This window comes from Oppia nitens, unplaced genomic scaffold (assembly GCF_028296485.1).
Source record: "Oppia nitens isolate AA-2021 unplaced genomic scaffold, nextdenovo-longstitch-racon4-pilon3 scaffold3_pilon_pilon_pilon, whole genome shotgun sequence".
In the NCBI taxonomy this organism is placed as follows: domain Eukaryota; kingdom Metazoa; phylum Arthropoda; class Arachnida; order Sarcoptiformes; family Oppiidae; genus Oppia; species Oppia nitens.
This window is the reverse complement of record NW_026533221.1, coordinates 1,120,351-1,181,298: the sequence shown is the minus strand read 5'-3', so window position 1 is coordinate 1,181,298 and position 60,948 is coordinate 1,120,351. Positions and strand designations below refer to the sequence as shown.

Sequence of the window (60,948 nt, the reverse complement as noted above, 5' to 3'; positions counted from 1 at the left end):
CTTAAACTTTTCAAACAAACACCACCAACAAATACATATATATATTTTTCAATATATATTAAACTATAGAGAGAGAGAGAGAGAGAGAGAGAGAGAGAGAGAGAGAGAGAAATTAACTTATTTTTTAACCCAAAAAAATATGAATATTTGTCACAAAATTTTCGTAAATAATAATTATTATTATTTTTTTAGAGAAGACAAACTTTAAAACAATAAATAATAATTAGTATTTTATTTGTAGACACAAACAAACAATTTTTGAAAGTCAAAAAACTTTTGAAAAAAAACAAAATTTTGTAACAAAAAAAAAATACTATACTCTAATAATAACAACTAATTTATACATATAGTACACTATATAATAATAATAATAATAACACCAATAATTATTAGAGTAATTAAAAAAAATTAGTTTTTTTTAAAGCAATTTATATAATCAATTGAATGAATTTCTTCAATAATAATAAACACAGACAACACAGACACACAATTAGTTGAAAATAAAATATAGATTTAAAAAAAACTAATAAACAATTTTTTTTGTTTAAATAATTTTTAGTAATTAGTTTCAAAAAAATAGATTATTTTAAAACTATTTTTTTCGGGTGACGACAAAAAAAACTATGTTTTCGTTTTTCGATAGTATATTAATATTAATATATATATATATACTACTAATATAAACAACTATTTCGACTTATTTAGTTAAAATAAAGTCATTATTTTCACCACAAAAAAAAATAATATTTGTGTATTATATATATATATACAGTATATATATATAAAATATATATATACTGTACTGTATATACAGTTATATCATATATATATAATAGAGAATAGATTGAAGTGAGAGCTCACAAACATAACAAACATACCGATAGTTTCGATAAATTTATGTTTTTGGGTCTCAAAACCACTCTCTCTCTCTCTCTCTCTCTCTCTCTCTCTCTCTCTCTCTCTCTCTCTCTCTCTCTCTCTCTCTCTCTCTCTCTCTCTCTCTCTCTCTCTATCCTCTATCTCCCGGTTCTGGTCTGAGCCATATAAAAGCAGTCCTTAATTTGTGTGGTTGTTGTTGATGTTGTTGTTGTTGGCATTATTTTTTTTAAGTATTAAATAATTTAATATATATATAAGTACTTTATATATTGCTATTTAATATACCTGTATATATATATAAGGTTTCTCTTATTCGCATCATTACATATACAACAACAAACAAGTAATAACTAATAACTGTTGTTGTGTTTATAGTTTAAACACTCTAAGCTAACGTTAATTTTAAAAAAAATAAAAAAATAAAAATTATTTAAGATTTTTTTTATGTTGAAAATTATTATTTTTATTTATCAACAACTCCTCTGGCGTTAGTTTAAAAATATAGTTGATTTTCATCTCTCTCTCTCTCTCTCTCTCTCTCTCTCTCTCTCTCTCTTCTCTCTTTCTTTCGGCTCTAACCTTATTTCAGGTCAACACTTATGAAACAGGTATACATACTATACATACATACATATAGGTAGGTATGTTGTATACGCTCTCATATATATAAAAAAATAAGTTATATAAATATATTTAAAATCAATAATAAATATACAGTATATATATTTATAATTAAAAAAACATTGGGAGTCGTCGGTTAGTGAGAGAGAGAGAGAGAGAGAGAGAGTAAGTAAATCTCTCTCTCTCTCTCTCTCTATAAAAAAAATTCATGCATTATTTTTTTTAGTGATTACTTGATATTAACAAACAATAGTAATTTTAAAATTTTACACAAATAAATAAATAAATATAAAAAAAATCTAAAATCCCATTGAAAACAGTACACACAAAATCAAAACTTGAATTTAAAATCAAAAAAGTTGTCTTTTAATTTGTTGTTGAAAATAAAATAAACATATCATGCATTCACTTTCACTCAATAAACAATATATACGATAATCTCAATTAATTTTTATTTTTTGTAAAAAAAATGAAACCCATTTTATATTTATTTAAAAAAATGTAAAATTTTAAAATTCATGTTTTTTATACAAAAAAAATTTTGTTTGTTTGTTTGTATTAATTTATTTACATTTTCACTTTAAATTATTATTATTATTATTGAATGTATGTGTAAAATATGTGTGTTTTTTGTATTTGATTCGAGAAATACTTGTTATAATAAATTATTATTATTATTATTGTTATGACATAATTGTGATGTGTTTTATGGTAGGGTATGATATTGTTGTTGTTGTTATTGTTAAACAACAACAACAATAATAATTTTTTTTTATGAATTGATATACAAACAGACAATTTTGTTTTGTTGTTAATCAATAATACAAAATAAAAGTCAATTATTATTATTATTATTATTTCTTTTTTCTTTCGACAATACATTTGGGACAAAACCACTTTCCTTTCGGTTTAATGGTTAGGCCGACACATCCAAAATGAAACCATTCAATAGGCTATACACACATATATATATATATATATATATATATATATATATATACAAAAAAATAGTAGAAAAAAACAAATTAATTAATTAAAAAAATATTTAATTTTGTTTTAACATAAAAACAACATTAATATCAACTGGCAATCACTTACACAGTCAGCATTATCGCAGCCAATCATCTCTCCGTAGGACACCTGATGGCAGAGACAATATGTGGGCTCATCTGTGATCAGAAACAAATCGGACAAAACAAAACAAAAATTAGTGATTTTTATTATTAGCCGAAAAAATTTAATTAATTTTAATATCATTTACTCGGATCGACAGCCATATCGAGTCCAATGTCCGAATTGGCCATCAGTGCCGGTAATACTGCTGCCACCGATGTACTACCGATGATCACATTTTCGTTGAGTTTGTCCAGTTTTTTACGGCCACCACCGCCGCCGCCGCCCTTCGAATCCGAATCACTTTTGATAACATTTTTCGGATTAAACCCTTTGGACAACTTATCGGCGGCAGCGCCGGCGCCGCCTTTACGACCGCCCTTTTTCTTAGTCGACGACTCGTCGACAGCATTGCCAGCCGAGCCGATGCCAGCGCCGCCGTCACCACCGACAGATGCGTCCGACAGGTGTCCACCACCGCCAACACCAACACCGGTCAGCTGTTTGTCTTTGAGGTCGCTGTCAAACTTGGCTAACTCGGTATCCAATCGTCGGATATGTTTGTCAACCATTTCGTAGGTTTGCATCGCCAGCTGGACTTTGTCGTCGCTCAAGACTTTTGCCTTTTCAAACATTTCGTGAATCTGATCGAAGCGCTGGTATTTGTTGTCCGGCGACAAATCCGGAACCGTTTGGATGTACTCTTCGGCTGCGCCATTGATTTTTGTTACCAAATCTGTGTTTAGTGTTGGGTTTTTAGTTAAAGTTAAGACAAATTAATTTAGATAAGAGAGAGAGAGAGAGAGAGAGAGAGAGAGAGAGAAAGAGAGAGAGATAGAGATGGGGTGTGTGTCTGTATGTATGTGTTATATAAAAATATATTAAATGTTTGGCATATATAGATATATAAGTAAAATAATTATTTTTTTAAAATCTTATCTCTAAATAAATAAATAGAGAGAGAGAGAGAGAGAGAGAGAGCAAACATTTTTGTTTCATAGACATAAAAAACATTAATACTAGTAATAGTAATAATATTACCCAAAAAAATGCTTTAATTATTTCCCTATTCGTTATGAATTTATTTTTTTTTTGTGTGCAAAACAGGAAATTCAAGTGTAATATTATATAAGGTTACAGTTAAAGTAAATATATATATAAACTATAGGTACAGGTATAATATAATATGTTAAACATATAATGAATTTTTTTTCTTTTTAAAAAAAATGATTATTTATTTTGTGTGTTTGAAATGAATTTTTTTTTTTATAAAAAAAAATGAGAGGAAAATAAATAAATTAAAAAAAAATAAAATTGCTTTTAAGTGATTCCCAAAATATCTTTGACTCACTTTCATATGAAATTAGGTGATCTCTATCCACAGTAATAATAATAATAAATACATAACATTTTCAATTGCCTTAATATTTATTGACTATAACTTTCACTATTAGTCTAATTTTTTTTATCTCTCTCTCTCTATTTATTAGTTTCATAATACTTATATAATACTAGTATATGTGTGCAAATAATATGTATATATATATAAATAGCTCTTAACAAATAAAGTCACAAATGTTTTTCTTTATAGCCGTAGGCAATGTGTTTGAGATTTTTTTTCTCTCTCTCTCTCTCTCTCTCATAACTTATTACTTCAAACAAACAATTTTTACTATCATTTCTCTCTCTCTCTCTCTCTCTCTCTCTCTCTCTCTCTCTTAAACATTCAATGAATTTACATTACAATTATCTCATTTAGTTTTTTTGCATTTATATATATATATATATATATAGTCTGTTATAGTGTTTAACTTTATTTAATAATTCATTCAAGCATTTTATTTAGTCATTTTCAAAATATATGTGAAATATTTTTTTAAAAAAATTAGTTTATAAGTATATATATTATGCAAACAAATAAATGTATATACAGTATGTTTAATATATATATAAACTAATTATACACAGAAAAATTAATAGCTAATTAAATAATAATAATTATTATTATTATACACAAAACAAACAAATAAAATTACTTAAACTAAATGTTTTATTTTTTAAAAATAAATCAATATATCTATCAATTTATATGATTATATATACTGTATATATCATTACCTTAATTACTGCACTTTTAATTGATGAATAATTTTTTCAGATTTTTAAAATTAATTATAAATAAAAAAACAATAATATTTTTTTGTTGATTAATAATTTTTGTATTAATTTTGTGTAAATTTCGAAACACTAATTAATACAAACACTAATTAATACTAAATAAAATTAATAATAATAATAATAATTAACTAAATATTTGTTAAATACTATTATCAGACAATCAACTTAACGTATAATTGGCTAAACTTTTTTTTAATACTTTTCTAAAACTAAATCTTCTTTACCGCCGATGACGGCATCGGCTGTAAAATAAAATAAAAACTACAAAAGACACAAAAGACAGACAGACAGACAGACAGACAGACAGATAGATAGACAGACAGACAGACAAACATACAGATAGACAGATAGATAAACAGATAAACAGACAGATAGTCAGACAGACTGATAGTTAGACAACTGACAGACAGACAGACACTTGCCTTCAGTTTTTGTATCCAAATCTCTCATTAATGTAAAATTTCGCTGAAGATCTGTGGGAAGCGTTTCCAGACCTTCCGTGTCCATCAAAACAAAAAAAAATCAATAGATAATCATCGGGTAGTATCAGATGGTAATCAGTGTCTGTGAAACTTACTGTCGAGGAAGTGATCCAAATAGGGAACAGCCATTAGTGTCTGTGTCTGTGTGTGTGTGTGTGGACACCAATAATTGGGTTTAAGACAACATACAATCGGGTGATCAATCAATCAATTAAATTAAATGTCTGGTGTTTTACCACCGATGATGACAACAACAACAATAAAATGTCAACAAAATTATGAAAACAATTAATTTTTTGTTTGTTTTGATTTTTGTTTATTTTTTTTTTTTTTTTGATGGTTTGTCAACAAATCAAAAATAGATTTTTTATTTGAAACAACATTAACTGCTATAAACAATATAATATAAAAACCTCTAGATAAAAAGGTTCTAAATTGTTTAGTATAACCAATGCATATGATTTGGTCCATTATTATACTAGAAATCATAGTTATGTTAGATATCGGGTTTTTTTAAAGTAATATTTTTGTTGTTGTTGTTATTTATGTGTAAATATACTGTCATTTTGTGTGTCGAAATGTTTGCGCTAACTTTTTTTTTTGTTATATTGATTTTTTGGTACTATTTTATACTATACAATATAGTTTGATTAGCTAATCAAAAAACTATATATGAAAACATACTAATTGTTCGATGACACATTGTTTTTATGATTAATTTGGCGCTAAATTAAATTATTAATATTTATTTTTAAATAAAAAATTATTTTTGTTTTAATGATAATTATTAGAGACATCAAAATATGTTTTAAAAAATTTGTATATTTATACAAATATATATAAATAAAAATAAATATAATATATTAAAACACAAATATATATAATTTAAAAGTGTATAAATGAAAAAGTTATTTAATTAATAATATAAATATTTATATATTTCTATATTTATTATAATTATTTAAAACTGTTAATCAGTAAAATATTTTGTATACAATTAATATATTTATACTAAAATAAAATTTATTAAATATTAATTGTTTTTAATGTAAAAAAATTAAAAAAATTAAATTATTAATTAAATAAAACTTCAATACTATTACAAAATACAATTAAATCTATAAAATCAGTAATTTTCACTGTTATTCAATAAGTTTAACAAATATTTAATAATAAATTATTTTTGTGTAACTAAAATTTTTTTTATTTTTATTAATTAGTAGTTATTATAACTATTTTAATAATAATAATAATAGCAGTACTGTTCAGCAATAAAAAAAATCTACATTAAAAACAATTAAATTATTATAAATCTATATTAGTTGAGATTATTAATTATTTATTATATAAACAGTATATACTGTATGATATCTTAATGAATTATAGTTTTATGTAAATATGCTAAACTGTACAAAAAAAACATTAACTGTAATTCAATAATCAAACTAAAGGCATAGATTATAATTAAATTAAAATTTTATTAGAAAATAATTTATACAATAATAATAATAAAAAAATATGTTTTTTTGTGTAATAATTGTAATGTTCAATAAAAAAAACTTTGTTTCATTAAATACCATCAAATAAGTGACCGCAAGATTATGTAATCAGATTTGCATTGATTAATGTTTAATAATAATATTAATATTAAATAATATAATTATTATTATAATTAACTATATACTAGTATTATTTTTAAAAATCCAATAACAATATTTTTATTTATATTTATATTTTTGTTTAGAAAAATATTTGATAATCAATTAATAAGTAATTGTTATTTTTTTTAACTATCAATAGATTATATGTTTATATATATTCAATAACATATTATTAATACAAAACTTTTTTTTAATTCAAATAAAAAGTTATAATGATTTATCTGGAAAAATGTTCAATATATGTAATTTATATAACTATATATAAATTTAATATATCAGTGTTATGCAAGTTTTGTTTAACAAAAATAAAATTGTTATTTAATTAATTGGTAGTTATGTTATTTTCACATTATTTTTTTTAATATATAATAATAATTGCAGTACTGTTCAGCAAAAAAATAAATAAATCTACACTAAAAACAATTAGAATAATATAAATCTATTTTAGTTAAGATTATTAATTATATATATTAACTACATATATATATATATATATATAAAGATGGGTGCAAAAAAATTGGGAATTTACTAATAGTGTATAAAATTAAGATTAATTGATTTAATAAATTAAACTTTATTGCTCATCAAATTATAAATATATATAATATCAAAATAATTAAAAATTAATAATTATTTTTAACCCGATTAGCCGCAATACACTTTTTTATTTGGGAAGTCATACTCCCGATTAGACACTCATATGTTTTGTGTATGTTTTCATTAGAAATACCCGATTAGAAAATGGTTTTGCGGCCAATCGGGTAACAATTAATTATTAATTGTAATTATTTTATAATTATATATAAATAAATAATTTAATCTACAATAAATGTTTAATTTATTAAATCAATAACTATTAAATTTAAACACATTTAGTTTATTCCCATATTTTTTGCACCTATCTTTATAATATAACAGTATATTTGATATTTTATTAAACAGTATATTAAACTGACAAAAATCTTGAAAGGGGGTAGTATTGGGTGGGGGTATATACTTTAATTGCTTTAAAAAAAAATCAAATTACAAAATCAATTTCCATATAAATGTGACAAAAAAATAAGAAAATATTCCAAATAATTTTAAAAAAATTAATTTTTTTTATAAATTTTAAATTAATTTTTAATAACTATTTTACTCATATATTTACTTATTAATTTAATGGTAAATTTAGTTTTAGTAAAATAATTATATAGTTAATTAACAATAAAATAAAATAATTAAAATTTTAGAAGGAGGTGTTAGTTTTTTTTATCATTTTTTCAAATTTCCGAAAAAATTTGCCTGGTAAAATCATGGTTTCTGTGGGGGGGGGGGGGGTAAGCTAACCATCAACCCCTTCCTCACAAATTTCAAGTCTTATATATATATATCTCAAATTCAATTACTTGTGACTAATAAAAAATTGTTTATGTTTATAATTAAAATAAAATTGTTATATATATATATATAGCTTATTTTCTATATATATATATAGCTTATTTTCTATATATATATATATATAGCTTATTTTCTATATATATATATATATATATATATATATCGTATATATGTATTGTGTTGCCTATAAGATTATTAAATTATAATAAAAAAATTAAAAAAAATTACAATAATTTATCTATAGTATGAATCTTATATAAATATTATATATGTTTCCTGTAACTCAAAATAATTGTAATTTGAAATTAATAATCATATATTATAAATGGTTTATGCAAAATTTATATTATAAATACTTTTAAACAAACAAATATTTAAATATTGTTTAATTATTATTATTATTGACAGACTATACTTTATGAAATAATACATAATATATAATAAATTTAATTATAAAATATTCAAAAATTTTATATATTACTAGAATACAGAATATTTTTATTTAAAAAGTTAATTTATAGAATAATATTTTATTAAAAAATATATCTAAATATTAAAATAAATAGTTATATATTATTATTATTAGTGAATATTATTATTTAACCATAAAATGTCTAAATCTGTTTTGTGTTATATTGTTTTTATTATAAATTTAATTTTATTACAACAATCAAATCAAACACCATGTGGTCAACCGGGAGTACCATATAATGGACACATTATTTCACTTACGGAAACGGTTGTCCAATATTCATGTAATTCACAGTTAATATTATTAGGCAATGATAGCCGTTATTGTAATGAAAGCACCGGCCGTTGGACTTCAACTGTACCCCAATGTCTAAAACAATTGGACAAACAGTTTTTATATGATTATGTTTATAATTTATTTGATTAGAAATGATAGCATTTCTCCAACAGTAAGACTGTTACTGATGTTTGCCATCGACACAGCAAAAGGTCAATACTTTTTTTTAAAAAAAATATAATAAACTAATTTAAAATTGTTTATATTGTATGTTATATACAATAGGAATGGCTTATCTATCGGAACATCATTTCGTGCACCGGGATTTAGCCGCACGTAACTGTGTTGTTGATGATAAACAATTGATTAAAATAGCAGATTTCGGTTTATCGAGAGATTTGTTTAATAAAGATTATTACAGAAGTAATAATCAAAAATGTAAACTTCCGGTCAAATGGATGTCACCCGAGAGTCTTGAAAAAGGTATATACGATAGCAAAACTGATGTCTGGTCTTATGGTGTACTCGTATGGGAACTGTTAACCCGAGGACTGACACCATATCCTAATGTTTCCAATTGGGAAATCACCAACTATTTAAAACATGGCTACCGTTTGCCGAAACCACCGAATTGTCCGCAAATAGTTTATACAAATGTATTGATGCGCTGTTGGTCTGATGATCCGCTACTGAGACCAACATTTGCTGAACTAGTCGTTAGTTTTGAAACAATAATAGAAATATTGGTAAATAATTCACAAGAATCAGTAAATATCGACAACACTTATATTAATTATCCCATTGATAGCAGCGATTTAACTAATAATTAATTAATATTTATTTAAATTTATTTATATTTCCTTATATTCTATTTGTTTGTTTGTTTAGTAAACATTTAATTAAGTATTTAATATTTTATAAATATAATATAATCAAATATATAAATATAAATAAATATAAGCTTCATAAATATAATCAAAATTGTAAATAAATTGTTTTTTTATAATTATAATTTAATTATTAGCCTAAATATAAATGAAAAAAAATAAATTAATTAATATAATATCAAAAAAAACTATAAGTAAAAAATCAATTAATTAATATTTATTTAAAACTATTAATATTTCATAATATTCTATTTGTTTGTTTAAATTGTTTGTTCAGCAAAAATTTATTTGTATTAATTAAGCAGTTTTATAAATAACTTCATAAATATTATCAAAATTACAAACAAATTGTTTTTTGTTATTATAATTTAGTTATTAGATCCTAAATATTATTAAATTTATTGATATTAAGTAAACAAAATATAAAAATATAAATATAAAAATTGCAATATTTTGACATGGTCTAAAATAAAAGTGCCAGGGTATTTTATTATGAGATTAGTCAATTATTATTTGTTATTTTATAGAGAATAATTAATCTATTTACATTTTTTAATTATGATGTTTAGTTTTTGTGATATTTAATAAAATTGTTATATATATATATACAAAGTCTATATATGTATTGTGTTGCCTTAAGTATAATTAAATTATAATAATAATAAAAAATAACTAAATTATAATAATAATAAAAAAATAACTAAATTATAATAGTTTATCTATAGTATGAATCATATATAAATATTATTATATATGTTTCCGGTACTAAAAATATTTGTAATTTGAAATTAATAATCATATACTATATATGGTTTAAGCAAAATTTATATTATATTTATTTTTAAACAAACATATATTTTTATATATACTGTAGATAGAGATATTTAAATATTGTTTAAACTTTGATATTATTAAAAATAATTGTTAATTACTATTATTTAATTTTGAAAGACTATATTTTATGAAATAGTACATAAATTATAATAAATTTAATTAAAAAAATATTGAAAATTTATATACTAGAATACAGTATATTTTTATTTAAAAAAATTTATTTATGTTATAAAAAATTACTAATAGAATAATATTTTATTAAAAAATATATCTAAATATTCAACTGTTAATTAATTAATATTTATTTAAAATTATTTATATTTCCTTATATTTTATTTATTTGTTTGTATTATTTATAAAGTTATTGTTTTATAAATATTGTCAAAATTGCAAACAAATTGTTTTTTGTTATTATAATTTAGTTATTATCCTAAATATAATTAAATTTATTGATATACAGTAAACAAAATCAAAATTATAAACAAATTGTAAATCTAGTAATTATATAAATAGTTTAATTGTTAGAATAATAATTATACAATAATAATAAATTAAATTTTAAAAAATTTAGTGTCTATTTAAAGTTTTAATAATATTCTGTTTTCTATTTCTAATTAACCAAAAAATCTCATAATTAGCTAATTATTAGATACAATGTTTGTAATCCAATCCAAATGCGGTAAAATGCGTACAAAAAATATAATATTATAGTTATCTTTTGGATCCAAACATTTTTTATCAGCAGATCTTCCACTGCTTTGTGTGATACCGATGAGCACTGCCCTACCGTTAATATACTGATACAGTGGACCACCAGAATCACCCTATAAATTGTTTTTTAAACAAAAATTTAAACTATTCTACAATATATATATATATATATTAAAAAGTATAGATATAGAATAGTTATTGAAATATATAAAGTCTTTATATATATATCAGGGTAAAGTAAGGGGGTAGGGGGGATAAGGACAAAATACCCCCAGAAGATCGAGAAATTGTGATTTTACACCCAGACTTTTTGACCAAATTGGAAAAATTTTCGCTTATAAATGATGAAAAATGACCCCCCTTAAAATTTATAAAATTTCTTAACTATAGTTGATACTATTTTAGTAAATGTTTTTATATTTTTAATATTTATATGAATCTAATTATTTATAAAAAAATAAGTAAAATAGTTAAAATAATGTTAAGACTCATCAAAAAATAACATTAGTTTAATTAAAATATTAAACTTAAAAATTAAAAATTACCAATTTGTTGAAAAAAAGTAATCATATTACAATTTAAATACAAGTTAAATAGAAAATAGTTTAATAAGTTAATTAAACAATAAATATTTATATTATAAGTTTTTTAATAATAATTTGGTTAATTATTGTATAATAGATATACCCAACCCATATGTAACAGATCAACAGTATGCCCGTCATTGTCATAATCACCGAAACCAGCTACCAGTGCCAACTGATTAAGATTTTCAGACGGTTTGTATATACTATTACTACTTTTAATACTATTATTAGTGGGCAAACAAATGGCATTCATAAATATGATTGTATTTGGTTTAGTCGGAAGTGGTATCCATTGTTTCAATTTAATTAATCCGATATCAGATTTAAGTTCTTTACCACTAATATAGTCTGGATATGCGTACAACTGATCCACTTTATAACCGAGTGGTAAGTATTTGAGTGATTGTGTGCCGGGATATACAGTAATAAATGACTTATCAATGTAGTGGCCATTCCTTAAAATATAATATATTTATAAGTATTTTTTAAATTATTTAACTTATAATAATTGTATTAAAATATTATTATCAAATTACATACTTATATATACAATGTGCTGCTGTTATAATCCATCGATCATTTAAAATTGAACCCGAACACGAACTAAAAAATAATAAATTTCTATCTATACATATCAAAGTTAAGTACAGGGGGGGTAAATTTAAAATACCCATCTAAGATCGATATTTAAGAATTTTACCCCCCGGACTTTTTTGACCAAATGGGAAACAGTATATATATATATATACAGTATAAAGTATATCGAATTATTAGACAATATAATAATTTATTAACTAACCTGTAACCATTATCTTTTATCCACCGTTTTTTTATTTTGTAAATGTATGCCACAAACGGCACTTCTCCCGGTTTGGCCGATCGTCCAAACTGTATGTCCTGTTGTTGTGTATAGTTTGCATACCAGCGGAAACACTGGCCGTTCATCAGCACTGACTCGCGGCCCACACCACACCCTTCCGGTGATATTATACTATCCATTGATGATATGATAGCACATAATATATACCATATAATCACTAAGTGATTGATACTATTGACTGAATTTGTTAAACAATTCATTATAATAAACACAGACAGTATATACTAGATATCAATATATATTTATAATTATATCTATAATCTCGTTAATTATTACTATTTTTACAATTTTTACTTATTTTTAAGTTATATTAAATAAAATAATAACAATATACATTTAATCTAGTTATTAAATTACAATTAACTTTTTTGTAATATACAGTATATTGTTTCAGTAATACAAATATTTTTATTTTGTCATATTTACATAAAATTGTTAATTATTATATTATAGATATTGTAATAATGATATATCAAATATACAGTATATAAAGATAAATATAAAGATATTAAATTATTTATTACTAAATGTAAAATATTAATACAATAAATATTTTTATAATACTTTAATATAAATTTTGTATAAAGTATAAGTATCCTAATGTCTAATTGTATATAAATTTAATGAAAATTAAACTAAAATTTGGTATATTTTATTATTTATATATAATAAATAATTAATTTTAACTCGAAAGTAATCATAATGTGATATACTGTATATCCAAAATAGTTTAAACAAATTAAATAATGTATTATAAATATATATTGAGATCTTTAAAATTATATAATGTTTATATATATTATTATATCTTTTCATTTATTTAAATGACAAAATGTTTGATTATTATTTTTATTTAAATTATCATTTATTAAACAATATACAGTCATTGATAAAAATAATTTTATAAATTTTGTCTAATTATTGAATTACAGTAAGAGATGAGCAAATAGAAAGTTTCAATAATAAATTTCAATGAAAATGTTTATAGAAAATATTTCAGGAAATTTTCTATAGAAATTTAATTTTATTGTTATACTATTGAATCCCCATATCTATAGCTATTGTAATACAATTATTAATGAAAAATAATACATATACAGTTTTACACTACTATACAAAATAGTATTCATATAACAGTATAAACAAAAATCAGTTTTGTAAATATTTTAAATCATAGTAATATAATAAATATTTATATTTAATTAAAATACTACTAAAATAGTTATATATATATATATAATATTAAATACTAATTGTTTTTAGAGTAGTATTTTTTCTAAAAAAATTATTTAAAAAAATATATTATACATTTAGGATTATTAAATTACAATTAAATCTATAAAATTTATTAATATTACCTGTTTTTTTTGTTTAAAACATAATACAAAATTATTTTTGTTTTGAAAATAAAAAAATTGCTATTTAAATAATTAGTAATAATTTTAATTTTTTTTAACTAAATGATAATATAAATAATACTAATTATGAAAAACTACTTTAATACACTTAATTTACAATAAATTTATTTTATAATCTAAAAATATTAATTATTTAATTAAAATATAAAAATTATAAATTATTTAAATAACAGTATATTTGATATCTAACTGAATAACAGTTTTATTTAGATATAATAAACAATAAAAAATTTTTTTAACTGTAATTCAATAATCTGAGAGAATGTAGAGTATATTATTATTTTTATAAATAAATAACAATAATAAAAAAATATATTTAAATATTTTTTTTGCAATAACTATAATCCTATATTAAAATTTTGTATTGTAAATGTTTGAATTAGCATTTATTAAACAATATACAGTCATTGATAAAAAAATAATTTTATACATTTTGTCTAATTATTGAATTACAGTAAGAGATTAGCAAATAGAAAGTTTCAATAATAAATTTCAATAATAAAGTTAATAGAAAAATTTTCAGGAAATTTTCTAAAGAAATTTAACTTTATTGTTGATACACATATCTATAACTATTGGAATAGTATTATTGGTGAAACATAATACATATACAGTTTTATACTACTATACAAAATAGTATACATATAACAGTATAAACAATAATCAGATTTGAAAAAAATTTAAATCATAATAATATAATTAATATTTATATTTAATTAAAATACTACTAAAATAGTTATATATAAATGTTTTTAGAGTAGTAGTTTTTTAAAAAAAAATTATTAATTAAAAATATAGTATTGAATTAAAATTAAATCTATATATTAGTAATATTAACTGTTTTTCTGTTTAAAACATAATATAAAATTATATTTGTTTTGATAATAAAAAAATGAAATTTAATTATTTAGTAATTTTTATTTTTATTTTTTTAAATAATGATATATAAAAATTAAAAAAACTACTTTAATACAATTAATATACAATAAATCTATTTTAATATCTATTATTAATTATTTAAATAAATTTCTATAAACAGTATATTTGATATCTAACTGAATAACAGTTTTATGTAAATATAATAAACACTAAACAAATTTTTTTAACTGTAATTCAATAATCTGAGAAAATGTAGAGTATATTATTTTTTTTATAAATAAATAACAATAATAAAAAAAATATATTTAAATATTTTATTTTTGTAATAACTGCAATGTTATATTAAAGTTTTGCATTATTAAATATACCATCAATTAAGTAGCCGCAAAATTATGTAAATGTAATGAAAAAATAAATAAAGTTATCATAATTATAGACTAATACTAATACAAAATAATGTACTTCAATAATAAAAAGATAAAGTTATAATAAATTTATTTTTATTGTAAAATATTTTTTGTATAATATATTAAATAAGATTAATACAAAAAAAATTGTTTGCGTGATTTTAATTAAAATTAAATTGCTAAATATTGATTTATCTTTAAAAATGTCAATAATATCAATATATTGAAAGTTTTTATTATTTTATTATTTATACAGTATAACCAGTATATATGATATTTTACTAAATGTTTTATGTAAATATGTAAAACTAAAAAAACATTAACTGTAATTCAATAATCAGAATAAATGTAAAGTTTATAATTTAATTAAAAATATTTTTTAAAAATAATATATATATATATATATATATATATATAGACATTAATCTATTATATGTTATTAAAGATTGCAAATATTACACAATATATCTATATAATTGCAATTTTCAATAACTATTACCATTACAATAACCAATAACAATAACATTTAATAATTTTTTTTAAAAAAACAATAACAATTTTTTTTATAAAATATCAATTTGATAGTCAATTCATAAATAATTGATATTTTTTAATACACAATAGATATATATATATATATTCAATAACATATGATTAATAGAAAAACTGTAGTGATTTATCTTTGAAAAATGTCAATATTATATAAATATGTTTATAAATATATGTTTTTGTAGTTCAAAATTAAAAAACAAATGACAATATTTATACACAGAATAAATTCATATGTAAATATATAAGTTTCCTGGACACAAAATCATTGTAAATTGAAATCATATATATATATCAATATATACTGACTGTTAAGTTTAGAAAAATTATTTATATATTCAGATATATTTATTATTTGAGATTATTTGAAACTGTGATATCAAAAATAATTGTTTAATTTTGTTTCAAAAAAATTTATTATATATGAAATAATAAAATGAAATATACAGTATAAAATAATACATAATATTTTAAATATAAGTTATAAGTTATAAATTTTTCAAAAAAATACAGTAATATACAAAAAAAAATTATTATAAGATTTTTTATAAGTATATTATTTTTTTTAAAAAAAAATCTAATTGATAACTATTAAATTAAAAAGTTATAAAATATTATTTTTTTATATTAACTAATAAAGTGATTATTATATTAAGTGATAAAAATGTTTAACTATTTAAGTAAATTTATTTTAATTGTAAATTTTATTTTATTTTATCAATCAAATGTAAGCCCCTGTGCAGAGCCAGGTGTGCCGTTTAATGGATTTATTAGTAGGATCTCTAAAAACATAGTCCAATATTCATGTAATACACAATCAATACTGTTAGGCAATGCTAGCCGTTATTGCAATAATGACATCAATGGTTGGTCTTCACCTGTACCTCAATGTCTCAAACAATTGGATAAACAGTTTATCAATAAAACAATAATTAATAATCAAACCAACTATAGATATGTTAAGTATTTATTTGATAACAACTACTCGAGATGTTTGGACACATTTTCATCCAATCAAACAAACAATTTAATTGAAATATATTTTAATTCAACAGTTAATGTTAAAGGCGTTCAATTAGTAAGTATGGATAATAGTGAACTAGATTTACCACATTATCACTTAAAATTTGGTCTAAAAAATCAAAATAATTTTTCAAAATTACATTTACTAACAAAAAGTTTCAAAAATTATGTAAATGTTTATCAATACATTCAAAACGATTATTATATTTATGGAGATTATTTGAGTATATTTTTTAAAAACAATTTCCACCTAAATATTTGTGAATTACAAATATTGTTATCAAACAATAATAACTGCGGAACACCTGATGTGCCATCAAATGGTTTGGTTAGTATTGAAACAAATAATAATTATTCAATTGCAAAATTCAAATGTAAAGAAAATTATGATTTAATTGGAAATAAAGAAATAATTTGTGTAACAAATAATGAGTGGACATCAATGTCATCGGAATGCATACCAAATGGTAAGATATAAATAGTTATTATATTAAATTGTATATAAATTTAAACATAATAAACATTATTGTTAGCTATAAAAACTTTTTATCTATTATCCTTTTAATTATTAATAATAATGCTATTAATACTTTAGTTTTCAACAATAATAATAATAAAAATATTTAATTTTAACTAGTAATTTAAAATTATTGTACAAATAAAATTTAATATAATAATTTATTTATTTGTTTTATTATTGTTTGTATAAATAAAGGAAAAAAGGACGAAGATACATTATCAGGTAAAATTAATTATAATTAATTAATATTATTTATAAAAAATTAATTACAATATTTTTAAATTATAGTAATAGCAATTATTGGTATGTTTGCAGTAATTATTTGTGTAATTATTCATATAATAAATGTTAAGAAAAATAATAAGAAAAATACTGTTAAATCAATTGAAGTCATATATAAAAAGGAGACCAATGTTAACGATGACAATAGACAAGTGCTAACAAATGGTATTTCATTTAAGATTACATTATAAATTCAATAAGTTTATCTTATTATTAACATATGATATTATTTTTATTATATTACACATTATTATCATAAAATTATATTTATTTTATACTAACATTCATAGACATTATGCTGACATCAAATGATAATAAGCACCAAATAAATGATGAAATTATGGATTCAATACGGATTCAAAATATTTATATCGAAAGAAAATACATAAAACTTGAATCTGTATTAGGAATGGGAGAGTTCGGCAAAATTTATAAAGCATTACTCTTTGATCAACAAATACATAATGAGATACAAGTGGCCGCAAAAACTATAAAAAAGTGTATGTAATATATATAGTATAAAAAATATATATAATTTTGAATGTTTTTAAAATATTTTTATAGCAAAGATAAGTGATGTCAATACTATCGAAACATTTCTAAAGGAAGGCCTTATAATGAAAGACTTCAATCATTTGAATGTCTTAACACTTATAGGTGTCTGCTTTGAAACAACCGGTGAACCGATAATTGTTTTACCTTTTATGTCAAACGGAGATTTGTTATCATATATTAGAAATGATAACAATTATCTAACAGCAAGAATGCTACTCATGTTTGCCATCGATATAGCAAAAGGTAAATACTTTTTACTAATATTTATTTTATCTAAAAATATAATAAAATTAATTAAAAATTATTTATATTATATTTTATACACAATAGGTATGTCTTATCTATCGGAACATCATATCATTCACCGGGATTTGGCCGCTCGTAACTGTCTTATCGACGATAAATTATTAGTCAAAATAGCAGACTTTGGTTTATCAAGAGATTTGTTTAATAAAGATTATTACAAAAGTATTAATCAAAAATGTAAACTTCCGGTCAAATGGATGTCACCCGAGAGTCTGGAAAGAGGTATATATGATACCAAAACTGATGTCTGGTCTTATGGTGTACTCGTATGGGAACTGATGACCCGCGGAGTTAAACCATATCCTAATGTGTCCAACAGTATGATTGATAAATATTTAAAACAAGGACAACGTTTGCTAAAACCATACCATTGTCCACAAATTGTTTATACAAATGTATTGATGCGCTGTTGGTCTTATGATCCGCAATATAGACCAACATTTGCTGAAATAATAGTAGAAATTGAATCAATAATTGAAAAATTAGTAAACGATGCACAAGAAAATGTAGACAATATTTACATCAATTATCCAATTGATAACTCATTTATAATTAATAATTAAATTATATTAATATTTAATATTGTTATTTTTGTTTTTAATTTTGTATTTTAATAATTAAATAAAATCAAAATTATAAACTTAGTTTTTAGTCTTAACTAATTATAGTTTGAATAATTACAATACTTTATATATCAATAGATTATATGAATTTCAATTTTGTATGTGTATGTGTATGTGTATGTGTATGTGTATGTGTATGTGTATGTGTATGTGTATGTGTATGTGTATGTGTATGTGTATGTGTATGTGTATGTGTATGTGTATGTGTATGTGTATGTGTATGTGTATGTGTATGTGTATGTGTATGTGTATGTGTATGTGTATGTGTATGTGTATGTGTATGTGTATGTGTATGTGTATGTGTATGTGTATGTGTATGTGTATGTGTATGTGTATGTGTATGTGTATGTGTATGTGTATGTGTATGTGTATGTGTATGTGTATGTGTATGTGTATGTGTATGTGTATGTGTTATAAATTTAAACATAATAAACATTATTTTAGCTATAAAATATAAATTTAGTAAACTTAACTTTATAACCAATACTAATAACTTTAATAAAATACTTTAGTTTATAACAATTATAATTATAAAAATATTTTTATGTAAGTTATTTATAAAAAGGAAACCAATATTAAGGATGAAAATAGATGTTAATAAATGGTATTTCTATTAAATTATATTATAAAGCATAATAAGTTTATCTTATAAATAACTAATTTTGTTAATTTATTGTATTATATAATAGTTTATTAATTTTATATGATCAAAATCATAAAATTAATATTATTTTATTTTTTAATTTATAGACATTATGCTGACATCAAATGATAATAAATACCAAATAAGTGATGAAATTATGGATTCAATACGGATTCAAAATATTTATATCGAAAGAAAAAACATAAGACTTGAATCTGTATTAGGAATGGGAGAGTTCGGCAAAGTTTATAAAGCATTACTATTTGATCAACAAATACATAATGAGATACAAGTGGCCGCAAAAACTCTTAAAAAATGTATGTAATATATAGTATAACAAAAATATATAATTTTGAATATTTTTTAATATTTTTATAGCAAAGATAAATGATATGAATGCTATCAAAACCTTTCTAAAGGAAAGCCTTATAATGAAAGACTTCAATCATTTGAATGTCTTAAAACTAATTGGTGTTTCATTTGAACTAAATGGTGAACCCATAATTGTTTTACCTTTTATGGCAAACGGAGATTTGTTATCATATATTAGAAATGATAACAATTATCTAACAGCAAGAATGCTACTCATGTTTGCCATCGATATAGCAAAAGGTAAATACTTTTTACTAATATTTATTTTATCTAAAAATATAATAAAATTAATTAAAAATTATTTATATTATATGTTATATACAATAGGTATGGTTTATCTATCGGAACATCGTTTCATTCAACGGGATTTGGCCGCACGTAACTGTGTTATCGACGATAAATTATTAGTCAAAATAGCAGACTTTGGTTTATCGAGGGATTTGTTTAATAAAGATTATTACAAAAGTATTAATCAAAAATGTAAACTTCCGGTCAAATGGATGTCACCCGAGAATCTGGAAAAAGGTATATATGATACCAAAACTGATGTCTGGTCTTATGGTATACTCGTATGGGAACTGTTGACCCGCGGACATACACCGTATCCTAATATATCCAACAATATGATTGATAAATATTTAAAACATGGAAACCGTTTACTAAAACCACACTATTGTCCACAAATTGTTTATAAAAACGTATTGATGTGCTGTTGGTCTAATAATTCGCAAATGAGACCAACATTTGCTGAACTTGTCGTAGAAATTGAATCAATAATTGAAAAAATTGGTAAATGATTTAAAAGAAACGGTAGATATTGACAACCCTTACATCAATTATCCAATTGATAGCAGTGATAAAAGCATTAATTAAATTATTTTAATCTTAATTTAAATTTATTTGTGTTTATTTAGGAAATTTTATTTATTATTTTTTTAAAATTTTAATATATAAATAAAATCAAAATTACAAACATAATTATAGTTAGCATAAATACAAATACTTTATATAATATATCAATAGATTATATGATAAAATAATGTCAATTTTTAAAAATCACTTTAAAATATTTTGCTATCTATAATTAATATTTAAAAAAAATAATTAATTGCATTTTTCTAATGTTAAAATCATATATAATTTGCTAATTATTAGATACAATATTTGTAATCCAATCCAAATGCGGTAAAATGCGTACAAATAATATTAGTTTTTTGTAATCATTTGGATTCAAGCAATTTGTATTAGATTTTTCAGCGCCACTAATGATACCAATGAGCACTGCCCTACCGTTAATATACTGATACAGTGGACCACCAGAATCGCCCTATAAATTAGTATGTATTCATGTAATACTAGTTAATAAGTTATTGTATTAAATAATAGTTTATTTTAAATTCAATTCATTTTTTATTGAAATTTTAAAATGTTTGTTAGATTAGTGTTACAGTAGATGTGATTTTTATGAATGAATTATTATTCAATATATTTTTATAAAAATTAGTATTTTTTATAGCATAGAGTAGTATTATAGTAGTTTATAGCAAATATTTAATGAAAAAAATTAAAAATAATTTTAAAAAACAATAATTAAAAACTTACACTACATGTTGATGTACCACTATATTTAGGATAACGTGTCATATAATACGATACTAAATCATTATTATATTTAATATATACCCAACCAATATGTAGACGATTAACAGTATGCAAGTGATTGCCATAAGTACCGAAACCAGCTACCAGTGCCAACTGATTAAGATTTTCAGACGGTGTATATATACCAGTAGACGGTGTATATCTACCACTACTACTACTTTTAATACTACTATTAGTGGGCAAACAAATGGCATTCATAAGACTGATTGGTTGTCGTTTAGTTGGAAGTGGTATCCATTGTTTCAATTTAATTAATCCGATATCAGATTTGGTTTCATTACCACTTATATAGTCTGGATGTGCGTACAACTGGTCCACACTATAACCGAGTGGTAAGTGTTTGCGTGATTGGGCGCCGGGATATACAGTAAATGCCGATTTGTCGTAATAACCATTTCTTAAATTATAATACAATATAATATAATTTGTTTTGTAATTTGTTATCTGAATTTATATATAAAATGGTGTCAATTGGATAAAAATCATATAAAAGATATTGATTTTGGTGTTATTTAATTATATAAAGATTTTAGTTTAAATATCAAATAACTTTTCTGGAAATTTTCATAAAATATCTATTTGATTTAGCTTATTAGTTTTTTGAACAATTATTTACTTTAAATAGTTTTTTATTTATCAATATTATTATTATTGTTTGTTATGTACATATACAGTATATAATAATAATAATAATAATGGGTAAAACTTTAAATTTAAGTATTGATTATAATTTTAAATTAAATATTTTGTTTTTATAAATTACATACTTATATATACAATGTGCTGCTGTTATAATCCATCGATTATTTAATATTGAACCCGAACACATACTAAAATAATTTATTTTTTTATATTATTTGTTTTAAATAATATAAATTGTCATTAAATATACAGTATTTATAAAATTATTAATAAATATTATTATATTGATATACCTTTCCCCGTAAGGAAATATCCATAGTTTCTTATATTTGTGAATATATACCGCAAACGGCACTTCTCCCGGTTTGGCCGATCGTCCAAACTGTATGTCCTGTTGTTGTGTATAGTTTGCATACCAGCGGAAACACTGGCCGTTCATCAGCACTGACTCGCGGCCCACACCACACCCTTCCGGTGATATTATACTATCCATTGATGATATGATAGCACATAATATATACCATATAATCAATAATTGTTTGATACAATTGACTGAATTTGTTAAAAAAGACATTATAATAAACAAATACAGTTTATATAAACGAAAATTTAAATGTATAAAAGCTATAATGTCGTAAATTAACACTATTTTTACAATTTTTAGTTATTTTAAAGTTATATATAATAAAATAATAATAGTATACATTTAATCTAGTTATTAAAGTACAATAAATTTTTTTGTAATATACAGTATAATGTTTCATTATTACAGATATTTTTAGTTTATCATATTTACATAAAATTGTTAATTATTAAAGTTATTGTAAAAATATCAAATATTTATTATATTTATATAGATATATAATATATAACGATATTGAATTATTTATAAATAAATGTAAAATTTTATAATAATTTAATATTATTTTTACGAATATACTGTATATAAATTATAATATTTATTAAACTAATTAAAGAAATAACTGCTTACAAAGTCAATCAATTGTTATTTAATACAAACTATAGTAACTATGTATCAAATTATTAAGAAAACAATTTGGTTATAATAATTATAATATAAAATAATTACTATTATATTCAATAATAAATATTAAAATTAAAAAAAATAACACAATTTAGTGGCAATAATTTAAAATCAATTTTGTTTGCAAACAATTTAAATATATGTTTTTGCAATATCCAAATAATTAAAGCCTATAATACAGACTATAAATTGATTGGAAATACACACAAATTAATTGCATGATATCTGATGACTGGTCATTATCGGTGGTCAAGCAATGAACACCAATTGGTAGCTAAACTACCAATGAGTGGCCAAACTAGGAGTGCCCTAAAATGCAAATATAAGTTCAGTATTAGCAAAAGTTATCAACTATTAATGTAATACACAGTTAGTATTGTTAGGCAATAATAGCTGTTATTGTAAGGAAGGTATCGGAGATTTGTCGTCAAATATACCCAAATGTCTAATTGAATTTAAACACACAATTTGGACAAACAGTTTATTATATAAAACAATAATTAATAATCAAACCAACAATAGATATGTATATTTTATTTGATAAACAACTATTCCACATAATTTTTGATACATTTTTATCAAATAATACAAACAATTTAATTTAAATATATTTTAATACAGAATTTTATGTTAAAGGCATTCAATTGTTAAGTATAGATAACAGTGAACTAGTTTTTAGAATTTACAATATTATCACCTAAATTTATGTGAATTACAAATATTGTTATCAAACAATAATAACTGTGGAACACCTGATGTGCCATTAAATGGTTTGGTTAGTATTGAATCAAATATGTATTATTCAATTGCAAAATTTAAATGTAAGGAAAATTATCATTTAATTAAAAATAAAGATATAATATGTGTAACAAATAGCGAGTGGACATCAATGTCATCACAATGCATACCAATGGGTAAGTTATTAATATTTATTATATTATAAATTGTAGTTAAAGTTAAATTAAAACATAATTAATATTATTATTAATATATATTATAGTATAAATTCAATTATATTATTGCTAATCTAATAATCTATTAATAATTATTAGGAGTCCAATGTTAACGATAACAATAGACAAGTGTTAACAAATGGTATTTATTTAAAATTATTATAAATAATAATAAGTTTATTTCATTAATAACTAATTAAATTATTTTTATTCTATTAAGTAATATTTTATTAAAATTATATAATTAAAACATAAAATTAATATTATTTTATTCGTTAATTTATAGACATTATGCTGACATCAAATGATAATAAATACCAAATAAGTGATGAAATTATGGATTCAATACGGATTCAAAATATTTATATCGAAAGAAAAAATAAAAAAACTTGAATCCGTATTAGGAATGGGAGAGTTCGGCAAAGTTTATAAGGGATTACTCTTTGATAAACAGTTAAATAATGAGAGAGAAGTGGCCGCAAAAAACTTTTTAAAAATGTATGTAATATACAGTAAATTAAAAATATATAATTTATTTTTTTAAATAATTTTATAGCAAAGATAAATGGTGTCAATACTATCGAAACCTTTCTAAAGGAAGGCCTTATAATAAAAGACTTCAACCATTTGAATGTCTTAACACTTATAGGTGTCTGCTTTGAAACAACCGGTGAACCGATAATTATATTACCTTTTATGTCAAACGGCGATATGTTATCATATATTAGAAATGATAGCAATTATCTAACTGTAAGAATGTTACTCCTGTTTGCCATCGATATAGCAAAAGGTCTATAATTTTTTTATTATTACTTTTACTTTAAATGTTGTTTTTTATTGAATATTATGTTATGTTCAATAGGTATGGCTTATCTATCGGAACATCATATCATTCACCGGGATTTGGCCGCACGTAACTGTCTTATCGACGATAAATTATTAGTCAAAATAGCAGACTTTGGTTTATCGAGGGATTTGTTTTATAAAGATTATTACAAAAGTGATAATCAAAAACGTAAACTTCCGGTCAAATGGATATTAATCTTTAATATTGTTATTTGTGTTTTTTAACAATTTTGTTTATTATTTTGTTTTATTTTAATATATAAATAAAATCAAATTTACAAACATAAGGTATTTAATAATTATAGTTAGAATAAATACAAATACTTTATATATTTTATATATTATATAAATATAGTAATGTTAATTTTTAAAAAACACTTTAAAATATTGATTAAAAAATTAAAAAACAGTTATAAAAATATTTTGCTTTTTATAATTAATTTTTAAGAATTTTACTCAATATATTCATCTAATGTTAAAATCATATATAATAAGCTAATTATTAGATACAATGTTTGTAATCCAATCCAAATGCGGTAAAATGCGTACAAAAGTCATCATTGCTTTGTAATCTTTTGGATCCAAACAAGAATCAATAGCTTCACTGCTTCGTGTGATACCAATGAGCACTGCCCTACCGTTAATATACTGATACAATGGACCACCAGAATCACCCTATAAATTGTTTTTAATTAATATTTAAACAAATGATAATGAAATAAAATGTATGTGTATGTGTATGTGTATGTGTATGTGTATGTGTATGTGTATGTGTATGTGTATGTGTATGTGTATGTGTATGTGTATGTGTATGTGTATGTGTATGTGTATGTGTATGTGTATGTGTATGTGTATGTGTATGTGTATGTGTATGTGTATGTGTATGTGTATGTGTATGTGTATGTGTATGTGTATGTGTATGTGTATGTGTATGTGTATGTGTATGTGTATGTGTATGTGTATGTGTATGTGTATGTGTATGTGTATGTGTATGTGTATGTGTATGTGTATGTGTATGTGTATGTGTATGTGTATGTGTATGTGTATGTGTATGTGTATGTGTATGTGTATGTGTATGTGTATGTGTATGTGTATGTGTATGTGTATGTGTATGTGTATGTGTATGTGTATGTGTATGTGTATGTGTATGTGTATGTGTATGTGTATGTGTATGTGTATGTGTATGTGTATGTGTATGTGTATGTGTATGTGTATGTGTATGTGTATGTGTATGTGTATGTGTATGTGTATGTGTATGTGTATGTGTATGTGTATGTGTATGTGTATGTGTATGTGTATGTGTATGTGTATGTGTATGTGTATGTGTATGTGTAGTATACAATAAATTATATATATATCGATATTATTAGTATTTTATTTACTCTATATTTTTTTAATTTTTTATATGTAATGATATTATAGTGAGTGCTTAAAGTATTTTATAGCTAATTATTAAAATAAAATATAAATATAAAATATGAATAAATATTTACATTACAGATTGATGTACCACTATATTTGGGATAACGTCTCATATAATACGATAATAAATCGTTATTATATCTAATATATACCCAACCAATATGTAGCCGATTAATAGTATGGTAGTGATTGCCATAATCACCGAAACCAGCTACCAGTGCCAACTGATTAAGGTTTTCAGACGGTTTATATTTACCACTACTACTACTTTTAATACTACTATTAGTGGGCAAACAAATGGCATTCATAAGACTGATTGTATTTGGTTTAGTTGGAAGTGGTATCCATTGTTTCAATTTAATTAATCCGATATCAGATTTGGTTTCATTACCACTCATATAGTCTGGATGTGCGTACAACTGGTCCACACTATAACCGAGTGGTAAGTGTTTGATTGATTGTGTGCCGGGATATACAGTAAAATCCGATTTATCGTAATAACCATTTCTTAAATTATAATAAACTATAATATTATTTATTGTAAATTTTATTAAGTTATATATAAAATGTTGTCAAAGATATTATTTTACATGAAAACAAAATTATTATTTAATTAATCGATTAAATTATTTAAATACATTTTAATCACTTATTTTTTGTTTGTTTATTATCTTTTACACAATCATTCATTCATTCATTAATTTAATAGACTTCATATCTACAGATATATTGCTTTTTAAGTATATGAGTGTTTCTCATAATAATACGTTCGCAATTGAGGGGCGGGGGGGGGTTTAGCCAAAGCGAATTTTTGCAAACGAGGGGATGGGAGGGGTAGAGACATTAAAAACGTTCTCATTTAGATAATATTTTATTTTTTGTTGTGGAGGGGGGTTAAGGGTTAAAGACATGCAAACGTACTATGTGAACAGACCCAAATAACGGTATATATATAGCTGTACTATATAATAATAAGTGTTAAAATTTATACAAAACAAGTTACAAACAAAAAATGAAATTTTATTATTGATTATAATTTGTATATTTTATAAATTTTTATAAATTACATACTTATATATACAATGTGCTGCTGTTATAATCCATCGATCATTTAATATTGAACCCGAACAGTGACTATAATAATGTATTTTATATAGTATTTGTTTTAAATAAATTAAATTATCATTTAGTATAAAATATTTATTGAATATTTATATATCAGGGTTAAGTAAGGGGGTAAGGTCAAAATACCCACCCTAAGATCGAGATTTTGGGATTTTACCCCCAGACTTTTTTGACCAAATAGGAAAAATTGTCGCTTAAAAAGGAGGAGAAAGGAGGAGTTTTTAAAAATTTTAATTTTAATTTAAACTATTTTAGTATATGTTTTTATGTTTTTAAAATTTATACGAATCTAATTATTGATTAAAAATAAGTAAAAAAGTTAAAATAACGTTAAAACTCATCTAAAAATAACATAATTTTAATTAAAATATTAAACTAAAAAATTAAAAATTACTTATTTGTTGAAAAGAGTAATCATATTACAATTTAAATATAAGCTTAAGATAGTTTAAGAAGTTAATAAAAAAATAAATACTTATCTTACATGGTTTTTATTAATTATTTTTAAAATTTTAACTATAAAATTTATAATTAGTATTCAGTCAGTATTAATATAAAAATAACATTAAAAAATAAAAATATATATCTATAAACTAAAATTAATACTTTTAAAAGTTAAAAATTACTAAAATACTAATATTGTATCATTAAAAGCTTTTATCAACTATTTTTAAGTACCCAATACCACCAAGATTTTTCGAGAATTTTGTAAATTTTACCCAGGTCTACCCCCCTAAAATCCAAAACCTTGCTTAAGCCTGATATATATAAATTATTTTGACATACTTTCTCCCGTAAGGAAATATCCATAATTTCATATATTTGAAAATATATGCCACAAACGGCACTTCTCCCGGTTTGGCCGATCGTCCAAACTGTATGTCCTGTTGTTGTGTATAGTTTGCATACCAGCGGAAACACTGGCCGTTCATCAGCACTGACTCGCGGCCCACACCACACCCTTCCGGTGATATTATACTATCCATTGATGATATGATAGCACATAATGTATACCATATAATCACAAACTGTTTGATATTATTGACTGAATTTGTTAAACAAGACATTATAATAATCATAATTTTATCAATAATCTTGTAAATTAACAATATTTTTACAATTATTAGTTATTTTTAAGTTTTATAAAATATAATTATAATATACATTTATTCTAGTTATCAATTTACAATAAAAAATTTTTGATATAAAGTATATTGTTTCATTAATACAAATATTTTTATTTTATCATATTTGCATAAAATTGATAATTATAATAGATATTGTAAAATATCAAATATGCTGTATAGTTTATACAGATATTAAATTATTTATTACTAAATGTAAAACATTAATATTTTATAATAATTTAATATAAATTTTGTAAACAGTATGCAACTTCTATAATAAATCTATTATAAGTATCCTAATGTCTAATTGTATATAAATCCCCAATTTGACAATTTTATGAAAATTAAACTAAATTTTGGCATTTTTATTATTTATATATAATAAATAATTAATTTTAACTCATATTAGAAATGATAGCATTTCTCCAACAGTAAGAATGTTACTCATGTTTGCCATCGACGCAGCAAAAGGTCCATAATTTTTATTAATAATAATTTTTATGTAAAAATTATTTATCATATATTAAATATAATAGGTATGTCTTATCTATCGGAACATCATTTCATTCACCGGGATTTGGCCGCTCGTAACTGTCTTATCGACGATAAATTATTAGTCAAAATAGCAGTGACTTTGGTTTATCGAGGGATTTGTTTAATAAGGATTATTACAAAAGTAATAATCAAAAGACTAAATTACCCGTTAAATGGATGTCACCCGAGAGTCTGGAAAAAGGTATATACGATAACAAAACTGATGTAGACTGCTATAAGGATCGCTCATGATATCAATCCTGATATAAGGAACATAGAGAGAGATAAAAATATTTAATTATTTTTATCTCTCTCTATCTCTCTCTCTTTTTTCTCTCTCTCTCTTTCTCTTTTACTATAATTTTAATTAACATAAAGTAATTAAAATTAAAAAAAATTATCAAAAATTATTTTTATTTGGGTTAACTCTCTCTGACTCTCTCTCTCTCTCTCTCTCTCTCTCTCTCTCTCTCTCTCTCTCTCTCTCTCTCTCTCTCTCTCTCTCTCTCTCTCTCTCTACCACTCACTATCTCTTTCTTTTACTATATATTTGTTATATATATATATATATTTAAAAAAATTAAAATTAATTTTTAAAAAATAAAATATTTTATTATTCTTATCTCTCTCTCTCTCTCTCTCTCTCTCTACTGTAAATATATATATATATATATATATATATTATTCATAATTTAAACTAATTATTATTAAAAATAAATTCAAAAAAATTTATTTCTGTTATCTCTCTCTCTCTCTCTGTATCTTTCACTTAATCTCTCTATTTTTTTATATAGTATATATATATATATATAATTAAGGACATTATATAAAATAATTAGAAAATAAATTAAAATAAAATATTAATTAAAAATATAATAAATAAACAAAAGTATATTTTATTTGGTTTATCTCTCTCTCTCTCTCTCTCTCTCTCTCTCTCTCTCTCTCTCTCTCTCTCTTGAAAACTAAATATTGTATACAAAAAGTTGTATTAATTTAATTTTTATTAAATTTTTTTATTTATTTAATTGAAAAATGAAAAGTAAACCATATTTTTCAAAGTTAAAAAAATTGGACCGGGAGAAACTAACTTGGTCAGATAAGAGGCATGTATATAATAAAAAATATTACATGTGTAAATTGTGTTTTAAAAAAAACGAAAATGATATGGTTTTATTAGAACACATAAATATTGTTCATAAAAAAAAGTTTTTTTAAATAATATATCCAAATATATTGAAAAAATATGGTTTTTTCAACCATTATCTCTAAAATAGGTAAGCTATTTTTTAAATTATTTTTAAAATTATTTTTAAAATTATTTTTTAAAATTATTAACAATTTATTATAAAATCAATCAATAGGCTCAAAGTAGTCAGATTAATACAACAACATCCTGATATCCTGATATAAGGAGCGCCGGAGACTATGTTGAATCCTATTTGACTTGTATCATAATTTAGTTGTTTAGTGATAGAAAAGAAATAATAAGTGACATTCGGCCTTTAAGTATTACAAAAAATATAAATTATTTTATAGTATATTGTAATTTAATTATTGATTCACATTTTCAAAATAAAAAAACAAATATATTGAAAATAATTCCAACAAATAATACAGAAAAAGATGAAGTTATAAAATTTGATTTTAATGTTAAAAATTTTATTCCTTTGAAATATAATCAATTTAATACTATAAATTTGAAAATTACTGATGAAGAAAATAATGATTTAATTTTTAGAAAAGGAAAATTTTTTGGTACACTTATTATTAGACCACACTATTATATATGATTTAGTTGTGTTCATGCCTTCAATATGATTACACGTTTAAAATAATGGATTATAATTCTTATTATTGTGCTCAAGCAAAAAGTAATCAAAAAGGTGAAGGAATACCAATACAAGGTGTTAATCAAATTGAACCATCTAATATTGATTTTTTACCTCAAAAATAAAAAAAAGTTAAAAATAAAAAATTCATTAATAAATTTCGTTTAAATAAAAAAAATCGTAAATCAATACAAAAACGACCACAAAGAAAATTAAAGAAAAAATTTACAAAACGTAAGAAAACGCGGAAACTAAATATTTTTAATTAAAAATGGCAACAGAAATTTTAAAAGAAGAATTAAATTTGTTTGAAAAAGTTAAATTTCAAGGAGCTATTGAAAGTCAACAATTACTTGAATACCGACCAAAATCAAATGTTCTTGAATCAAATACAATTGATTTTGAAATTCAAGCATCAGCTGACGAATATATTGATATGCAAAATATTTATTTAATGCTAACATGTAAAGTAACAAATAGAGATGGAACAAATTTTGCTGCAGCAATAAATAATTTTGCACCTACTAATTACATTTTGAACACATCTTTTGATCAACTAGCTATTTATTTAGGATCGACTTTAGTTAGTCAGGCTGCTCAAAATTATAATTACATGGCATTTATTGAGGCTGTTACTAAACAATCGAATTTTTCAAACGGTAGTGTTACTCCATCGAGATTTGTTACAACATTTTGGACACCTGCTTATAATTATGAAAATCCAAATGAACATTTAGTTACTTTATGTAATTCTAGTAAAGTAATGCAATTTTATGGGAGATTACATGGACCAATATTTACTTCAAACAAATTACTTATTAGTGGTGTTCCTATAAAATTAGAATTTACAAAAGCAAATGAAAGATGGCCAACAGTTTCAGAACAAGCAGCAATGACAGCAGATCAATATCCATTATTAAAAATTACTGATATGAGTATTTTTGCTCGAAAAGTAAAAGTAACTCCAAGTTTACTTAATGCACATGCACAAGCATTACGAATATCTAATGCATTATATCCAGTAAAACGACCTAATATTAAAGTAATTAAATTAACACAAGGACAGTCATCTTTTAATATAGATAATTTATTTCTTGGTCAATTGCCTAGTAAAATTATATTAGGTATGGTTGATGATGCTGCTTACAGAGGAAATAGTTATAGAGATCCATTAAGATTTCAAAATTTTAATTTGAATCATTTAGTTTTAAATGTTAATGGGGAAATGGTACCAAAAATACCATATCAACCAAATTATACTACTGATTTATTTTCTAGAGAATACCACGATTTATTGTTAAATTTGGGCTATAGCTTTGTTAATAATCCATCTCCTATAGATGTTAAAAATTATAAAAATGGATTATGTTTATATGCGTTTAACTTGAATAATGATTTTAGTTTTAGTGACAAATACATAAATTTACCTAAAAGTGGATATATTAATGTTTATTTAAAATTTTCAGAAAATTTAGCTAACGCTATTAAATTAATTTGTTATGCTGTTTTTGATAATACTATTGAAATTGATGAAAATAGAAATATAACAACTGATTACTAAACATGAATACTTATCAGATATTAAATTATATAAAACGAGATAAAATAGTTAAAAATCAGTTTTGTGGTGTATAGCTTTAAATCAAATAACTTATTTAAAAACTAAAAAGCCTTGTGCATTTATTGTTAACACACACAAATCATTTCAGCCTGGTGAGCATTGGTTTGCTATCTATTTACCACTCACTGGACCTATAGAATATTTTGATTCTTTTGGTAGAAAACCATATCATAAAGAAATATATTCTTTCTTTAAATTAAATGGTAACAAATTTATATTTAATCAAATTCCACTACAACATTATTTTTCTACTACTTGTGGATATTATTGTATTTTTTATATATTAATGCGAATAAAAAATTATACTAGAAAAAATATTTTTAATTTTTTTCTAAGTAATAGATTATTAAATGATAAAATTATTATAAAATTATTTAAAAAACTAAAAAAATGAAGTCAGTAACATTTGATGAAAATGTACACGTTAAAACGATGTATGTTTGGTCATATGCTTCAAAACAAGCAAGAATTTCTAATTGGCATTGGATAATATGGGAAAGACTTATTTATGAAACTAAATGTAAACTTATTGGAGAAAATATTTCATGTTTTAGAAAAAAAATTTAGAGAAAAAATATTTAATGAACGTTTTAATAATAATTTGTAATAATTTTTTATTTTACAATAAAGTTATTTTTTAACAAACAAAAATTTTTTGTTTTATTACTATAACTGCATTACATATTGGACAATTAGCTACTTTTAATGAACATAAATAACAAGTTAATAAATGAGAACATGGTAAAAATACAATATTAAAATCGTTTGTATAGCAAATTTTACACAATAAATTACTTTCTATTTTTTCATTTATTACATTTTTCATTTCAAAACATTTTAATTTCTCAGAATAAAGTTTTTCATTTTGTATTTTAACACATTCATTAATAAAAACAGTACTTCTTTTTTCTTTTAAATAACTACATTGTGGATAATATTTAGCATGTTCTATCCATGGGTCATCACCTGGTAACCATAAACAAAGTCCTCCTTTGCATTTAAAACATTTCAAATAATCTTCTAACCCAATTGAGTAAAATCCGGCTTCTGCAAATCGATGGTAGTTATTTAATGTTATACTTTCAGTCCATTTAAAATCTTTATAAGATTTTAATCTACAATTATAATTTTCCAAACAATTACAAATATCATTTCCGTTAGAATTCATGTTTATAACTAAAAATAACTAAAAATTGTATCATATTTATATTTAAAAATCTTATAAGAATGTTATATTTGAAATCGAGTTGAATATTATTGTCTCAGAATATACTCAAATATAATTTTTTATTATAATATCAATCAATAGGCTCAAAGTAGTCAGATTAATACAACACTGGTCTTATGGTGTACTCGTATGGGAACTGTTAACCCGAGGACTGACACCATATCCTAATGTTTCCAATTGGGAAATTACAAACTATTTAAAACATGGCTACCGTTTGCCGAAACCACCGAATTGTCCGCAAATAGTTTATACAAATGTATTGATGCGCTGTTGGTCTGATGATCCGCTACTGAGACCAACATTTGCTGAACTAGTCGTTAGTTTTGAAAGAATAATAGAAATATTGGTAAATAATTCACAAGAATCAGTAAATATCGACAACACTTATATTAATTATCCCATTGATAGCAGCGATTTAACTGTTAATTAATTAATATTTATATTTAATTATATTCTATAATATTGATTGTTTGTTTAAAGTATTTGTAAAACAAGTAAAAATTAAATAATTAATGTTTTCTAAATAACTTTATAAATATAATCAAAATTGCAAACAAATTATTATTATTATTATTTTGTAATTATAATTTAATTGTTAGCATAATAATTAAATAATAGAATAGTAAAATTGAATTTAAAAATAATAATTTTTAGTTTAAAGTTTTAATAATATTTTGTTTTTTTTATTATTATATAAAAAAATATTATTAAAACTTCTATTTCTAATTAAAAACAAAATAAAAACATATAATTAGCTAATTATTAGATACAATGTTTGTAATCCAATCCAAATGCGGTAAAATGCGTACAAATAATATTAGTTTATTGTAATCATTTGTATTCAAACACGAGGTATGAGTTTTATGAGTGCCTTGAGCTATACCAATGAGCACTGCCCTACCGTTAATATACTGATACAATGGACCACCAGAATCACCCTATAAATGTAAATGTATTCATATAATACTAAATTATAAGTGATAATAATAATAAATATTATATATATATAATAGCATAATATTGTAGCGGTACAATAATAGGTCATTTAAAATAAATGAGTTTTATAATTACATTACCGTAAAATCGTGTATTTATTCACATAAGGAATGTATCAATATGTATCAATATCAATATGATATATATATATATATATATATATATATACTTTATATATATACAAATAACTAATTAATGTATTAAACTTACACTACATATTGATGTACCATTATATTTGGGATAACGTCTTATATAATAGTTTAATTCATCATTATTGTATACTAGATATACCCAACCCATATGTAACAGATCAACAGTAGGTCCGTCATTATCATAATCACCGAAACCAGCTACCAGTGCCAACTGATTAAGGTTTTCAGACGGTTTATATCTATCACTAGACGGTGTATATCTACCACTACTACTACTTTTAATACTATTATTAGTGGGCAAACAAATTGCATTCATAAGATTGATTGTATTTGGTTTAGTCGGAAGTGGTATCCATTGTTTCAATTTTATTAATCCGATATCAGATTTAGTTTCCTCACCACTGATATAGTCTGGATGTGCGTACAACTGGTCCACACTATAACCGAGTGGTAAGTGTTTGAGTGATTGAGTGCCGGGATATACAGTAAATGCCGATTTGTCGTAATAACCATTTCTTAAATTATAATACAATATAATTTAATTTATTTAATTAAGTAAATATAATTAAGTTATATATAAAATAGTGTCAAATTAGATAAAAATCTTATAAAAGATATTGTTTTTTTGTGTTAATTAATTACTAGATTTCAATCACAAGAATATAATATTAAGTGTTGTAATTGCTATCAACTTATTTTTTGTTTTTTTTAGATTATTATTTTTTTAACAATTATTCACTATTAAGTGATTTATCTATATCTATATTATTTTATGATTTAACAATATCAAAAATTGTTTAACAATAATGAAATTTTAGTATTGATTTTAATTTTTATGTAATTTTTTGTTTTTATAAATTACTTACTTATATATACAATGTGCTGCTGTTATAATCCATCGATCATTTAATATTGAACCCGAACACATACTATAATAATGTATTTTTTTAATAGTATTTTTATTAAATAAAATAAATTGTCATTTAATATATAGTATTTATTAAATACTATTAATACTATTAATATTTTGATATACCTTCTCCCGTAAGGAATTATCCATAATTTTATATATTTGAAAATATATGCCACAAACGGCACTTCTCCCGGTTTGGCCGATCGTCCAAACTGTATGTCCTGTTGTTGTGTATAGTTTGCATACCAGCGGAAACACTGGCCGTTCATCAGCACTGACTCGCGGCCCACACCACACCCTTCCGGTGATATTATACTATCCATTGATGATATGATAGCATATAATGTATACCATATAATCAATAATTGTTTTATACAATTGACTGTATTTGTTAAACAATTCATTATAATAAACACAGACAGTATATACTGGTTATCAATATATATTTATAATTATATCTATAATCTCGTTAATTATTACTATTTTTACAATTTTTAGTTATTTTTAAGTTATATTAAATAAAATAATAACAATATACATTTAATCTAGTTATTAAATTACAATTAACTTTTTTGTAATATACAGTATATTGTTTCATTAATACAAATATTTTTAGTTTATCATATTTACATAAAATGGTTAATTATTATAGATATTGTTAAAATATCAAATATAAAGTATATGCATATGTATATAAAGATATTAAATTATTTATTACTAAATGTAAAATATTTTTATAATACTTTAATATAATTTGAAAATTTAATAATAATAAAACTAAATTTTGACATATTTTATTTATATATAATAAATAATTAATTTAAACTCAAAGTAATCATAATGTGATATACTTTATATCCAACATAGTCTAAACAAATTAAATTAAATATTATAAATATATATTGAGATCTTTCAAATTACATAATGTTTATATATATATAAATCATTTCACACTTTAATTATAAAATGTTTGAATTAGCATTTATTAAACAATATAAAGTCATTGATAAAAAATAATTTTATACATATTTTTCTGATTATTGAATTACAGTAAGAGATGAGCAAATAGAAAGTTTCAATAATAAATTTCAATAATAAAGTTAATAGAAAAATTTTCAGGAAATTTTCTAAAGAAATTTAATTTTATTTGTTAAACTATTGGATCCCCATTTCTATAGCTATTGTAATACTATTATTAATGAAACATAATACATATACAGTTTTACACTACTATACAAAATAGGATACATACAACAGTATAAACAAAAATAAGTTTTGTAAATATTTTAAATCATAGTAATACTGTATAATAAATATTTATATTTAATTAAAATACTACTAAAAAAGTTATATATTATTAAACACTAATTGTTTTTAGAGTAGTATTTTTTCTAAAAATATTTCTACATTACCTAAAAATATATAATACATTTATGATTATTCAATTACAATAAAATCTATAAAATTATTAATATTTTTCTTGTTTTAATGATAATTATTAGAGACATCAAAATATGTTTTTAAAAATTTGTATATTTATATAAATATATATAAAAATAAATATAATATATTAAAACACAATATATATATATATATTATAGTTGTATTAATGCAAAAGTTATTTAATTAGTAATATATATAAATTATATATATTATATTTATTTAAAACTGTGAATCAGTAAAATATTTTGTATACAATTAATATATTTATACTAAAATAAAATTTATTAAATATTAATTGTTTTTAATGTAAAAAAAATAATAAATTAATTATTAATCAAATAAAACTTCAATACATATTACAAAATATAATTAAATCTATAAAATCACTAATTTTCACTGTTAATCAATAAATTTAAAAAATATTTATTACGAAATTATTTTTTTACCTAAAAAAATGTTACTTAATTAATTGGTAATTATTTTAACTATTTTAAAAATAATAATAATAGCAGTACTGTTCAGCAATAAAAAAACTACATTAAAAACAATTAAATTATTATAAATCTATATTAGTTGAGATTATTAATTATTTATTATATAAACAATATATACTATATGATATATTAATGAATAATAGTTTTATGTAAATATGTTAAACTGTACAAAAAAAAACATTAACTGTAATTCAATATTCAAACTAAATGTATAATTAAATAGATTTTATTATAAAATAATTTATAGAATAATAATAATAAAAATATTTTTTTTGTGTAATAATTGTAATCTTAAATAAAAAAAATTGTTTCATTAGATACCATCAAATAAGTAACCATAAGATTATGTAATCAGATTTGCATTGATTAATGTTTAATAATATTAATATTAAATAAAATAATTTATGTTTAGAAAAATATTTGATAATCAATTAATAAGTAATTGTTATTTTTTTTAACTACCAATAGATTAAATATTCAATAACATATTATTAATACAAAACTTTTTTTTTAATCTAAATAAAATGTTATTAATAATTTATTTGGAAAATTTAGAAATTTATTTAACTATATATACAGTATATATATATATATATATATATATATATATATATATATATATATATACTGTATATATATAACTTTTAATTTTTGCAATTTTATAGCTAAGATAAGCGATGTTAATGCTATCGAAACCTTTCTCAAAGAAGGCCTTATAATGAAAGACTTCAATCATTTGAATGTCTTAACACTTATTGGTGTCTCATTTGAACCAAACGGTGAACCAATTATTATATTACCATTTATGGCAAATGGAGATCTGTTAACATATATTAGAAATGATAGCATTTCTCCAACAGTAAGACTGTTACTGATGTTTGCCATCGACGCAGCAAAAGGTAAATACTTTTTTTTAAAAAAAATATAATAAACTAATTTAAAATTGTTTATATTGTATGTTATATACAATAGGAATGGCTTATCTATCGGAACATCATTTCGTGCACCGGGATTTAGCCGCACGTAACTGTGTTGTTGATGATAAACAATTGATTAAAATAGCAGATTTCGGTTTATCAAGAGATTTGTTTAATAAAGATTATTACAGAAGTAATAATCAAAAATGTAAACTTCCGGTCAAATGGATGTCACCCGAGAGTCTTGAAAAAGGTATATACGATAGCAAAACTGATGTCTGGTCTTATGGTGTACTCGTATGGGAACTGTTAACCCGAGGACTGACACCATATCCTAATGTTTCCAATTGGGAAATCGCAAACTATTTAAAACATGGCTACCGTTTGCCGAAACCACCGAATTGTCCGCAAATAGTTTATACAAATGTATTGATGCGCTGTTGGTCTGATGATCCGCTACTGAGACCAACATTTGTTGAACTAGTCGTTAGTTTTGAAAGAATAATAGAAATATTGGTAAATAATTCACAAGAATCAGTAAATATCGACAACACTTATATTAATTATCCCATTGATAGCAGCGATTTAACTATTAATTAATTAATATAGCTTCATAAATATAATCAAAATTGTAAATAAATTGTTTTTTATAATTATAATTTAATTATTAGACTAAATATAAATGAAAAAAAATAAATTTATTAATATAATATCAAAAAAAAACTATAAGTAAAAAAATCAAAATTACATACAAATTATAATTTAATTGTTAGCATAATAATTATTTAATATAATAATAAATTGAATTTTAAAATAATTATTGTCTATTTAAAGTTTTAATAAAGTTTTGTTTTCTATTTCTAATTAACCAAAAAATTTACAACAAAAAAATCATAATTAGCTAATTATTAGATACAATGTTTGTAATCCAATCCAAATGCGGTAAAATGCGTACAAAAGTTATAGTATTATAGTTATCTTTTGGATCCAAACATTTTTTATCATCAGATCTTTGAGTGCCCTGAGTGATACCAATGAGCACTGCCCTACCGTTAATATACTGATACAGTGGACCACCAGAATCACCCTATAAATTGTTTTTAACAAATTTTTGAAACAATTATATATTATATAATATATATACAGTATATACAGAGAGAGAGAGAGAGAGAGAGAGAGAGAGAGAGAGAGAGAGAGAGAGAGAGAGAGAGAGAGAGAGAGAGAGAGAGAGAGAGAGAGAGAGATTATATATTTTTACAAAAAACTTCATTTTTCTAAACTATTATTTATAATAGAAATTTTAATAGCTTGACAAATTCATTTTGAAGTATTGAGCAATCAAGTAAAGATTTTTTTAATTAATTAATAGGATATTTAAGTTCATGAAGTTTTTGAAAATTTATAAGGAATTTATAGGGAGTTAAATGGAATTTATAGGGAATATATATAGAGAATTTATATGGAATTTATAGAGAATTTATATGGAATTTATAGAGAATTTATATGGAATTTATAGAGAATTTATATGGAATTTATAGAGAATTTATATGGAATTTATAGAGAATTTATATGGAATTTATAGAGAATTTATAGGGAATTTATAGAGAATTTATAGGGAATTTATAGAGAATTTATAGGGAATTTATAGAGAATTTATAGGGAATTTATAGAGAATTTATAGGGAATTTATAGAGAATTTATAAAGAATTTATAGAGAATTTATAGGGAATTTATAGAGAATTTATAGGGAATTTATAGAGAATTTATAGGGTATTTATAGAGAATTTATAGAGAATTTATAGAGAATTTATAGGGAATTTATAGGGAATTTATAGAGAATTTATAGGGAATTTATAGAGAATTTATAGAAAATTTATAGAAAATTTATAGAGAATTCATAGTGTATTTATAGTAAATTACTAATGATTAGAATAAAATTTGGTAAAAATTTTTGCTAAAAAATACAATAATAATAGTTCACCAAAACTATACATTCAAGTTTTTTTTCGAGATTTTTACATTTTGGACCACACATATCCTCCCCTCCACCCCCCCCCCGCCCATGAAATCGTAAACCATTAGCAAAACTGATAAATAACTAATTATTATACTTACACTACATATTATTGTACCATTATTTCTGGGATAACGTGTCATATAATACCATAATTCATCATTATTGTATATTATATATACCCAACCCATATGTAACAGATCAACAGTATGCCCGTCATTATCATAAGCACCGAAACCAGCTACCAGTGCCAACTGATTAAGCTTTTCAGACGGTTTGTATATACTATTACTACTTTTAATACTATTATTAGTTGGCAAACAAATGGCATTCATAAATATGATTGTATTTGGTTTAGTCGGAAGTGGTATCCATTGTTTCAATTTTATTAATCCGATATCAGATTTAAGTTCTTTACCACTCATATAGTCTGGATAGGCGTACAACTGGTCCACACTATAACCGAGTGGTAAGTGTTTGAGTGATTGTGTGCCGGGATATACAGTAATAAATGACTTATCAATGTAGTGGCCATTCCTTAAAATGTAATGTAATATTACATTTATTAAGTATTGTTAAATTATATAATTGTGTTATGATTTTTTTTTATTATCAAATTACATACTCATATATACAATGTGCTGCTGTTATAATCCATCGATCATTTAATATTGAACCCGAACATTGACTAAAAAAAATAAATAATTCATAATTATATATAAATTTATAAATTATAATAATTAAAAAATTAATACTCCTTTTATAAAAATTAATATATCTCAAAACTCACTTTGTTTAATTTTGAATTTTAATAAAAAACCGCATTTTATAGATTAATGAAAGACCTCTTTATATATATATATATATATATATATAATATTTTAAAACATAGAAATCTTCATGAATTGTAAAAAAACCCGTAATTGCATAGTTTGTTAATACAACGTTTGATATGATTTTTATTTTCTAAATATATTATATATTTTAGTATAGATTTTGATATTTATGATATCATGTATATATATATATACTGAATATAGTATTAGACAATATAAAAATTTATAGACTAACCTGTAATCATTATCAAATATCCAAATTTTTTCTATAATGTAAATATATGCCACAAACGGCACTTCTCCCGGTTTGGCCGATCGTCCAAACTGTATGTCCTGTTGTTGTGTATAGTTTGCATACCAGCGGAAACACTGGCCGTTCATCAGCACTGACTCGCGGCCCACACCACACCCTTCCGGTGATATTATACTATCCATTGATGATATGATAGCACATAATATATACCATATAATCACTAATTGTTTGATATAATTGACTGAATTTGTTAAACATGACATTATAATAAACAAATATAGTATACCTATATTTATATAATTATAAAAAAATAGAAATAATTTTAATTATATTTATAATCTTATAAATTAACATTATTTTACAATAAAATTAAAATATGTTTTTAGTTATTTTAAGTTTTATAAAATAAAATAATATTATACATTTAATCAGATAATTAAATTACAACAAAATTTTTGTAATATATAGTATATTGTTTCATTATACAATTTTTTTAGTTTATCATATTTACATAAAATTGTTAATTATTATAGATATTGTAAAATATCAAATATTCAGTAAAATTATATATAAAAAGATATTAAATTATTTATTATTAAATGTAAAATAAATGCAATAAATATTTTCTAATACTTAATATTAATTTTGAATACAGTATATAAATCTATTAATAATAATTATTTTACTATTATTTCAGTAAAATATAAATGTGTTAAAAGACAAACAAATGTTATTTAATACAAACTATTGAAACTCTGTATCAAATTATCAATAAAACAATTTGGTTTTAAAAATTAAAATATTAAATAATTATTATTGCATTCAATTATAAATATCAATAACAAAATTAATTTCTAATTAATATACAGAAATTAGAGACAATTATTAAAAACATTTTGTTTGCAAAAAAAATTAAATAAAAGTTTTTTGCAAAATACAGGTAATTAAAGCTAATCAACAAAAATGGCCGAACATGTGATACAACTGATCTACCAATTGATGGAACCGTTAGTCTATCTAATTATTCTAACATTAATTCGACAATTATTACATTAAATACAAGTATAATAAAGACTATGAAATTGATTGGAAATACACACAAATTAATTGCATGATATCTGATGACTGACTGGTCATTATCGGTGGTACCGAAATGCACACCAATTGTATCCACTAAACCCAAAAAAAAAGTTGTGAACTATTAATAGAAAGTTGCAAACTATATAAAAACATGGCTACCGTTTGCCGAAAACCACTGAAAATTGTCCGCAAATAGTTTATATACAAATGTATTGTTGAGCTATTGGTCTGATAATCGGCAATTGAGACCAACATTTGCCGGAACTAGTCGTTGGTTTTTTAAACAATAATAGAAAAATTTGGTAAATAATTCACAAGAATTATCGTAGATATTGACAACACTTATATATATTAATAATCCCATTGATAGCAGAGATTTAACTATTAATTAATTAATTAATATTTATTAACTATTTATATTTCATTATATTATATTTTTATTTGTTTGTTTATATTGTTTGTTCAGTAAAAATTTATTTTTAAGCAGTTATTGTTTTTAACATCATAAATATTAACAAAATTGCAAACAAATTGTTTTTTTTGTTATTATAATTTAGTTATTAGATCCTAAATATTATTAAATTTATTGATATACAGTAAACAAAATAATAATAAATTTAAAAAAAAATATTGTCTATTTAAAGTTTTAATAATATTTTGTTTTCTATTTCTAATTAACCAAAAAAAAACTCATAATTATCTAAATTATTAGATACAATATTTGTAATCCAAACCAAATGCGGTAAAATGCGTACAAAAGATATAATATTATTGTAATCGTTTGGATCCAAACATTTTTTATCAGCAGATCTTTGACTGCCTTGTGTTATACCAATAAGCACTGCCCTACCGTTAAGATACTGATACAATGGACCACCAGAATCACCCTATATATTGTTTTTTAAAACAAATATTTAAATTATTTAATTTATTAATTTTATTATTATAAAAAAATTTTATTAATTATTTATAAACTAGAAATTATTCTATATATACTTATTTTAATATATATATATATACTTATTTTAATATATATATACTTATTTTAATATATATATATATGCTTATTTTAATATATATATATATACTTATTTTAATATATATATATATACTTATTTTAATATATATATATATATACTTATTTTAATATATATATATACTTATTTTAATATATATATATATACTAATCATACAGATATGTAAATTAATAGTTTTATAAAATACTTATACTTTTTTTAAATACAATAATTATAAGAATAGTTTATTAAAATGTTCTCTTTAATTAAAAAAAAATAATGTAAATATTTTATTATCTTTTTTGAGTCCCCCATTAAACCATTAGCAACATTGAAAAAATGTTATTAAAACTTACACTACATATTAGTGTACCATTATATCTGGGATAACGTCTCATATAATACCATAATTCATCATTATTGTATAATAGATATACCCAACCCATATGTAACAGATCGACAGTATGCCCGTCATTATCATAATCACCGAAACCAGCTACCAGTGCCAACTGATTAAGCTTTTCAGACGGTTTGTATATACTATTACTACTTTTAATACTATTATTAGTGGGCAAACAAATGGCATTCATAAATATGATTGTATTTGGTTTAGTCGGAAGTGGTATCCATTGTTTCAATTTAATTAATCCGATATCAGATTTAAGTTCTTTACCACTGATATAGTCTGGATAGGCGTACAACTGGTCCACACTATAACCGATTGGTAAGTATTTGAGTGATTGTGTGCCGGGATATACAGTAATAAATGACTTATCAATGTAGTGGCCATTCCTTAAAATATAATGTAATATTATATTTATAAGTATTTTTTAAATTATTTAACTTGTAATTGTATAATTGTATTAAAATATTATTATCAAATCACATACTTATATATACAATGTGCTGCTGTTATAATCCATCGATCATTTAATATTGAACCCGAACACGAACTAAAAAATAATAAATTTCTATCTATACATATCAAAGTTAAGTACGGGGGGGGGGTAAAGTTAAAATACCCATCTAAGATCGATATTTAAGAATTGGTCAGTCTAACCACACCCTTCCGGTGATATTATACTATCCATTGATGATATGATAGCACATAATATATACCATATAATCAATAATTGTTTGATACAATTGTCTGAATTTGTTAAACAAGACATTATAATAAAATATATATATATAGTATACTGTATATCAATTCATATATATATATATATATATATACGAAAATATAAATGATTATAATTTTATCTAAATCTCGTAAATTAACACTATTTTACAATTTTTAGTTATTTTTAAGTTATATATAATAAAATAATAATATACATTTAATCTAGTTATTAAATTATACTAAAATTTTTATAATATAGAGTATATTGTTTCATTAATATAAATATTTACATAAAATTGTTAATTATTATAGAAATTGTAAAAATATTAAATATTTAATAAATTTATATAGAAATATAATTTATAACAATATTGTATTATTTATTACTAAATGTAAAATTTTATAATAATTTAATCTTATTTTTACTAATGTATATAAATTATATTATTTATAATACTATTATTTAATACAACTATAGTAACTATTTGGTATATAGTTGGCATAAATACAAATATTTTATATATCAATAGATTATATGATAAAATAATGTAAATATTTAATAAGCACTTTAAAATAATTATTTTTTCAGTTTAAAAAAATTGATTAAATGCATTTTTCTAATGTTAAAGTCATATATAATTAGCTAATTATTAGATACAATGTTTGTAATCCAATCCAAATGCGGTAAAATGCGTACAAAAAACATATAATTTTTGTAATCTTTTGTATTCAAACACGAGGTATGAGTTTTATGAGTGCCTTGAGCTATACCAATGAGCACTGCCCTACCGTTAATATACTGATACAGTGGACCACCAGAATCACCCTATAAATTAGTATGTATTCATGTAATACCAGTTTATAAGTTATTGTATTATACAATAGGAATAAATGTTTTTATAGAAATTTAAAAATTTTTGTTAGATTAGTGTACTTAAAAGTAAAGTAGATGAATATTATATTCAATGTATATAAAATTTAGTATTTTATTATCTGCAGTAATATTATTTTGATTGTATAATTATAATATTAAGGTAATTAATAGCTAATTTATAATAAAGGCATTAATAAAAATTTTTGAAAAATAAGTAAAAACTTACACTACATATTGATGTACCACTATATCTGGGATAACGTGTCATATAATACCATAATAAATCGTTATTATATTTAATATATACCCAACCAATATGTAGACGATTAACAGTATGCAAGTGATTGCCATAAGCACCGAAACCAGCTACCAGTGCCAACTGATTAAGATTTTCAGACGGTGTATATATACCAGTAGACGGTGTATATCTACCACTACTACTACTTTTAATACTACTATTAGTGGGCAAACAAATGGCATTCATAAGACTTATTGGTTGTCGTTTAGTTGGAAGTGGTATCCATTGTTTCAATTTAATTAATCCGATATCAGATTTGGTTTCATTACCACTTATATAGTCTGGATGTGCGTACAACTGGTCCACATTATAACCGAGTGGTAAGTGTTTGCGTGATTGAGTGCCGGGATATACAGTAAAATCCGATTTGTCGTAATAACCATTTCTTAAATTATAATACAATCAGGGTTAAGCAAGGTTTTGTATTTTAGGGGGTGGGTAGACCGGGATGAAAATTAACAAAAATTCTCGAAAAATCTTGGGGAGGGTGTATTGGGCGGGGTAAGATTTTTATTGCATTTTTAAACGGCATTTTTTTAAAAAAATCCAAAATCAAGGGGGGGTCAAGAGAAAATTTTATATTAAATTTTTTGTTTTTATAAATTACATACTTATATATACAATGTGCTGCTGTTATAATCCATCGATCATTTAATATTGAACCCGAACACATACTAAAATAATTTATTTTTCATAGTATTTGTTTTAAATAATATAAATTGTAATCAAATATAAAGTATTTATAAAATTATTAATAAATATTATTATATTGATATACCTTTCCCCGTAAGGAAATATCCATAGTTTCTTATATTTGTGAATATATACAGCAAACGGCACTTCTCCCGGTTTGGCCGATCGTCCAAACTGTATGTCCTGTTGTTGTGTATAGTTTGCATACCAGCGGAAACACTGGCCGTTCATCAGCACTGACTCGCGGCCCACACCACACCCTTCCGGCGATATTATACTATCCATTGATGATATGATAGCACATAATGTATACCATATAATCAATAATTGTTTGATACAATTGTCTGAATTTGTTAAACAATTCATTATAATAAACACAGACCATATATACTGGATATCAATATATATTAATATTTATACGAAAATATAAATAATTATAATTATATCTATAATCTCGTAAATTATCACTATTTTTACAATTTTTTAGTTATTTTTAAGTTATATAAAATAAAATAATAATAATAATTATAATAATATACATTTAATCTAGTTATTAAATTACAATAAAAATTTTTGTAATATACAGTATATTGTTTCAATTAATACAAATTTTTTTAGTTTATCCTATTTACATAAAATTGTTAATTCTTATAAATATTGCTAAAATATCAAATATTCACTATATATATATAAAGATATTAAATTATTTATTACTAAATGTAAAATATTAATACAATAAATATTTAATATTACTTTAATATAAATTTTGTATACTGTATATACTTCTATAATAAATCTATTATAAGTATCCTAATATCTAATTGTATCTAAATCTCTAATTTGACAATTTAATGAAAATTAAACTAAATTTTAGCATATTTTATTATTTATATATAATAAATAATTAATTTTCAACTCGAAAGTAATCATAATGTAATATACTGTATGTTCAAAATAGTCTAAACAAATTAAATATTATAAATATTTATTGAGATCTTTAAAATTATATAATGTTTATATATATTATTATATCATTTCACATTTTAATGATAAAATGTTTGATTATTATTTTTATTTAAATTAGCATTTATTAAACAATATACAGTCATTGATAAAAATAATTTTATACATTTTTTCTGATTATTGAATTACATTAAGAGTTTGTTACAGTAAAAGTTACAATAATAAATTTCAATGAAAAAGTTTATAGAAAATATTTCAGGAAATTTACTATAGAAATTTAACTTTATTGTTGATACCCATATCTATAACTATTGAAATAGTATTATTGGTGAAACATAATACATTTACAGTTTTACACTACTATACAAAATAGGATACATATAATAGTATAAACAATAAACAGTTTTGTAAAATTTTAAATCATAGTAATATAATAAATATTTATATTTAATTAAAATACTACTAAAATAGTTATATATATATATAATATTAAATACTAATTGTTTTTAGAGTAGTATTTTTTCTAAAAAAAATTATTTAAAAAAATATATTATACATTTAGGATTATTAAATTACAATTAAATCTATAAAATTGGTAATAATATTATTAACTGTTTTTTTTTGTTTAAAACATAATACACAATTATTTTTGTTTTGAAAATAAAAAAAATTGTTATTTAAATAATTAGTAATAATTTTAATTTTTTTAACTAAATGATAATATAAATAATAATAATTAGAAAAAACTACTTTAATACAATTAATTTACAATAAATTTATTTTTATATCTTAAAATATTAATTAATTAAAATATAAAAATTATAAATTATTTAAATAACAGTATATTTGATATCTAACTGAATAACAGTTTTATTTAGATATAATAAACAATAAAAAAATTTTAACTGTAATTCAATAATCTGAGAGAGTGTAGAGTATATTATTTTTTTATAAATAAATAACAATAATAAAAAATATATTTAAATATTTTATTTTTGCAATAACTATAATCCTATATTAAAATTTTGTATTGTAAATGTTTGAATTAGCATTTATTAAACAATATACAGTCATTGATAAATAATAATTTTATACATTTTTTTCTGATTATTGAATTACAGTAAGAGATGAGCAAATAGAAAGTTTCAATAATAAATTTCAATAATAAAGTTAATAGAAAAATTTTCAGGAAATTTTCTAAAGAAATTTAACTTTATTGTTGATACCCATATCTATATCTATAGTATAAACAATAAACAGTTTTGTAAAATTTTAAATCATAGTAATATAATAAATATTTATATTTAATTAAAATACAACTAAAATAGTTATATATAATATTAAATAGTAATTGTTTTTAGAGTAGTATTTTTCTTAAAAAATTATTAATTAAAAATATAGTATTGAATTAAAATTAAATCTATAAAATTAGTAATATTATCTGTTTTTTTGTTTAAAACATAATAAAAAATTATATTTGTTTTGATAATAAAATAATGATATTTAATTATTTAGTAATTTTTATTTTTTTAAAATAATGATAAATAAAAATTAGAAAAACTACTTTAATACAATTAATATACAATAAATAAATTTTAATATCTATTATTAATTATTTAAATAAATTTATATAAACAGTATATTTGATATCTAACTGAATAACAGTTTTATGCAAATATAATAAACACTAAACAAAATTTTTTAACTGTAATTCAATAATCTGAGAAAATGTAGAGTAAATTATTATTTTTATAAATAAATAACAATAATAAAAAATATATTTAAATATTTTATTTTTGCTATAACTGAAATCTTATATTAATATTTTTCATTATTAAATATACCATCAAAAAAGTAGCCGCAAAATTATGTAAATGTAAGTAAAAAATAAATAAAATTATAATAATTTATAGATTAATACTAATACAAAATAATGTACTTCAATAATAAAAAGATAAAGTTATAATAAATTTATTTTTTTTATTATAAAATATTTTTTGGATCATATATTCAATAAGATTAATACAAAAAAATTGTTTGCGTGATTTTAATTAAAATTAAATTGCTAAATATTGATTTATCTTTAAAAATGTCAATAATATCATATATTGAAAGTTTTTATTATTTTATTATTTATACAGTATAACCAGTATATATGATATTTACTAAATGTTTTATGTAAATATGTTAAACTAAAAAAACATTAACTGTAATTCAATAATCAGAATAAATGTTTAGTTTATAATTTAATTAAAAATATTTTTAAAAAATAATATATACTATTGTATATATATATATATATACATTAATCTATTATATGTTATTAAAGATTGCAATTTTTACACAAATATATATATATATATAATTGCAATTTTCAATAACTATTAATATTACAATAACCAATAACAATAACATTTAATAATTTTTTTTAAAAAACAATAACAATTTTTTTTTATAAAATATCAATTTGATAGTCAATTCATAAATAATTGATATTTTTTAATACACAATAGATATATATATATATTCAATAACATATGATTAATAGAAAAACTGTTTGTGATTTATCTTTGAAAAATGTCAATATTATATAAATATGTTTATAAATATATGTTTTTGTAGTTCAAAATTAAAAAACAAATCACAATATTTATACACAGAATAAATTCATATGTAAATATATAAGTTTCCTGGACACAAAATCATTGTAAATTGAAATCATATATATATATCAATATATACTGACTGTTAAGTTTAGAAAAATTATTTATATATTGAGATATATTTATTATTTGAGATTATTTGAAACTGTGATATCAAAAATAATTGTTTAATTTTTGTTTCAAAAAAATTTATTATATATGAAATATTAAAATGAAATATACAGTATAAAATAATACATAATATTTTAAATATAAGTTATAAGTTATAAATTTTTCAAAAAAATACAGTAATATACAAAAAAAAATTATTATAAGATTTTTTATAAGTATATTATTTTTCAAAAAAATCTTAATTGATAACTATTAAATTAAAAAGTTATAAAATATTAATTTTTTTATATTAAATGATAAAGTGATTATTATATTAAGTGATAAAAATGTTTAACTATTTAAGTAAATTTATTTTAATTGTAAATTTTATTTTATTTTATCAATCAAATGTAAGCCCCTGTGCAGAGCCAGGTGTGCCGTTTAATGGATTTATTAGTTTTAAATCAAAAAATATTGTTCAATATTCATGTAATACACAATCAATACTGTTAGGCAATGCTAGCCGTTATTGCAATAATGACATCAATGGTTGGTCTTCACCTGTACCTCAATGTCTCAAACAATTGGATAAACAGTTTATCAATAAAACAATAATTAATAATCAAACCAACTATAGATATGTTAAGTATTTATTTGATAACAACTACTCGAGATGTTTGGACACATTTTCATCCAATCAAACAAACAATTTAATTGAAATATATTTTAATTCAACAGTTAATGTTAAAGGCGTTCAATTAGTAAGTATGGATAATAGTGAACTAGATTTACCACATTATCACTTAAAATTTGGTCTAAAAAATCAAAATAATTTTTCAAAATTACATTTACTAACAAAAAGTTTCAAAAATTATGTAAATGTTTATCAATACATTCAAAACGATTATTATATTTATGGAGATTATTTGAGTATATTTTTTAAAAACAATTTCCACCTAAATATTTGTGAATTACAAATATTGTTATCAAACAATAATAACTGCGGAACACCTGATGTGCCATCAAATGGTTTGGTTAGTATTGAAACAAATATGAATTATTCAATTGCAAAATTCAAATGTAAAGAAAATTATGATTTAATTGGAAATAAAGAAATAATTTGTGTAACAAATAATGAGTGGACATCAATGTCATCGGAATGCATACCAAATGGTAAGATATAAATAGTTATTATATTAAATTGTATATAAATTTAAACATAATAAACATTATTGTTAGCTATAAAAACTTTTTATCTATTATCCTTTTAATTATTAATAATAATGCTATTAATACTTTAGTTTTCAACAATAATAATAATAAAAATATTTAATTTTAACTAGTAATTTAAAATTATTGTACAAATAAAATTTAATATAATAATTTATTTATTTGTTTTATTATTGTTTGTATAAATAAAGGAAAAAAGGACGAAGATACATTATCAGGTAAAATTAATTATAATTAATTAATATTATTTATAAAAAATTAATTACAATATTTTTAAATTATAGTAATAGCAATTATTGGTATGTTTGCAGTAATTATTTGTGTAATTATTCATATAATAAATGTTAAGAAAAATAATAAGAAAAATACTGTTAAATCAATTGAAGTCATATATAAAAAGGAGACCTATGTTAACGATGACAATAGACAAGTGCTAACAAATGGTATTTCATTTAAGATTACATTATAAATTCAATAAGTTTATCTTATTATTAACATATGATATTATTTTTATTATATTACACATTATTATCATAAAATTATATTTATTTTATACTAACATTCATAGACATTATGCTGACATCAAATGATAATAAGCACCAAATAAATGATGAAATTATGGATTCAATACGGATTCAAAATATTTATATCGAAAGAAAATACATAAAACTTGAATCTGTATTAGGAATGGGAGAGTTCGGCAAAATTTATAAAGCATTACTCTTTGATCAACAAATACATAATGAGATACAAGTGGCCGCAAAAACTATAAAAAAGTGTATGTAATATATATAGTATAAAAAATATATATAATTTTGAATGTTTTTAAAATATTTTTATAGCAAAGATAAGTGATGTCAATACTATCGAAACATTTCTAAAGGAAGGCCTTATAATGAAAGACTTCAATCATTTGAATGTCTTAACACTTATAGGTGTCTGCTTTGAAACAACCGGTGAACCGATAATTGTTTTACCTTTTATGTCAAACGGAGATTTGTTATCATATATTAGAAATGATAACAATTATCTAACAGCAAGAATGCTACTCATGTTTGCCATCGATATAGCAAAAGGTAAATACTTTTTACTAATATTTATTTTATCTAAAAATATAATAAAATTAATTAAAAATTATTTATATTATATTTTATACACAATAGGTATGTCTTATCTATCGGAACATCATATCATTCACCGGGATTTGGCCGCTCGTAACTGTCTTATCGACGATAAATTATTAGTCAAAATAGCAGACTTTGGTTTATCAAGAGATTTGTTTAATAAAGATTATTACAAAAGTATTAATCAAAAATGTAAACTTCCGGTCAAATGGATGTCACCCGAGAGTCTGGAAAGAGGTATATATGATACCAAAACTGATGTCTGGTCTTATGGTGTACTCGTATGGGAACTGATGACCCGCGGAGTTAAACCATATCCTAATGTGTCCAACAGTATGATTGATAAATATTTAAAACAAGGACAACGTTTGCTAAAACCATACCATTGTCCACAAATTGTTTATACAAATGTATTGATGCGCTGTTGGTCTTATGATCCGCAATATAGACCAACATTTGCTGAAATAATAGTAGAAATTGAATCAATAATTGAAAAATTAGTAAACGATGCACAAGAAAATGTAGACAATATTTACATCAATTATCCAATTGATAACTCATTTATAATTAATAATTAAATTATATTAATATTTAATATTGTTATTTTTGTTTTTAATTTTGTATTTTAATAATTAAATAAAATCAAAATTATAAACTTAGTTTTTAGTCTTAACTAATTATAGTTTGAATAATTACAATACTTTATATATCAATAGATTATATGAATTTCAATTTTGTATGTGTATGTGTATGTGTATGTGTATGTGTATGTGTATGTGTATGTGTATGTGTATGTGTATGTGTATGTGTATGTGTATGTGTATGTGTATGTGTATGTGTATGTGTATGTGTATGTGTATGTGTATGTGTATGTGTATGTGTATGTGTATGTGTATGTGTATGTGTATGTGTATGTGTATGTGTATGTGTATGTGTATGTGTATGTGTATGTGTTATAAATTTAAACATAATAAACATTATTTTAGCTATAAAATATAAATTTAGTAAACTTAACTTTATAACCAATACTAATAACTTTAATAAAATACTTTAGTTTATAACAATTATAATTATAAAAATATTTTTATGTAAGTTATTTATAAAAAGGAAACCAATATTAAGGATGAAAATAGATGTTAATAAATGGTATTTCTATTAAATTATATTATAAAGCATAATAAGTTTATCTTATAAATAACTAATTTTGTTAATTTATTGTATTATATAATAGTTTATTAATTTTATATGATCAAAATCATAAAATTAATATTATTTTATTTTTTAATTTATAGACATTATGCTGACATCAAATGATAATAAATACCAAATAAGTGATGAAATTATGGATTCAATACGGATTCAAAATATTTATATCGAAAGAAAAAACATAAGACTTGAATCTGTATTAGGAATGGGAGAGTTCGGCAAAGTTTATAAAGCATTACTATTTGATCAACAAATACATAATGAGATACAAGTGGCCGCAAAAACTCTTAAAAAATGTATGTAATATATAGTATAACAAAAATATATAATTTTGAATATTTTTTAATATTTTTATAGCAAAGATAAATGATATGAATGCTATCAAAACCTTTCTAAAGGAAAGCCTTATAATGAAAGACTTCAATCATTTGAATGTCTTAAAACTAATTGGTGTTTCATTTGAACTAAATGGTGAACCCATAATTGTTTTACCTTTTATGGCAAACGGAGATTTGTTATCATATATTAGAAATGATAACAATTATCTAACAGCAAGAATGCTACTCATGTTTGCCATCGATATAGCAAAAGGTAAATACTTTTTACTAATATTTATTTTATCTAAAAATATAATAAAATTAATTAAAAATTATTTATATTATATGTTATATACAATAGGTATGGTTTATCTATCGGAACATCGTTTCATTCAACGGGATTTGGCCGCACGTAACTGTGTTATCGACGATAAATTATTAGTCAAAATAGCAGACTTTGGTTTATCGAGGGATTTGTTTAATAAAGATTATTACAAAAGTATTAATCAAAAATGTAAACTTCCGGTCAAATGGATGTCACCCGAGAATCTGGAAAAAGGTATATATGATACCAAAACTGATGTCTGGTCTTATGGTATACTCGTATGGGAACTGTTGACCCGCGGACATACACCGTATCCTAATATATCCAACAATATGATTGATAAATATTTAAAACATGGAAACCGTTTACTAAAACCACACTATTGTCCACAAATTGTTTATAAAAACGTATTGATGTGCTGTTGGTCTAATAATTCGCAAATGAGACCAACATTTGCTGAACTTGTCGTAGAAATTGAATCAATAATTGAAAAAATTGGTAAATGATTTAAAAGAAACGGTAGATATTGACAACCCTTACATCAATTATCCAATTGATAGCAGTGATAAAAGCATTAATTAAATTATTTTAATCTTAATTTAAATTTATTTGTGTTTATTTAGGAAATTTTATTTATTATTTTTTTAAAATTTTAATATATAAATAAAATCAAAATTACAAACATAATTATAGTTAGCATAAATACAAATACTTTATATAATATATCAATAGATTATATGATAAAATAATGTCAATTTTTAAAAATCACTTTAAAATATTTTGCTATCTATAATTAATATTTAAAAAAAATAATTAATTGCATTTTTCTAATGTTAAAATCATATATAATTTGCTAATTATTAGATACAATATTTGTAATCCAATCCAAATGCGGTAAAATGCGTACAAATAATATTAGTTTTTTGTAATCATTTGGATTCAAGCAATTTGTATTAGATTTTTCAGCGCCACTAATGATACCAATGAGCACTGCCCTACCGTTAATATACTGATACAGTGGACCACCAGAATCGCCCTATAAATTAGTATGTATTCATGTAATACTAGTTAATAAGTTATTGTATTAAATAATAGTTTATTTTAAATTCAATTCATTTTTTATTGAAATTTTAAAATGTTTGTTAGATTAGTGTTACAGTAGATGTGATTTTTATGAATGAATTATTATTCAATATATTTTTATAAAAATTAGTATTTTTTATAGCATAGAGTAGTATTATAGTAGTTTATAGCAAATATTTAATGAAAAAAAATTAAAAATAATTTTAAAAAACAATAATTAAAAACTTACACTACATGTTGATGTACCACTATATTTAGGATAACGTGTCATATAATACGATACTAAATCATTATTATATTTAATATATACCCAACCAATATGTAGACGATTAACAGTATGCAAGTGATTGCCATAAGTACCGAAACCAGCTACCAGTGCCAACTGATTAAGATTTTCAGACGGTGTATATATACCAGTAGACGGTGTATATCTACCACTACTACTACTTTTAATACTACTATTAGTGGGCAAACAAATGGCATTCATAAGACTGATTGGTTGTCGTTTAGTTGGAAGTGGTATCCATTGTTTCAATTTAATTAATCCGATATCAGATTTGGTTTCATTACCACTTATATAGTCTGGATGTGCGTACAACTGGTCCACACTATAACCGAGTGGTAAGTGTTTGCGTGATTGGGCGCCGGGATATACAGTAAATGCCGATTTGTCGTAATAACCATTTCTTAAATTATAATACAATATAATATAATTTGTTTTGTAATTTGTTATCTGAATTTATATATAAAATGGTGTCAATTGGATAAAAATCATATAAAAGATATTGATTTTGGTGTTATTTAATTATATAAAGATTTTAGTTTAAATATCAAATAACTTTTCTGGAAATTTTCATAAAATATCTATTTGATTTAGCTTATTAGTTTTTTGAACAATTATTTACTTTAAATAGTTTTTTATTTATCAATATTATTATTATTGTTTGTTATGTACATATACAGTATATAATAATAATAATAATAATGGGTAAAACTTTAAATTTAAGTATTGATTATAATTTTAAATTAAATATTTTGTTTTTATAAATTACATACTTATATATACAATGTGCTGCTGTTATAATCCATCGATTATTTAATATTGAACCCGAACACATACTAAAATAATTTATTTTTTTATATTATTTGTTTTAAATAATATAAATTGTCATTAAATATACAGTATTTATAAAATTATTAATAAATATTATTATATTGATATACCTTTCCCCGTAAGGAAATATCCATAGTTTCTTATATTTGTGAATATATACCGCAAACGGCACTTCTCCCGGTTTGGCCGATCGTCCAAACTGTATGTCCTGTTGTTGTGTATAGTTTGCATACCAGCGGAAACACTGGCCGTTCATCAGCACTGACTCGCGGCCCACACCACACCCTTCCGGTGATATTATACTATCCATTGATGATATGATAGCACATAATATATACCATATAATCAATAATTGTTTGATACAATTGACTGAATTTGTTAAAAAAGACATTATAATAAACAAATACAGTTTATATAAACGAAAATTTAAATGTATAAAAGCTATAATGTCGTAAATTAACACTATTTTTACAATTTTTAGTTATTTTAAAGTTATATATAATAAAATAATAATAGTATACATTTAATCTAGTTATTAAAGTACAATAAATTTTTTTGTAATATACAGTATAATGTTTCATTATTACAGATATTTTTAGTTTATCATATTTACATAAAATTGTTAATTATTAAAGTTATTGTAAAAATATCAAATATTTATTATATTTATATAGATATATAATATATAACGATATTGAATTATTTATAAATAAATGTAAAATTTTATAATAATTTAATATTATTTTTACGAATATACTGTATATAAATTATAATATTTATTAAACTAATTAAAGAAATAACTGCTTACAAAGTCAATCAATTGTTATTTAATACAAACTATAGTAACTATGTATCAAATTATTAAGAAAACAATTTGGTTATAATAATTATAATATAAAATAATTACTATTATATTCAATAATAAATATTAAAATTAAAAAAAATAACACAATTTAGTGGCAATAATTTAAAATCAATTTTGTTTGCAAACAATTTAAATATATGTTTTTGCAATATCCAAATAATTAAAGCCTATAATACAGACTATAAATTGATTGGAAATACACACAAATTAATTGCATGATATCTGATGACTGGTCATTATCGGTGGTCAAGCAATGAACACCAATTGGTAGCTAAACTACCAATGAGTGGCCAAACTAGGAGTGCCCTAAAATGCAAATATAAGTTCAGTATTAGCAAAAGTTATCAACTATTAATGTAATACACAGTTAGTATTGTTAGGCAATAATAGCTGTTATTGTAAGGAAGGTATCGGAGATTTGTCGTCAAATATACCCAAATGTCTAATTGAATTTAAACACACAATTTGGACAAACAGTTTATTATATAAAACAATAATTAATAATCAAACCAACAATAGATATGTATATTTTATTTGATAAACAACTATTCCACATAATTTTTGATACATTTTTATCAAATAATACAAACAATTTAATTTAAATATATTTTAATACAGAATTTTATGTTAAAGGCATTCAATTGTTAAGTATAGATAACAGTGAACTAGTTTTTAGAATTTACAATATTATCACCTAAATTTATGTGAATTACAAATATTGTTATCAAACAATAATAACTGTGGAACACCTGATGTGCCATTAAATGGTTTGGTTAGTATTGAATCAAATATGTATTATTCAATTGCAAAATTTAAATGTAAGGAAAATTATCATTTAATTAAAAATAAAGATATAATATGTGTAACAAATAGCGAGTGGACATCAATGTCATCACAATGCATACCAATGGGTAAGTTATTAATATTTATTATATTATAAATTGTAGTTAAAGTTAAATTAAAACATAATTAATATTATTATTAATATATATTATAGTATAAATTCAATTATATTATTGCTAATCTAATAATCTATTAATAATTATTAGGAGTCCAATGTTAACGATAACAATAGACAAGTGTTAACAAATGGTATTTATTTAAAATTATTATAAATAATAATAAGTTTATTTCATTAATAACTAATTAAATTATTTTTATTCTATTAAGTAATATTTTATTAAAATTATATAATTAAAACATAAAATTAATATTATTTTATTCGTTAATTTATAGACATTATGCTGACATCAAATGATAATAAATACCAAATAAGTGATGAAATTATGGATTCAATACGGATTCAAAATATTTATATCGAAAGAAAAAATAAAAAAACTTGAATCCGTATTAGGAATGGGAGAGTTCGGCAAAGTTTATAAGGGATTACTCTTTGATAAACAGTTAAATAATGAGAGAGAAGTGGCCGCAAAAAACTTTTTAAAAATGTATGTAATATACAGTAAATTAAAAATATATAATTTATTTTTTTAAATAATTTTATAGCAAAGATAAATGGTGTCAATACTATCGAAACCTTTCTAAAGGAAGGCCTTATAATAAAAGACTTCAACCATTTGAATGTCTTAACACTTATAGGTGTCTGCTTTGAAACAACCGGTGAACCGATAATTATATTACCTTTTATGTCAAACGGCGATATGTTATCATATATTAGAAATGATAGCAATTATCTAACTGTAAGAATGTTACTCCTGTTTGCCATCGATATAGCAAAAGGTCTATAATTTTTTTATTATTACTTTTACTTTAAATGTTGTTTTTTATTGAATATTATGTTATGTTCAATAGGTATGGCTTATCTATCGGAACATCATATCATTCACCGGGATTTGGCCGCACGTAACTGTCTTATCGACGATAAATTATTAGTCAAAATAGCAGACTTTGGTTTATCGAGGGATTTGTTTTATAAAGATTATTACAAAAGTGATAATCAAAAACGTAAACTTCCGGTCAAATGGATATTAATCTTTAATATTGTTATTTGTGTTTTTTAACAATTTTGTTTATTATTTTGTTTTATTTTAATATATAAATAAAATCAAATTTACAAACATAAGGTATTTAATAATTATAGTTAGAATAAATACAAATACTTTATATATTTTATATATTATATAAATATAGTAATGTTAATTTTTAAAAAACACTTTAAAATATTGATTAAAAAATTAAAAAACAGTTATAAAAATATTTTGCTTTTTATAATTAATTTTTAAGAATTTTACTCAATATATTCATCTAATGTTAAAATCATATATAATAAG

At 21.8% G+C, this 60,948-nt stretch overlaps 10 protein-coding genes across 10 annotated transcripts; 6 read left to right on the top strand and 4 right to left on the bottom strand.

The window, feature by feature from the left end:
* Window positions 1-2,337: 2,337 nt before the first annotated feature.
* LOC128958007 (inhibitor of growth protein 5-like) lies at window positions 2,338-5,589 on the bottom strand. Its single transcript, XM_054303821.1, has 5 exons — window positions 5,369-5,589; window positions 5,214-5,285; window positions 2,762-3,349; window positions 2,599-2,669; window positions 2,338-2,453 (listed from the first exon to the last, which is right to left on the bottom strand). The coding sequence occupies exons 1-5, from the start codon at window positions 5,400-5,402 to the stop codon at window positions 2,355-2,357; spliced, it is 864 nt and encodes a 287-aa protein (XP_054159796.1). The 5' UTR covers window positions 5,403-5,589; the 3' UTR covers window positions 2,338-2,354.
* Window positions 5,590-9,096: 3,507 nt separating this feature from the next.
* LOC128957363 (hepatocyte growth factor receptor-like) lies at window positions 9,097-9,892 on the top strand. Its single transcript, XM_054303110.1, has 3 exons — window positions 9,097-9,143; window positions 9,213-9,274; window positions 9,348-9,892. The coding sequence occupies exons 1-3, from the start codon at window positions 9,097-9,099 to the stop codon at window positions 9,890-9,892; spliced, it is 654 nt and encodes a 217-aa protein (XP_054159085.1).
* Window positions 9,893-11,421: 1,529 nt separating this feature from the next.
* Window positions 11,422-13,080, bottom strand: LOC128957362 (uncharacterized). The gene is made up of 3 exons (XM_054303109.1): window positions 12,881-13,080; window positions 12,182-12,536; window positions 11,422-11,607 (listed from the first exon to the last, which is right to left on the bottom strand). Exons 1-3 carry the CDS (start codon window positions 13,078-13,080, stop codon window positions 11,422-11,424), a joined length of 741 nt encoding a protein of 246 aa, XP_054159084.1.
* A 5,254-nt stretch (window positions 13,081-18,334) lies between these two features.
* On the top strand, window positions 18,335-21,335 carry LOC128957361 (hepatocyte growth factor receptor-like). Its single transcript, XM_054303108.1, has 6 exons — window positions 18,335-18,539; window positions 18,604-18,837; window positions 18,925-19,218; window positions 20,274-20,483; window positions 20,545-20,778; window positions 20,866-21,335. The coding sequence occupies exons 1-6, from the start codon at window positions 18,335-18,337 to the stop codon at window positions 21,333-21,335; spliced, it is 1,647 nt and encodes a 548-aa protein (XP_054159083.1).
* A 347-nt stretch (window positions 21,336-21,682) lies between these two features.
* LOC128957360 (chymotrypsin-2-like) lies at window positions 21,683-23,341 on the bottom strand. Its single transcript, XM_054303107.1, has 4 exons — window positions 23,136-23,341; window positions 22,968-23,030; window positions 22,222-22,597; window positions 21,683-21,865 (listed from the first exon to the last, which is right to left on the bottom strand). The coding sequence occupies exons 1-4, from the start codon at window positions 23,333-23,335 to the stop codon at window positions 21,683-21,685; spliced, it is 822 nt and encodes a 273-aa protein (XP_054159082.1). The 5' UTR covers window positions 23,336-23,341.
* Window positions 23,342-24,797: 1,456 nt separating this feature from the next.
* On the top strand, window positions 24,798-25,982 carry LOC128957359 (hepatocyte growth factor receptor-like). Its single transcript, XM_054303106.1, has 4 exons — window positions 24,798-24,801; window positions 25,397-25,630; window positions 25,703-25,855; window positions 25,975-25,982. Exons 1-4 carry the CDS (start codon window positions 24,798-24,800, stop codon window positions 25,980-25,982), a joined length of 399 nt encoding a protein of 132 aa, XP_054159081.1.
* A 13,309-nt stretch (window positions 25,983-39,291) lies between these two features.
* LOC128957357 (hepatocyte growth factor receptor-like) lies at window positions 39,292-40,090 on the top strand. Its single transcript, XM_054303100.1, has 2 exons — window positions 39,292-39,472; window positions 39,546-40,090. The coding sequence occupies exons 1-2, from the start codon at window positions 39,292-39,294 to the stop codon at window positions 40,088-40,090; spliced, it is 726 nt and encodes a 241-aa protein (XP_054159075.1).
* Window positions 40,091-53,196: 13,106 nt separating this feature from the next.
* On the top strand, window positions 53,197-56,101 carry LOC128957352 (hepatocyte growth factor receptor-like). The gene is made up of 6 exons (XM_054303095.1): window positions 53,197-53,401; window positions 53,466-53,699; window positions 53,787-54,080; window positions 55,040-55,249; window positions 55,311-55,544; window positions 55,632-56,101. The coding sequence occupies exons 1-6, from the start codon at window positions 53,197-53,199 to the stop codon at window positions 56,099-56,101; spliced, it is 1,647 nt and encodes a 548-aa protein (XP_054159070.1).
* Window positions 56,102-56,448: 347 nt separating this feature from the next.
* LOC128957351 (venom peptide isomerase heavy chain-like) lies at window positions 56,449-58,108 on the bottom strand. The gene is made up of 4 exons (XM_054303094.1): window positions 57,903-58,108; window positions 57,735-57,797; window positions 56,908-57,364; window positions 56,449-56,631 (listed from the first exon to the last, which is right to left on the bottom strand). Exons 1-4 carry the CDS (start codon window positions 58,100-58,102, stop codon window positions 56,449-56,451), a joined length of 903 nt encoding a protein of 300 aa, XP_054159069.1. The 5' UTR covers window positions 58,103-58,108.
* A 1,456-nt stretch (window positions 58,109-59,564) lies between these two features.
* Window positions 59,565-60,749, top strand: LOC128957350 (hepatocyte growth factor receptor-like). The gene is made up of 4 exons (XM_054303093.1): window positions 59,565-59,568; window positions 60,164-60,397; window positions 60,470-60,622; window positions 60,742-60,749. The coding sequence occupies exons 1-4, from the start codon at window positions 59,565-59,567 to the stop codon at window positions 60,747-60,749; spliced, it is 399 nt and encodes a 132-aa protein (XP_054159068.1).
* The last annotated feature ends 199 nt before the right edge of the window (window positions 60,750-60,948 follow it).

Coding starts and splice junctions, on each gene's coding strand:
- LOC128957360 (XM_054303107.1), bottom strand. CDS start 23,335: ATGGATAGTATAATATCACCGGAAGGGTGTGGTGTGGGCCGCGAGTCA. Junction 23,031..23,135: donor ATATTTCCTTACGGGGAAAG/GTATATCAATAT, acceptor AAATTATTTTAG/TATGTGTTCGGGTTCAATAT. Junction 22,598..22,967: donor GCAGCACATTGTATATATAA/GTATGTAATTTA, acceptor TTATAATTTAAG/AAATGGTTATTACGACAAAT.
- LOC128957361 (XM_054303108.1), top strand. CDS start 18,335: ATGCTGACATCAAATGATAATAAGCACCAAATAAATGATGAAATTATG. Junction 18,540..18,603: donor CGCAAAAACTATAAAAAAGT/GTATGTAATATA, acceptor ATATTTTTATAG/CAAAGATAAGTGATGTCAAT. Junction 20,779..20,865: donor TGCCATCGATATAGCAAAAG/GTAAATACTTTT, acceptor TATATACAATAG/GTATGGTTTATCTATCGGAA.
- LOC128957363 (XM_054303110.1), top strand. CDS start 9,097: ATGATAGCCGTTATTGTAATGAAAGCACCGGCCGTTGGACTTCAACT. Junction 9,144..9,212: donor CCGGCCGTTGGACTTCAACT/GTACCCCAATGT, acceptor TTATTTGATTAG/AAATGATAGCATTTCTCCAA. Junction 9,275..9,347: donor TGCCATCGACACAGCAAAAG/GTCAATACTTTT, acceptor TATATACAATAG/GAATGGCTTATCTATCGGAA.
- LOC128957350 (XM_054303093.1), top strand. Junction 60,398..60,469: donor TGCCATCGATATAGCAAAAG/GTCTATAATTTT, acceptor TATGTTCAATAG/GTATGGCTTATCTATCGGAA.
- LOC128957362 (XM_054303109.1), bottom strand. CDS start 13,080: ATGGATAGTATAATATCACCGGAAGGGTGTGGTGTGGGCCGCGAGTCA. Junction 12,537..12,880: donor ATAAAAGATAATGGTTACAG/GTTAGTTAATAA, acceptor TTATATTTTAAG/GAATGGCCACTACATTGATA. Junction 11,608..12,181: donor ATCTGTTACATATGGGTTGG/GTATATCTATTA, acceptor AACAATTTATAG/GGTGATTCTGGTGGTCCACT.
- LOC128957352 (XM_054303095.1), top strand. CDS start 53,197: ATGCTGACATCAAATGATAATAAGCACCAAATAAATGATGAAATTATG. Junction 53,402..53,465: donor CGCAAAAACTATAAAAAAGT/GTATGTAATATA, acceptor ATATTTTTATAG/CAAAGATAAGTGATGTCAAT. Junction 55,250..55,310: donor CGCAAAAACTCTTAAAAAAT/GTATGTAATATA, acceptor ATATTTTTATAG/CAAAGATAAATGATATGAAT.
- LOC128957351 (XM_054303094.1), bottom strand. CDS start 58,102: ATGGATAGTATAATATCACCGGAAGGGTGTGGTGTGGGCCGCGAGTCA. Junction 57,798..57,902: donor ATATTTCCTTACGGGGAAAG/GTATATCAATAT, acceptor AAATTATTTTAG/TATGTGTTCGGGTTCAATAT. Junction 57,365..57,734: donor GCAGCACATTGTATATATAA/GTATGTAATTTA, acceptor TTATAATTTAAG/AAATGGTTATTACGACAAAT.
- LOC128957357 (XM_054303100.1), top strand. CDS start 39,292: ATGAAAGACTTCAATCATTTGAATGTCTTAACACTTATTGGTGTCTCA. Junction 39,473..39,545: donor TGCCATCGACGCAGCAAAAG/GTAAATACTTTT, acceptor TATATACAATAG/GAATGGCTTATCTATCGGAA.
- LOC128958007 (XM_054303821.1), bottom strand. CDS start 5,402: ATGGCTGTTCCCTATTTGGATCACTTCCTCGACA. Junction 5,286..5,368: donor TTTGGATCACTTCCTCGACA/GTAAGTTTCACA, acceptor TGGACACGGAAG/GTCTGGAAACGCTTCCCACA. Junction 2,670..2,761: donor CGATATGGCTGTCGATCCGA/GTAAATGATATT, acceptor TTCTGATCACAG/ATGAGCCCACATATTGTCTC.
- LOC128957359 (XM_054303106.1), top strand. Junction 25,631..25,702: donor TGCCATCGATATAGCAAAAG/GTCTATAATTTT, acceptor TATGTTCAATAG/GTATGGCTTATCTATCGGAA.